Source organism: Lactuca virosa, chromosome 5 (assembly GCF_052849685.1).
Source record: "Lactuca virosa cultivar CGN04683 chromosome 5, Lactuca_virosa_CGN04683_v6, whole genome shotgun sequence".
In the NCBI taxonomy this organism is placed as follows: Eukaryota; Viridiplantae; Streptophyta; class Magnoliopsida; order Asterales; family Asteraceae; genus Lactuca; species Lactuca virosa.
In genome coordinates this window covers 126,323,788-126,395,876 of record NC_136430.1, presented here as the reverse complement: position 1 = coordinate 126,395,876, position 72,089 = coordinate 126,323,788, and the positions used below count along the sequence as shown (strand labels likewise).

Below are 72,089 nucleotides of genomic sequence, written 5' to 3'. Positions count from 1 at the left end.
GTCTCGAACTTGAAAAAGTGTCTGTCCGACGAGACTCTTGTAATCCCACTCGATGAGATCGAGATCAACGAGAGCCTCAACTTCGTGGAAGAGCCAGTACAGATCATGGACCGGGAGGTCAAGCAAACGAAACAAAGCCGCATCCCGATAGTAAAGGTTAACTGGAACGCCAAGCGAGGACCTGAATTCACTCGGGAGCGAGAGGATCAGATGCAACTGAAATATCCTCGTCTTTTTACTTATTTATTTGTAACTACTTATTTGCTTAAACTCTAATTTCGGGAAGAAATTCCTTCTGAGGGGGGGATGATGTGACAACCCGAAATTTCTATTATGTACAACATTTCAATTCAATAGAAGTCAGAACAGTTTCTGCTAACTTTCAAGCTTTTTGGGATAAGTTTCAGTGTTTTTAAGTTAGTACTTCAGGAGATACCAGGAGAGAGGATGCTCTAGGGTTTATTGTGCAACAATAAAATCCCAAAGCTCCAAGAGTTTGGAGTTTACGGCCTAAACAAAGGTGTTTACGGCCGTAAACCCTAAATTGGGGGTATATATATGACACTTAGTCATTATTTACCATTTTTCTCAAAATCAAGATCCAAACTAAATTCTCTCTCAAGTATCATCCAACAATTCTTCAAGATCTTTAACTTGTAAGTGTTTCTAGCCCTTATAAGTTGATATATTACTTAATCTAGTGATTTAACACACTTCCATCCGTAAAATCATTCCAAAAGGTTAGATCTTCAAGTTTCACCAAGAACACCAAGAACACACACTAGTGTTCTTGGACTTTTAGCACCTTTTCAAGCCTCTGTCTTGTAAGTACTTCTATCCTAGAGTATAATAAGGCTTGTTACACTTCCATATATCAAGAAATCACCCAAGAAACACAAGAACAAGGTGTTTACGGTCCAAGGTGTTCTTGGACCGTAAACCCTAAAAAGGGTGCCAAAGTGTGCCCTAGTCCCTTCTAAGCCTTGGAAACTAGCATAGGTCCTTTCCTTGATGAGCTTAGCACTTGAAAACATCAAAAGACCATAAATCATATGGGTTTACAGCCGTAAACCCAAAGGAAAATGGTCTAAGGACCATAAACTCCATTTAGGAGTGAAATGGTGCCCTAATCCCTTCCATAGGCTTATACTTCAAGTAGGAATGCTTCTAAGGACTAGTAGAGCTTCAAAACAACTCATGGACAAAGAAGCATGAGTTTACGGCCGTAAACTCATGGGTTTACGACCGTAAACTCAATGAGTTATGGTCACAAAACCGTAAACTCATATAAGGGGTTCCCTTGAACCCTAAACTCAATATCAATGTCCTACAACACTTAGATGCAATCCTAAGGACTTATAGCACTTATATAAGGTGTTTTACATGTCCTAGGATGTCTTAACTTTGTTAATTAGTTGTTTAAAGACTAATTGGATAGATATATGTGTTATTATATGTTAACTAGGATCATTGTGTGTGTACAAGTCTTCACTTGACACCTAGCAATCCTATATCATCAGTTCATCCAAACTACTCACTACAGGTGAGTTCATACCCCTTAATTAACCTTTTAAATTTTTTTACATGCTTTTATGGGGGGGAATACAAGTTGAACTATTATAGTTATTATATTAATCACATGTGATTAATAACTACCAAACAAGTGGATTTCTTACTTTTCAAACTGTTTTACATCAAACCGTTTTACTTGAAACTGTTTTACATCAAACTGTTTTACAAACTCTTTTACATATCAATTACTATTACTTAAACTCTTTTAAACTTTATTATGTGTATCTATGTAGATATAGTTATATAAGTAGGATTGAAAGGACTTAGGACTGATAGCCTACCTTACTTCCTGTTCCTTGTTTGGTTGTGGACTTAGGGTATCAAGGTTATTTGTCCGAAGGTCGTTTGAATCCTAGTTATATATCATGTATACCTGTGTAGATATAAAAGGTTAATTCTTTCATTCAGTTCAATGCCTTTGGGTAGCAAAGGTATACAAACATGTTCATATACACAAACAACATTACTAGTAAACTATAATAGGTAAAGTTTAGGAAGATACTATTACTAGAACAATGAAACATACAAAGAGTCAGTTCATTCATGAGTAATACATAGTGATGAGAAACAAACATAATACATAGTGATGAGAAACAAACATAATACATAGTGATGAGAAACAAACATAATACATAGTGATGAGAAACAAACATAATACATAGTGATGAGAAACAAAACATACAGGCTAGACAGAGAAAGAACACACAATATAGCTAGCACATACATATACATATACATATACATATACATTACATTCAGTTATGTGAGCCACTTAACGGGGGCATGGCACTACCTGTCATGACCCGTTTTGTATCCAGAATCTCCTTAAATAGGGAGCGTATGAGTTTGTGTATAGATCTATACTGGATTGACTATCCTACACCTTGTTGCTCGCTACAGTGGGACTTGCAAGTCTATTGGTGCCAAACGTCATTTCTTACGACGTCTTACATCGTCGTTTTACTATAGAGTCGGTAGCAGGATACAGGCCGATCACATGGTACTTTAAATAACAAATAGTTTAAAGTAATTAGTACAGCAGTAGTTACTTAATACAACACTACAGTACTATTAAATTTCCCTTTACATTTACTTTGTGATATGCACATAATAAACAATAATGTAAAAACTATATTTTTGGTTAATGATAGTCAGATTTGGGAAAATATACACTCTTACAAGAGGCACACACACAGATACTAGATGCCTTGGTAGAAGGCTACTTTTAGTAGGAAACATAGGGTTTTCTAGGAGAGTTCAAACAATTACAAAGTTTTACAAAACTTATACATTACAAGACTTACAAACACTTTCATAACAAATACAGACATTAATATACTTACGATCTCACCAGCTTTAAAGCTGATAAACTCTTTCAAAATAACTTGTATTCTCAGGTCGCCAGTAGACAGGTACCGGAGCCAGGTTTTTGAGAAGATGGAGCTCGTTCAAGACTTATCTTTATTTTGATGTATATTATTTTTGGTGTCTATATAACTTGACAGAACACACTTGTATGAAATTATATTATTAATGCAATGGATGATGTTGTTGCTTGTTTACTACTTTGCATTGTTGTGATACTGTACATGACGTCCTCCACCCCCGAACGATTCCGCCGTTCTGGTTTTGGGGTGTGACACCCCTAGAAAGGTGATTCTGTGCTAACATTAGGTGTTTCGTTCTCCCCCTGAACAGGTTTTTCAGGTGAGGAGGTTGAAGTAGAACCCTCCCCCTGCGGTGTATCATTCGCACCTGTTGATTGAGATGGAACTTCAGGGTCTTTCGGAGTTGGGTGCTCGTGTTCCATATTTTTCGTAGCATCATCAATGATTTTCTTCAATTCGTTTTTCTTGTTGTTTGCTGCTTTGGATTCGGAGGAGATGGCCTTTTCAGGCTTGTCGAATAAGTTCATGAACTCCTCGTAGAGATTGGAGAGTGGAATGGTTGCAGGATTCGGTTTGGGAAAGATCTCTTGTGATGAACTGTCATTCTTTTTAAACTTCTTCAAGTAATTTTCGTCGAATGTAACATAATAGGTTTCTTCTATCGTTTTGGACTTTTTGTTGAGAACCCTATATGATTTAGAAGTCGGAGAGTACCCCAAGAAAATGCCTTCATCAGCTTTCACATCGAACTTGTTCCTTTGCTCCTTTGAATTGAAGATAAAGCACCTGGAACCAATGACATGGAAAAACTTGACATTAGGTTTTTGATTATTTATGATTTCATATGGAGTGACAGAGAATAGCATAGTGAGACTTGATCAATTATGAGTAAAGCAAAGAGTTCCTATCGCATCTGCCCAGTAGTAAAGCGGCAGATTCGCGAATAATAGCATGGTTCTCATAGCTTCGCACAACGAGCGGTTTCGCCTTTCAACGACCTCGTTCTGTTGAGGAGTGTAAGGAGCTGAAAAGTTGTGAGTAACTCCTTTCGCAATCAGAAATTCTTCAAATGCTTGGTTTTTGAATTCCAACCCATTGTCACTGCGAATGTTGTGAACCAGCTTTCGCATTTGTTGCTCTATCTGCTTTATAAAATCCTTGAGTTTGGGAGTCGCTTCGGATTTTTGTTTGAAAAAATGCACCCAAGTAAATCTGGAAAAATCATCTACAATTACGAGAATGTACTTATTACCACCAACACTTTCAATTGCAGAAAGACCACAAAGGTCTATATGCAAAAGCTCGAGTGGTTCTACGACTTTCGTGTTTGCAATAGTTGGATGACTCTTCCTAATCCGCTTCCCTAATTCACAAGATGTACAAAGATGTTCTTTATAATACTTCAAGAGTGGAAGCCTTCACACATGATCACCAAGAACTAACTTGTTGATGTCTTTGAAATTGAGGTGCGAAAGTCTGCGATGCCAAAACCAGTTAATATCTGATGAAGCTTTCGTAAGTAGACAGATGGCAGGCATCCCTTTGATTGGATTCAGATTAAGAGGGTACATTTCTCCTTTTCGCTTTGACTTTAACAACACATTTTTGGTTGCTTTTTCAACGATTTCTGACCCTTCATCATCGAATGAAACCTTCAATCCTATACCAACCACCAACTGCGAAACACTAATGAGGTTGTGTTGCAGTCCTTCCACATACACGACTTTGCGAATTGAAAACTCTCCATTTTTTATCATTCCGTAGCCATTGATTTCTCCAATAGAATTGTTGTCGTACTTCACTCTTCCACCATCATTTAGTTCTCCATCCTCTCGTAGTTCTTCCTTTCTTCCTGTCATGTGACGCGAGCAGCCACTATCTATATACCATTCGGAGTCAAACTGGTCGTCACGAATTACCTGCAAAAATCAAGCAGAATTAGGAACCCAACGTTGTTTGGGTCCACGTGAGGTTTTCACAGAAACAGGATAAGTAATGGAAGCATCAACCAGATAAGTTCGTTTTATTAAGGTGGTTTTATCTTTCTTTGTAATTTGAAAAACAGTAATCCTTTTACCTTTTAAGTTCATATCCTTTAATGATATTTTCTTTTGTTTATTTTGGTTTTACTGCTTGACAAATTTCTTCTCATCTCTCTTTGAGTTAGTTTCGGATTTCTTGATTGGAATTTTAGACTCCGAAAACATCTTTCCTTTTCCTTTAACATCTTTCGATGTCTCAGCAGAATGTGAAACATTTTTTTAGGAAGGTTGTGAGACCTTGCTTTTCCATAGGCTTCGTTTGATTTGGAAAAACGAGTCTTTGAGAAACCTTGTGTTTGGAAGCCTGTGGAGACTGAGACTGACTTTGCAAAAAAACTCCTAGGTTTCGCATGTGAGGAGACTTTCGCATTTGGATTGAATGATTTTTCTTTATTCACAAAGTTGGGATTCTTAGATTGCCAGAACTGCTTTCTTTCCTTGAGATTTTTGTTGTATCTTGCATTCCTTTGGCGTTTTTGAGCGGCGAACTGCTCAGAAGATTTATGAATGTTAGCCTTAGCTTTCAGCTTTCTAACTGGAGTTTCGGTCTGAACGGATAAAGCGTCGCTTGGAACATTCTTGGTTCCGATGGTACACCCCTTTTCGTAGCTTGAGTTAACTTTATTCAGTGGTTCTGCTACGTATCTGCTCTTCGTCTTCCAAGAGGTCATTTCAGATAGACCTTTGGTTTCATCGGCACTGTCGGTTGGGGCTGACCAGAAGAAATCATCGCATCCATCTTTATTGTCGTCTTCGACCATCAACGTTAATTCTGCTGTTTGGTTTTTGTTCAGTCCCTCATTTGTGAAAACATGGTTAGGAACAGTTTGAACCTTTGGAAAAACAGTTGCTTTTTCATTTAAACTTTTGATTTATTTTCAGAAAAACGTGCAAATTCAACTGAATTTTCGGATATTAAGACTTTCGCTGGTTCAGGTTCGCTTTTAACAAGCTCAGAGCAATCGACCTCATCCTACACAGAAATTTCACTCATACCACTGTCATCGTCGAATTCAGATGTATTTTCAACATCAAGTTTATTTTCTGAACTCAACTTAGTTTTTAATGAGTCGAACTTCTGCACAGTATCAGATTTAATTTTTGCTTTGTCATTTTCATCCAAAAGCTGTTTTATCATGTTTTTGTGATGTTTGGACTGTATGTAAGATTCTATTTTGTCCAGTCCTATCCTGTAAGTATCTAAAACTTCATCTGATGAGACAATAGATTCGCACTTGTAACAATCAGCATCTATTTCGTCCTCTTTTAATTCAAGGAATGGCAAGATCATTTTATGGATTTTCTTACCAATCTCACAATCTAGATGTAACTGAGTGATATTGAAATAAAGCCTTTTTGCAATTAAACAAAAAATGTTACGCTGTTTCAAAAGCATCAAATTATCTCTTTGAAAATAAATCAACTCATCCCTATACCTAGACATATCTGACTCCAACTTTTCAATCCACATGCGTCTTTCTTCACTTTTTGACGAAACCCTGCCGAGTTGATCGGTTAAGTTAGAATTAGTTAATCGGGTTCGTTTTAAACTATCACTGAAACTTGAAAAAGTATATTTTAAGTCATTTAGTTTAGTTTCGTAACGAGAGATAGGGATGTTTAGAGATTTGAGAATGGAATTTACCTTGTTGATCAGTTTCTCACACTCACTGATTTGCTTTGGAACAGGTTTTGCTATGAAGCAGTTGTCAGTGTCTCCACCTTCATCAGTAGTGTAGCCCCTTTATTCTGAAACATTGTGGCTGACCATCAAGCATCTTCCACTGAACTGCGAAACTTCGTCTTTCGCCACGAAGATTCTCTTATGAGTTGGTCTACGAACCTCTTCGTCTTCAGAGTCAGTGGACCACACTTCGACCCTGCCAAACTCATCATCATGTTCTTGCACAATTAAAGCAGGTTTAGCATCATCATTAGCTTTCTTCTTCTTGATCTCCTCCAACTTTCTGAGGAAATAAGCTTCGTCATCCTCTCCCGCTTTCTTCTCTTTCATCCTTCTTAACATGCACTCCTTGGCCAAATGATTTTTTCCATGACAATAGTTACAGTCATAGTCGGAGTCACCTACAAGCTTCTTATCCTTCTTTGCTTATTCCTTCTGAGAGTTGTTCGCACTCTCATCTTTCACCTTCTTCGAACTGTAACTTCCTTTCCAATTTCGGTTCTTGTTGCGACTGAAGTTCTTCTTTGCGAACCTCTTCGGATTGGACACCATCAAAGCATAGTCCTCTTTAGAGAGTTCACAATCGGATAGGTGAGACTCCGATCCATCATCAGCAACTTAATTTCCTTTTGAAATAAGAGCCAAGGAACCCATTCCAGAAACAATATTTCTCTCACTTGTCACCTCGTCCTCATGTGAGCTCAGAATACCAACGAGCTTTTCCAGGGAGTAATTCTTGAACTGCTCGTGTGCTTTAACCATAGAAACCACCGCTTTCCACTCAGATCTTAACCCATTCATAAACGTGACTTTCTGCTCTATCACTTCACGTTTGATCTTGTGCTTCACCATCCTTCTCAAAAGATGGTTGCAACGATTGAACGTTGGGTCCAATTTCTCTTCCAATATATGTACGAAAGCACCAAACTCGGAAAGAAACAAGGTCTTAATGGAGTGTTAATGATCAACGTCACTAGAGTATAGCTCCCTGAGCTTAACCCATAATTCTTTTGCAGTTTCACATGATCTTACCAAACGAAACATGTTTGCAGGCAACGCAAACCGAATGATCCTCATAGCTTTGACATTACTAAGCAGCTTGTCTTTTTCATCTTGTTGGGTCATAATTAATGGTTTATGTTGAGCTTATAATTTATTTAGGCATTGATATGTTTTTTAGTGGGTTTATTGAGTTTTCTGTTTAGGGGACTGAAATCACTTTGGTGATTTCGGTCATGATGGGCTTGGGCCTTTATGGCGTTGTACTTGGCATATATATATTGTGATCAGCCGTGTAGGTTCTAGTTGTTCCATTCATTAGTTTTCGGTTGCTTTGAGTTCATATGTACCAGACGATTTACTTAATAGAATCGTGTTCATTTGAAGTGAGATTTGTGTGTTCTTAATTCATTGCTTGATTAATATTCCGCATTCCTTAAGCAATTAAGATTGATATTGTTAAGATCCATAGTTTTGGCACTTACAATTGGTATCAAAGCCATAACATGTATCAATCACATTCAAGGACTTTGGAATCGTTTTTTTGGTGTTTTTGGGAGTATTGGTTTAATCGAAAAACCTTAAAATTTAGATTTTCATTGATTATTCTTCCTGTGTTCTTCGTGAAACTGTTCTTGGTGTTCTTCGTGTTCATCGGGAATTTTGGGCATACTCTTCTGATTTATCGGGATTGGATTTGGACTGTTATCATTTAAATCACGAAATTTAAGGGATTTCGGTTGCATCATTCTAAAGGGTTTTCGGTGGTTATCTGGTCAAAGCCTGATTTTTCGATCAATGCTTAGACCGAAATATGTTCGAGAAATTAATCTTTTCGGTTGTGATTCTTGACCGAAATCATCTGTTTTCGGTCTATAATTCTTAGAGTTTTCGGTCAACTCATTTGTTAACTTTTCTAGTTTTCGGTTAAACTTTGAGTTTTTGACATTCTCGGTTCTTTATTAATTAAAATGGAATACACTAGTTCAATGCATCAAGAGTTGGACTCTATTATGGGGACTACCACTCGTATTCCTCGACTTTTGTCTGCTGATGGATTTCCGGAATGGAAATTCAGAATTGAGAAATACATTAAAATGAAGGATACCAAAATATGGAGGAGCATTCTCAGAGGTCCAGTCAGGATTACAACTACTTTGAATGATGAAGCTGAAACCGTTGTTGATAAGAAGATAGAGAACTACACTAATGAGGATTTTGAAAAGGTTGAAGAACATGACAGAGCTCTTACCACTCTTACGATGGCCTTATCTCCTGAAATTGCCCAAGGCTTTAGGCAATATGAGTCTGCAAAGGATTTATGGGAGGCTTTAATTGAAGTTTATGAAGGGAATGAGGACATGAGGACATGAGACAAAGTACACAGGACCTGCTTCGACAGAGGTTCAACATGTTTAATCATGTTTTAGGGGAGTCTCTTGAAGCTCAGCTGCAAATATTTTTTACTCTCACTAAAGAGATGAGTATGACTGGGATAAATCTACCACACACTGAGATCAACAAGAAGTTGCTGAATTCTATTCCACGCAGTTGGGACATGAATGTGGAAGTGATCAAGAAGACTAGGGATCTGAGCAAGCTTACCCTTGCTGAAGTGATGGCCATAATCAAGGCGTGTGACATGGATGATAAGCAACGTGAAATCAACCATGTGACTTCCTACTCTTCTGCCAATCTAGGAATATCATCAAAAAAATCCTTCTCTGCTCAACAAACATATTCTGCTCATCCTGTTGTGCCTCATCAATATTTGGTGCCCTCAAGTTCTTCTGGCTCAAGTTCTAAAACCACAACCACAGTTTAGCCTTCATCAATTCCAAAAGAAGCTGAAGAAAACATGGTTCTAATGGTTGGGTTTATGAATTGTTATAACGCACTCCTAGCAGGAGATTTGGCCCCTCCAATCATGGTTGGAGAACTGGATCATATTCATCCTGAGGGCGTGGAAGAGATGAACATCACATGGCAAATTTCTATGGCTTTATTCAGGGCAAAGAAGTTTACTCAGCGTACAGGGAAGAACAATTGGGTAATGAACATGGAGAAGAAGGAGGGGTTCAACAAGAGAAAGCTTCGGTGCTTCAACTGTCACGAGCCATGTCATTTTGCTCGTGAGTGCACCAAGCTAAACACCATGAACAATCCCAATAGGATGTTGGTGCCTGCAGGGAACAACAGAGGAGTTGCAGCCAACAATGAAACAGCTAACTTGGCAATTATGGCATAAAGCTTCAACTGGGAGGATCAAATGCAGGCATTGAATCTGACAGGACATGAAGCAGCAAACTTGGTACAGATCAGTGAGAATTCAAAGGTGGAAGAAGCTGAAGAAGAGATGATGGAACTGCAATTCGCCTTCATGGTCTCTACTACACCTACCACAAAAGAGGTTAGTGAAACTTCTTGTTCTCAAGCCTATAGTGATAAAATTAAACATTATCGTGATCAATATGAATTATTAATTAGGGAAATTGAGGACCTTAGATATGAAGGCTATACTCTCAGAAAGGCCCAAAAACCTTTAAAAGAAAAATTAGAGGCGAAAACCAAGGATTTTAGAAAACTTCAAGAAGAATATAGCACTAAATGTGAACACTATGATTATGCTCAAGAAAAGATTGTCAGTCTAACTGCCGAGCTTGACACATTGGAAAATAAGTTTAAAAATGCATATTTTAATTTTAAAAAAATTGATGTGTCAAGTAAGAAAGTTGAGACAATGATTGAAAAACAACTTAAATGGCAAGGTAAAAAGAATGTAGGTCTTGGTTATGATAGTGTTCCTCCTCTATTCAATGACAACTACACATTTACTCCTCTGACTGAGGAAGAAATAGCAAGAGAAGCACACCTACAGTATGGCAAACCTACTGTAGTTGAGCCAGTGAATAATGATAGGGTGAACGATACTAACGTTTCTACCTCATATGTAGATGAATCCCTAGTGCAAGACAGGAAAGAGGATGGAGAAAGTGTTTTTGTTTTGAAAAATGACATTACTTTTAAAAATAATGCTTTGAAAGTTGATACTGCTATTTTCGTTAATTTGGTTGATTGTTCAAACAATGTTGCTTTGAAAACTGATACTTCTTTTGTTTCAAATATTTGTGATGATGTGGTTGTGAATTCTAATACTCATGGACATGCTGTTAGTAAATATAGTCCACCAAAACAAGTCAAACAGACTACAAACTACACGTGTACTTGTAGACACAATTTGTACATGTAACCAGGGACAAGCAGTAACAGCTTTTACATGAAGAAACAAACCTGTTTCCACTATGGAACACCAGGACACGTTGCCAGAAACGACCCATATCATGCATATGTTCCATACTATGCACAAGGTAGGCAGAACGTATCACGAGGAAGATCTTTCAAAAGAAATTCCTTGAGTTCACGTTCCAATGATGGTGATTGGAATGCAAATAAGGACAGAAATCAGGTTGCTAAAGAAAATAAAGACAAAAAGATTTTGAAACAAAATTCAAGAGATAGCTTGGAGAAACCGAAATTAGTCAAACTAAGATCGGTGTCACCAAAGTCATCTCATGGGTCATCATCTAACCAAAGATGGACACCCAAAACGTCAAAAACAAAGGACAAGAAGTTTTCAAAATCAAATATCAAGGCCCCAATCTATGTCAGTAACAAAATTCTTAAACCTGATTATAGATGGGTGCCCAAAAGTCCTACGGCCCAATCACCTCACTATCCTTTAAAATCTTCAAGTACATTATTTGATTCAAAGGATATGGTATGGCAAGAATTTTGGTGTGTAAATGAAAATGGTCAACCCAGTGTCACTATGGACTGGGTTCCCAAATGTAACTGATCTCGCACATTGTGTAGGAACAGCTATGGAGGAATATCATCAAACCTTGGTATGTTGATAGTGGCTATTCCAGGCACATGACAGGAGGAATATCTCAACTGTATGACATTTAAAATTTTAATGGAGGGTATGTTTTCTTTGCGGGAGGAGAAGGAGGAAAAATCACTCAGAAGGGTACGGTAACCAATGGCGTTTTGAGTTTTGAAAATGTTAATTATGCTCCAGGTTGAAACACAGTTTACCGAGCATCTCTCAGATCTGTGACAAAGGTTTTTCAACTCATTTCACAAACAAGGAATGTTTAATTTTGAAGCCTGATATCATCATACCAGAGGATTGGATTTTGGTGAGATCTGAGCATGAAGAAAATGCATACATCATCGACTTGAACCACAATGTTCCCGAACAAGTAACATGTCTATTTTCAAAAAGCCTCATAACACAATGCTATGCTCTGGCATTATCGTCTTAGTCATGCAAACGCTAAGAACCACAATCGTCTTGCTAAGAATGATATTGTTCGTGGTCTTCCAGTAAAGGATTTCATCACCTTTGAGAAATGGGTGGCCTGTGCTCAAGGAAAACATCATCGCAAGCCACAAAAGCCCAAGTTGATCAACACAATCAACACTACTCTCCAGCTGCTGCATATGGATTTATTTGGTCCTGTCAATGTTCTGAGCATCAATAGGAACTCTTATTGTTTGGTGATAACTGATAATTACTCACGTTTCACCTGGGTCTTATTCATGTCTAATAAGAGTGAAACTACTGAACTTATCAAAAGGTTTATTGTGCACATTGAAAATCAGACCAACGATCAGGTGAAGGGGATTCGAAGTGATAATGGCACAGAATTCAAGAATTCTGTCCTGGATCATTTTTGTGTTGAAAATGGTATATTGCGTCAGTACAGTGCTGCTAGGCCACCCCAACAAAATGGTGTTGCAGAACGGCGAAATCACACTCTGATTGATGCATCAAGGATGATGCTTTGTGACTCTAAATTACCGGTCTTCTTCTAGGCTGAAGCCATCAATACGGCATGTTATGTTCAGAACCGTGTTCGGATCAACAAATAGCAAATGAAGACCCCATATGAAATTCTATATGGTCACAAGCTAACGGTTTCTCACTTTAGAATCTTTGGACACCCCTGCACGCTACTTCACCTGGAATCAACTCCTAAGTTCAACTCAAAGGCTGATGATTGCTATTTTGTGGGATATATTGGACGCACTGCTTATCAAGTCTACAGTAAATCCACCAAATAGATCGTGGAGTCATTAGATGTGCGTTGGCTGGAAGAAAACGCGACGGACGCTCGAGTTGGACTAGATTGGTTATTTGATTACACTTATTTGTTTAAATCATTTAATGTGTTTTCAGATGATATTTCAGGTACATACTCAGGTTCGAGTGCAGTTGTTGAAGATGATGAGGAAGATGATGTCATTGGCTCATTCAAACCATTTGTGGTGATTTCTGAATCTCCTACGGTGGATGCAGCTACTCCAAATACACCTTCGTCTTCGTCGGTTCAAAAGTCTATTTCTGACACTGAAGCCACTCATCTTACTCCTGAAGAAGCTGAGGTTCTCTCAAGGGAAAATGTATCAGCCACACAAACTTTCATGGAATTTCTCTTCCCAGAGCCATTTGCAAATGAATTTGTGGCAAGTACTTCTTATGATCGCAGACCGTCTGAAGGGGGTGATTCGGCAGCAGGCAGATTTGACAACATCACAAATCTTCTAGTCATAGTAAGTGATATCAGCCATCCTATCCCAACCAGAGTTCAACGAGATCATCCTATTCAGAACATTATTGGTCCACTAGAAAGCAGAGTTCAAACCAGAAGTCAAAGCGGAGATGTCAACGAGTGTCTCTACTCCTGTTTCATATCCCAAATTGAACCAAAGAATGTTGAAATGGCATTAAATGAACCGAGCTGGGAAGATGAAATGCATGAAGAACTGAATCAGTTTGAGAAGCTGAGAGTATGGCAGTTGGTGGAGCTACCAAAGGGCAAGAAGTCTTTGGACACGCGTTGGGTTTTCAGAAATAAGCAAGATGGTAGCGAGTTTATTGTGCAAAGTAAAGCATGTTTGATCGTTTGCAGATTCTGGAAGATATAGGGTCTTGACTACACCGAAGTGTATGCTCCTGTTGCACGTTTAGAAGCCATTCGTATATTCCTAGCATATGCTTCCTACATGGGATTTACAGTTTATCAAATGGATGTTAAGACAGCATTCTTGTACGGGGTCGTGAAGGAGGAGATTTATGTTGATCAACCACCAGGGTTTGTCAATCCAAAGTTTCCAAATCATGTCTATAAACTAGATAAGGCTTTATATGGTTTACATCAGGCTCCTAGAGCTTGGTATGCTACTCTAACTGAACATCTGCTTGACCACGGATACACAAGGGGAACGATCGATCAGACATTATGTTGGGTTTTGAGCATTCTAACACTCCTAAGGTGTGCATGCAACCCTAAATACCTTGGATCTATGTTTTCTCTATTATACATGCAAATATGAACTTTCCAAGGTATTGTTCTAACTAGCATAATATAAAGCACATGTAATATAAAATCTAGTAGAATTACATACCTCTTTCTTGTAGCTTGATTCCATGAAGCTTAAGAGCCTAGTGCCCTAAATGTGACACCTCAAATGATTCACACAACATCATGAACATTTTGAATAACCATGAGAAGAGATACTTCACTCTAGAAATCGACTTGCCCTCTTCTGTATGCACTAGTGCCCATTTCACCAACTACTAGGGTCTTTATTTAGTGTGCACATTAGGGTTACACCATGTAACCCATGTCTTTACCCATTCCTTATGCTCCATGGGTTTTAACCTCCATGGAGTATCCATGGGTCACCACATGGGTTAAACCCAACATAAGGAATCATGGATCATAAGCCCACATATATAAGAATGAATGATTTACACAATCAATCCCCATATATTTAATTAGTCTCTTTTGATCACTAAAGTAATTCCAAATTAATTCTTGATCAATACTAATTAAATGATATGATTTCATATTAATATATTAGAACTTATAATATATTAATATGTCACAAATATCCTCTTCTCTCAAAAGGTCTATCCAAATTGTTTCGATGCCATGCAACCGAAATGGACCATGTTGGGTCGGGTCAAGTATATACCAGTTATAGTTATGGACTTAGACACTAATCCAACACATTATTCATTAAGAAAGTGGATACAGATTTGATTGTCGTACAGATCTACATAGACGACATCATTTTCAGGTCGACCAGCACAGAGCTATGCAAAGAGTTCGAGGATTTAATGAAGAAAAGATTTAAGATGAGTAGAAAAGATTTAAGATGAGTTCGCTAGGTGAGATGACAATGTTCCTAGGGTTACAGGTTCGACAGTATTCGGCCGTAATTTTATTGCATCAGGGCAAATATGTGGAAGACATGCTAGAAAAGTTCGGTTTTAAAGATTCAAAAATTGCTTCAACTCCAATGGCAGAAAGACCACTGTTGACTCCAGATCCAGATGGGGAGTCCATAGATCAAACTGAATATCGATCGATGATCGGATCTCTGATGTATCTGACTGCCAGCAAACCTGACATCATGTTTGTCGTCTGTTAATACGCTCGTTATCAGGCTAATCCTAAACTTTCCCATTTAATTATTGTTAAGAGAATTTTTAGGTACCTTAAAGGTAGCCCTAAACTGGGTCTTTGTTATCCTAAAAATGTTGATTTCGATTTATATGTTTTGCTGACAGCAACTATGGAGGGTGTGATCTTGACAGGAAATCTACACCGGGTGGATGTCAGTTTTTAGGGGATTGATTGGTGTCATGACAATGGAAGAAACAGCAAACGGTGTCGACCTCAACGGCTAAGGCTGAATACGTTGCTGCCTTAGCCTGCTTCTCTCAGGTTATCTAGATTCAACACCAATTGTTGGATTACGGTTTGAATTTTCTTGACACTTCCATTTTTTGTGATAATGATGCGGCTATTCAAATTGCTAAAAATCCGGTTCAACATTCCAAAACCAAGCACATTGACATTAAAATTCATTTTATTCGAGACTGTTATGAGCGCAAACTCATTTGTTTGGAACAAATTCACACTGATAACAACGTGGCGGATTTGTTTACCAAACCCTTCAGTAAAGCTCGTTTCGATGTGCTTGTGGGTTTTCTAAAAATGATTCGTTTCGAATATTAAATTTCTATTTTTTATTTTTTTGTGTGTTTAAATTTGCGCATTTATTTATTTAATTCCTTCTCCATGCACAAATTTAGGGGGAGAAATAAAAAAAATACAAAAAAATTATAAAATCAAAAAAAATAAAATAATAATAATAATAATAAATTTATAAAAAATACAAAAAAATTATAAAATCAAAAAATACAAAAATATGTTTTCTTTCGTAAGTATTCTTGGGAAGTGATATGAAGTTTAGTGTTAAAGGGCAATCTGAAATTCATGTAATGCACTGAAGCTAAATTGTTTAGACTATGTGTTCAATGTGCTAGTAGGCACAAAGGTTTCAAAATAAAAGGACTAGACACTGCTGACATTGAAAGGACTTGACAGTGTTAACTCATCTGGACTTAGATAGTTTCATTTGGACTGACCATACGACGCTTGAATAGATTGAGCAATGAGATAAACAAGGGAGCCTACAAGATACATTAAAGTTACTTATCATCTAGAACTGTGGCACAACATTTCTTCGATGTACGGACTAATGTCCTTAATTCTGGTGATGATAGGGTGACTGAGGGTTCTGATAATGTAGGTCTGTGGGAAGTTGTTTTTCTTTCTTATCCTCTCTATCAGTCATATTTTGCCCCCTTTGCGTGATCGGAAGATCCGACCTGGGACACAACATATGCACCTATATTTCTATACATCTTTATCTATGCTTCTCTTTATCTATATGTCAGTCATATGTTGTCCCCTTTGTGTGATCGAAAGATCCGACCTGAGACACAACATATGCACCTTTCTATCTCTCTAACCCTCTATCTATGTTAGTCATATGTTGTTCCCCCCGCGTGATTGGAAGAGATCCGACCTGGGATATAACATATGCATCTCTATATCCATCTTCTCTCTCAAATAATTGAGCACTCACCTAAAGTAAAGAGTTCTTTGGAATTCCTTGATTGCTAGGGTATGTCGTGAACTGGGGAACACGTTCTAGTAAGCTTAAAATTGAATTAGTTCATGACTAAAGGTTGAGTGTAGATCTCGCTGCTGAATTTAAGCGGACAACAATATTCTTGGTCGTCGTCAGCAAAATGGTCCATGTAGGAATATTATTTAAGAATATAATCACAATGTCTTGTCATTTATAATCTGTCCAATTTGTCAATATCCTTTGTGTTTAAGTGGACCACAATATTAGTGATTGACTAGAGCTATTTATACAGGTGTGTGCTGATAAAAGTTATTAAATTGCTCGACAGCTTTTGATCCTAAAATGCTTGAATTTATTTATTAAAGTGTGTTTGTTTTATTTTAAATTTTTATTTTATTTTTATTTGGCATTTTATTTGTCTTCATTTTTAGATTATTGAAATTTTAAAATTTTATTTTATTTTAATTTTACTTTTGTTTGACACTTATTTTATTTTATTTCAAATTTAATTTTATTGTTTTGTTTATCTTCGAAATGAATTGAAATCATTTAAATGAAGCCCATTGATTTCGGTGGCCCAAAAGACCGAGAACCCAATTTTTGGGTATAAAAGCATGTTTTCCGTCTCATTTTTAATCAACACCGAAATCAGTTTGCTTTCTCTCAAAACCCTAGGCGAAATCTCTTGTTGTTCATCGAAAAAATTCCTTCATCTTCGGTTTAAAAAATCATCAAATCTCACTTGATTTCTTGAAATCTTCTCTAGGTATACTAAGTTCGAACAACATGCTTTCAGTTTTATGTTGTTTTGAAGTATTTGCAGGTGTTTAATGGAGTTTCCGGTGTGGTTGATGGTAGTTTCCGACGAAGCTGTTAATATATGAATCGTCGGGTTTTCTTGGGTTTTGGTTTGATCCGGATCCGACAGAAAAGCACTTTGCTTTGACTGAAAACGTTCCATCTGACCGAAAACCAATTAAGCTGACCGAAAACAACATGGTTGGCCGAAAACGTTTGGTCAAATGTGACTTGACCGAAAACGATGAAAAACCTTGACTTTGACCGAAATCTACAATAATCGACCAAACTTTAAATTTTTTTTTTTTAAAAAAAATTATTTTTAATTTTAATTTTAATTATAAATTTATTGTTCTCACTTAATTTGTTTGGTGTAGATAAATGGCGGAGCAGTTGAAATTTGTTGATACTCACAACATCACAGGATATCTTTTGGATCCACCCGTCGCGCATAATGAATTCAAATCCATGATCGTGGGTTTGAACAATTGCAGGATTTCCCACGCCTTGCGTTCTAATCCAGTCATCTACAAGGACCTAATTACTGAGTTCTGGAAGAATGCTTCAATCAACAAGCATGGAGCAGATGGAGCTGGTACTATTGAATCAATGGTGAAGGGAACTCAATTAATTGTTTTTGAGCAAATTATCCGAGAATTACTTGAGTTTGGTGATGCATTTACATTTCCAATTGAGTATATTGTTGATCGAGTGAAGGGAGCCCTTGAGAAGATATGCTATGAAGGAACATATCCTCCTACCGTCAAGAAACTACTGCCACCTTTCTGTAGGTTTCTGGAACATTGCTTTGTGATCTGCATTTCTGGAAGGAAGGGAGGAGCTGATGAAATTAGTCAGACTACAACCTCAGTCATTGTCGCTCTTGCAATGGACTGGGATTACAACTTTTCAAGGTTTGTCTTTAAAGAAATGAAAAGCAACCTTCAGGGGAAGAAGAAGGACCTATTCTTGATGTATCTCAGGTTCCTTCAAATGATCTTCAATGAAAAATATCCCCAAATTGAAAGGTCATCTGACACTTTGGATATGAAAGCCTTGGGTCCCCACACCTTTGGGCTCATGAAGCAGTCAAGAAAATCAGCCGAAGTCGCCTTTCAAGGATTGAAGGAGTTGGTTAAATTTGGAAGATTTGTAGAGACAGAATGTGTCCAAGCTACTAGTACTCCAATTGTTATAGTGGCAGAAGAACATGTGACACCATCAAGGTCAAATCTCTATTTTTCGGTTGAAGTTTCTGATGATGATGATGATGATGATGACAATGATGATGATGATGATGATGATTCCGATGATGATTGTTGATGTGAATTTTCGTCTATTTGTTCCACCGAAGGAGCCAGTCAATGAAGTTGTGATTACTCCAGCTGAGACAGAGTCTGTAATCAATATTTTTAAGCAACCGGATAATCCAACGCCCGAACAGATGGAAACACTTATTAAAGAATTACAGTCAACTGCAAGGAAGCCTCACCAAGCAGTTTTTGTTACTATTGAATCTCCATCTGAGAGTGATAAAGACGAACCAAATGCCTCCATAGTGCCAAAGAAGTGAAGACGAAGAGATCCAAGGACGGGAGTGCATATCACTAAGCCAGTACAACAGTCAGTTTCTATAGTTGAACCAGCCCAGGTTCATGAAGATGTTCGAAGCCCAATCGTTGAACCATCCCAGGTTCATGAAGATGTTCAAAGCCCAATCGTTGAATCAGCCCAGGTTCATCAAGACATTCAGAGCCCTAATTTTCACGATGACTTTAATTTCGTAGCAAATGAGGAAACTTTTGCTTCAGGAAGTTCTTCTGCCCCACCACCTCCAGAGCACGATGTTGCATCTATTAATATGGCCAAGATTCTTGCTTTTCAAGATTCTATTCCTTAGTCGAGAAAAGGGTATATATATTGGCTCAGGACAAGGAGGTGATGAAGATTCACAACATACCATCTCTGATCTTAGACAAGAGATACTAATTTTGAAGCAGGAATCCATTGAAAAGGATCTGTTGATCGGGAAGTTGGATGTGAGAGTTTCAGAGCTCGAAAAGGAAAATTCTCAAAAGAATAAACAGATCTCAGAACTCCAAGCTAATCTTGGTGGACTGACAACTTTCTACTTTGATCTCAAAGACAAACTAATTGGAAAGTTTGGTTATGAGTTCAAGTTGTCCAGTTCTGATGGTGGAAAAGCACCCGATACATCTGAAAGGGTGGTTATTAGACCTGCTCCGAATTCCAACATTGATCAATATTTGTCTTCTGGCCCTGCTACAGCTGAAGAGAGAAGGGAGAAACAGAAGAAAGTGAATGTGTTGAAGAAAGTTAAACTGCTTCTGATGAAGAATTCTGATCAGAATGCAACTGGTGATCAACCTTAGATGTTCATCAAAGAAGTTGGAAAAAGAAAATTTGCTGATAGATACGGCTATCGTTCAGGTATTCGCATGTGGGGATTTGAAGCAGACAAGAAATTGTGGGTTGTGAAACGGAGGAGCGGAAACATTGAATACTATGAGAAGAAGGTCGATTTTTTATCTTGGACAAAATTTAATCTTACAGAGCTGGTCCATGCTCCATTTCACAATCCTACAAATGATCCCAATGCATAGGCGTTTAAAAATTTTCTAGAAGACAAATCGAGGCATAACTTTGAAGGCGTGTCAATAGCGTCCTCATTCGTTAGAAAGGTCAACGGTGTCATCGATCCGCGCACCAACAAAACCATGGTAAATGTTATGTGGCCGCCTACAAAGAAAACGAAAAAGATTCCTCTCTCTCAGCATATACCTGATGGTTCTTTGAATGATCCTCTATTCTGGGTATATGATGAGGCAATAACAACTGTGGTGATCAAAACTGAAAAGGATCAGTTTCGTCTTGTTGATCCTAGGGATTTGCTGAGACTTGGCAAGCATGACATTCACATTTTATCCAGGAATCAGCTTATGATGCAGAATGAAATGTTCGAGGCCGCTGCGAAGGAATTTACCGGGATGATCGTGAAAATTATTGATCAAAAGTTGTGGGCAGGAGCATTAGTTGGTTCTGACGTTCATCTTGTAGAGAAACCATAAAGCTAGCCAGCAGTAAACCAAGGGGGAGATTGTTGGGTCATAATTAATGGTTTATGTTAGCCTTATAATTTATTTGGGCATTGATATGTTTTGTTAGTGGGTTTATTGAGTTTTCGGTTTAGGGGACCGAAATCGCTTTGGTGATTTCGGTCATGATGGGCTTGGGCCTTTATAGTGTTGTACTTGGCATATATATATATATATATATATATATAGAGAGAGAGAGAGAGAGGTAGGTTCAAATGTTTGTCGCATCTATTGTGTGCTAGAATGCACCAATAGGAATTTAGTATTAATTATATGTATATTAAATGCTATACATACTTATAACTTATTTTTATGGAAACTAATTAAATTCGTCATTAATTTCAACAATAATATTCTTTCAGAATGAATTCATATCTAGAAGAATGAGAGTGTATTCCAGAAGAATGAGAGTGTATTCTAGTAGAATACACTCTCGTTCTTAATATTCCATGCAACTTTATTGTATTTTAAGTGAGTGAGTCCTGAAATAAAATACGAACTCATATATAAAAACCTAGATGCGAATTCATTCTGAAAGAATGTTATTGCTGACATTAATGATGGATTTAATTAGTTTCCATAAAAAGAGAATTATAATTATGGATATCATTTAATATACATATAATTATGGAAATCATTTAATATCTATATTTATTTAATTAAATAATTATTTAATTTACTAAATTTCTATTGGTGCATTCGATCACACAATAAATGTATGAAACAAAATAACCTAGCTATATATATATATATATATATATTGTGTTCAGCCGTATAGGTTCTAGTTGTTCCTTTCATTAGTTTTCGGTTGCTTTGAGTTTATATGTACCAGACGATTTACTTAATAGAATCGTGTGCATTTGAAGTGATATTTGTGTGTTCTTGAATCATTGTTTGATTAATATTCCGCATTCCTTAAGCAATTAAGATTGATATTGTTAAGATCCATAGTTTTGGGACTTACACATCTTTTGGAATATCATCAACATCGAGAAGAAGTTCGTTGTACTCTACTTGAGTTTTAATGACCTTTTTAGTACCGGTGTGAGCAAACGTCTCCTTGGTTATTGCGTCCCATATCAGTGAACCATTATCTTCCAACCCTAGCGCATAATCTTCGAAGTGCAAAGCCCACACTTCATAATCGTCTGGAAAGAGAATTGGGATCCTTGTTGTAGATCCAATACCGTTTGAGATATTGATTGAGTCAATGGAAGAATCGTCAGGCTGCATGTTGTTGATTTGATAAAAACCTGTAAAAACCAGATGTGTAAACCTAGAATCTAGTTTAGGGTAAAACGAAGATTAAGATTCAACGTCTGTAATTGATGATATCGAAGAAGACGGCAAACAATAGATCCTATTAAAGCGGAAATCTAAAAACTCTTTAGCAGAAGAGATGCGTATAGATTACAAAGTCTCCTGCTCTGATACCAATTGTTAGAAATAAATCTTGTAAGATCGATTAGGTTAAACAGGTAAAGTAATCAAAGACACAAAATGAAGATCAAATATGTGTTGAATGATTAAAAGCCACATCCTCAGAAGAGCTCGACAAAGAACTTTTACTGTACAGGCTGTGTAGGGTTTACAATACAAGATATGGCGCATGCATGCACCTTAAATAGCTAAACCCTAATTAATAAGTCACGGGTGGACAGGCCCAACCCGGATACAAAACAGACTATACTAAAGCCCATAAAGACGCAATACTTAATACCCAACAATCTCCCCCTTTGCGTCGATTGGGAGGAAGACCTTCATTGTTGTGTTCGCTTCTGAGTCTTGAAAACTTGGGCATAACACTGAGAAGAATGTTGCGAAAGGCAATGTACCAGCGAATCATGTCAGAATAACACTTCTTCGCTGAAAGTTTTTTTTTTATCTTAATAAAATGTTTGACGCAACACTTCATACCCAACATGGACTAAATACAAGAGAGTCTAACCAACTAAAATGGGCTAAAAAGAAATGCGACATCCTCTCTAATAAATGAAAGTTTTTTTTTGTCACTTGTCATACTCTCACATAATTTGTCAAATGTCATTTTGCGGTTATTTTGAATTATTTTTTTTCCACATGACATTTTGTGGTTTTTTTTTTCATTTTATCAAATTCCACATAATATTTACATATAAAACTTATAATAAATGTAATAAAAAATGCATATCAATTTCATTAATTGATTTTCCTTTTAATTTTAAAATTTATAAATTAAAACCTCATTAGTTTCATTTGTTTATTTATCTAAATTATTTGTTTAAATTAAAAAAACACATTAAATTAAATAATTCAATATTTTTCTAATTTTCTTATAAATTCAAACTTTTAAATGTTTAGAATTTTATATCTAATTTTTCTTGTAAACGAACGGTACATAGTTTTACACCTAATAAATAAATATACACACTAAGTCGAAATCATACTACCTTTCCTCCTGTTTTACAAATCTCATTTCATTGCATGCTAGTGATAATCTTAGCTATTAAAAACAAAAATCCCCCCATTATTGTTGCTTTCATTTGTTTTCCAAAGACAAAAGTGCTTTACCCAAAGAGGCACTAATTAAATCATTCATCTGTGTTCATGTGGATTCCAGTATAAAATCAATATTGTAATTTATAGATACAAATTATAACAATCGGTTTTCATTTTAAAATTAAGTTAAACTAATCTGAAATTCTGTTTTCGGCTTAGTTTAGTCACTTTTGCATGTGATTCGTTTTGACTTTGAAATGGAATGTTTTCTTAAATGACCTGTATAACATTAACACCAGTTACCGTATTGGCCAGCAAAATAAGCTGATTAATGACGAAACTTCCAAAAATACAAAAATTAAGGCATACAATTTCAAATTATCAACTAAAAACCACCGCCTCATTTGGCTAAACAAACAGCCTAATTATTACTACTTTTGACCATCTTTATTAGCAAAAAAAAAAAAGACAATTTGAGTAATTAATTAATGATTAACAAACACCATTAATAAATAAATACTTTTTACTTTTAGTTATTAAATATTAAGTAACACATATTTCTTTATAAAAAAATAGTATATTTTTAAACTGTTATTTAAAAATTATTTGTGAACTACTTTTAAAAAATTAACATTTTAAAAAACTCATTTCATGTAATCTCTTAAAACTCATTTAGCTTGTCTTAGAACCCCAAAACCCAATAGCTTAGACCTTTCACAACTACTATTGCAAAACTAATTTGCAATGCCACATCATAAAAATAGCTTAGACCTTTCACAACGACTATTGCAAAACTAATTTGCAATGCCGCATCATAAAAATCAAATGTCATGTGTACTTTGTAAGACTTGCAAATATTAATTGTACCAATATTTTAATAAAAAAGCTTTATTTCCCATTAATTTATTTTTCTAAAAATTGATTTCTCTTTCCAAAAAATGTAGTGAGTTGGCATTGATCATTTGTATGATGGTACCCCCTTGCACTACTAGAAAATTGGTGCAATAGCTACAGCACAATCTGTAGCTATTCCGTAGCTATAAGCGGATAGCTACGGAATTGCTACGGAAAAATGGCTGTAGCATAATGACCCGTGGCTAAATTATAGCTACGGAACCGCTACGGAATAGCTACGGAGATAAATAACTACGGATTTCCTACAGAATAGCTACATAATTGAATAGCTACGGAATAGCTACGGATCCAAATAGCTACGGAATAGCTACGGAAGTGGATTAGCTACGGAATTCGTAGCTATTCCGTAGCTATTTATTTTCGTAGCTATTCCGTAGCTAACTTCGTTTTATTTAAAAAAAAATTAAAAATTTAAAAATTTCCAATTTTTTGTCAAATATCACATTCAATTCACATTTGTCCCAAACTAGGGAAGAATCCTCGTGTTGCGGGGTTAGAATTGGTAAAAGAAACAACATAAAAACGTGAATTTATTAGCATAGATGCACCAACATTTATATAATGTTATAAATAATATAATGTTCTAAATCGGGCTGTTATTCTACTTAACTCTTCTCTCACTGAAGAGGCTGCTGCTGAGGTACTTAGTCTTAACAGTTCCCGTTTAATCTTGACAGCTATGGAATCTGCTTACATCAACTCGTCTGTTGAGAGAGTGCATTCCCTTCGTGATTCTCTGCGAATCATTTCAAAAGGTATCAGTATATACCAATAAATGAAAAAGTATAATCTACAATAGGTGTACTATGATGTTTTATGATTGAAACATATATGAATTGTAGTAGTATAATATGTGAGATAATAAACACTATTATTATACAACTTGGTCATATAATTAAAAGATTAAATAACATAATCATATATACAACCAATGGAAACATGCAAAGTATGTGCATATTGTATATGTGCATATTATAGAATCCAAGAATATTAGTACTTGAAGTTTTTAATTTATTTTAGAGAATGTTAAGATATACCTCAGTCTTTGATTCATAGAATGCTTGCTGCATGCTTTAATATATGATAATATAAACCTGCAATAAATATATAATAAAATTGCTTAGTAGATTGTAAAAAATAATAAACTATTGTAAAAAATAATGAACCATTGTATAATCACCTTCAAAATAAAAGAACATTAGTTTAGCACGAAGAAGCAGCTGAAAAACTCACGGGCTAAAGGAAGCACCTGCAAAAAATAACAACATACTTTTATTCATTGTTTATTAATTATTCATAGATTACTATCATTCTACAGCATCAATAAGTTAATATCAGTTGGAATGCCCCTAATGGCGACTTTTTAAAACATATATACCCTAATTATTCTAAAGCTGTATTCAATAATGCCACGAACAAAAAAAACATGTAACATGCTAGCTAAAAAAGGATGTTAAACAAAGAGTCGTTAGTTTACCTTAATGTGTTCAAGACTTACCTAGTAGAGGAAGAATGGCCAAGCTAACCGTTTAATTGAACTTCAAACATAGATTGTGTAGTGGTCAATAACAGACCATCTATAAAAAATAAAAAACAAATATTAGTAACAGAACATCAATTTTCTGCAATGGGAAGGGCCAAGGCAAGACAGCGAGGTGGTTTGCTCTGCTCTAAAAAAATGAAAAATGAAAAATAAATAAATCATATTTGACTTTTTGAATCCGTAGCTATTCCGTAACTATTCCGTAGCGATTCCGTTACTAAATTAGGGCGTCCTATTCTGTAGTCGATCCGTAGCTATTCTGTAGTTAATTAGCTACGGAAATTTTCCGTAGCTATTTTCCGTAGGAAAACCCCCTATTTTCTAGTAGTGTTGCACCTGTGAGGATGCTCTTACATTCATTTAGCCTCCATCTCATCTAACAAATCACTATCATTCATTTGTATAGATTTATAGTTTCTATTGAACTTATATTAAAAAGATATAATTTTCAATCATTAATTAGATCAATACTAACAAAAAAAATAAACAAGTAAATGAGTGATAGTGGATAATGTGGAGGGAAAGTGGGCATAAAAAAACAGTGGCCTAAAAATAAAATATATACATTTTTTTAGTATAATAGTTTTTATTGAGAAAAAAACGTACTAAAAATTGATTTAAGAAAAAAATTACCATTTAATTTATATTGAACATGTTAAAAATAAGATAATAATAATAAAGAAAAACTAATATTATTAAAATAAATAATATTTAAATAATAATAGTAATAGAATAGTATTAAAAAGGAAAACCAAAAATAATTATTGATTATTTTTTAATAAGTTTTTTTTACGGAAAAAAATATAGCATTAATACCAAAAAAAAAAAAAAAAAAAAAAAGTTGTCTTTTGACTAGAGGTATGCACGGGGTGTCTGTATTGCACCCTACTTCCAATTATTCTTAATTACCTGATTGATCCCTTAACTTCTATCGTCATATTTCCTTCATTTCATAAGCAGCCACACGTGTACCTATTAACCTATCCATATCACTTGAATGTTATATATATAGGTGTAGTGTGTATGTATATGTATTATGTATTATGTATATGGATATGTATAATGTACATATACGTATACTAATCAGGCTATATATATAGTCCTCAGTTGTCCTCCAAGAAGAACAACAAGCTTTTGAAGTCTTATAGAAGGACAAAAAAAGCAAATATAGAAAAAGGAAAAAGTGTGTTTTGCAGTTTTTTGCTTCCTTTTCTTCAAGAAAATGGAAACCCATAACGAAATTATGCTTGTAGAAACGGAAACATGTTCAGATGAGAAGAGGGTTTGTTCCTCGGGGAAAAAGAGAGCTCCAATATTGTTTGGTTGGCCATGGCAGAGTCTGTCAAATTTCAAGGTATATATAATTTCTGATTTTTCCTTTTTTGATTCTTGAAAATATTTATGTGATTTGATGTTGGATTTTGCATATTTTTTGTGTTTAATATAACTTTAAATTCTTGTTTGGAACAGTATTTGTTGTTTGGGCCACTTCTTGCTGAGTTAATCTATTCAAGAATCTATGAAAAGAAGCACAGTGAGTATAGTTGGTGTTTGCATATTCTAATATTGTCTTCACTAAGAGGACTTGTGCACCAGCTATGGAGTTCCTATAACAACATGCATTTTCTTAATCGAAATCATCGGTTATCTGAAAAAGCCATTGGTTTTGATCAAATTGACAAAGAATGGCATTGGTAATATATATATCATTGACCTTTAATATCTCATTCTATTCGGGTGTTTGAATTGACTTTTGAAAGTGATTATGATGTTTCGATACGACGCAATATCTACTGATTTTTGGATAATTAGTTTTGGATAATCTGTTTATAAAATTACTTGTATATCGGTAGTGTTTTGTACTATGCTATAGGTAAAAAATGAAGTTCGTTCCATTGAAATAACAAAAAAGTTATTTGTCACGTCCATGATTTTTGTTGACATCGATTGTTTTCCATTTTATTAATTTTTGAGTTTATTTTATTAATTTAGATAACGAATGACATAAAAAATTGCAATAAAACCAATATTTATATATGACGTAATTTTTAATTACACAAATCTTTTTTTTAGTTATAATTATAATTTTAATTAATTAGAAAATATATTTTTCAAACCACTCAACAGTCAACACCATAAAAAATGATATCACTATATGTCTATATATCTTGTAACATGATTATGATTAAAAGTACGTTCAAACACCCATTTATATGATTATCTTAATTTACAAGGTTTTGATGAAACTCATGCATCTTTTTCTCGTTGACTAACAGGGATAACTTCATCATACTTGAAGCATCTGTAGCCTCAATAATCTTATTGATCAATCCATCAATGACCAATCTTCTTACATGGAAAACCAGTGGGATTATTTCTTGTGTAATATTCCATATTGGCCTCTCAGAACCTCTATATTATTGGCTTCATAGATTATTACATTCGGAATATTTCTTCCAACGATATCACTGGTTACACCACAGTTCTACAGTGAACAATCCATTTACAGGTAAAAAATAATGAAACCGACCCCACAAAATTCTTTTATTTATAAAACATCACCCTCTATCTATTTGATCTTTCACTTCTTACCATTTTTGGTGCAGCCGGTCATGCGACTTTTTTGGAGCATTTATTACTTTGTGTAATTATGGGAGTTCCAATTCTTGGGAGTACTTTGATAGGACACGGTTCGATCATTATGTTCTATGGCTATGTTTTGGTGTTTGATTTCCTAAGATGTATGGGGCATAGTAACATTGAAGTTGTTCCTCATCATATCTTCGATACCATGCCTATGGTCAAATACCTTATTTATACACCAACGTAAGTTTCGTACTCTAATACATACCAAACCCGGTATAAGACCATTATGTTTTCGTTGTGCTATGTTCTGTTAGATTTTGAACTCTGTAATCAGCAAAGTCTTAAGAACTTAAGCATGATTATGGTTTATTTGTATTTATGGCTCTATTTAGGTACCATTTTCTACATCACAAAGACATGAAGACGAATTTTTGCCTTTTTATGCCTCTTTTTGATGTTTTTGGAAAGACACTGAACGAAATTTCATGGGATCTTCATAGAGAAATAAGTTCAAATGAAGGTACATACCGTTCTTTTAATCCTTTTAAAGAGTTGTTGTGACTTGGTAGGACATATGGAAGATGTGATGAGTAACTTATGAACACTTGTTCAAATCCTAACATTAAATAAGCCCCTATATATGCCCTAGGAGGTTGTAGTAACTCTGAGACAAATAATATTTTAACATCAGGGATTAGTCGGTGAGTGAAACATGGCCCCGAAACCCTTGTTAGGGAGGTTCCATTTCCAAAAAATAATTTAACATCTAATTAGTCTATATGCTTCATAAAAAAAGGGAGCCATAACTTGATAAGTCACAAAACTTTTTCCAAACCAACAATACCACGGGACCTTAAAGTCACCGTCTAAAAGAAACGCATGTCAAAAACGCATGTCAAAAACATCGAAAAAACTAAAAACATACAAACAAATATATATATATATATATATATATATATATATATATATATATATATATATATATATATATATGGACATTTCCAAAATAAAAAAAAAAATTACATTTCTTCATGATTTTGTACATCCTAATGGTCTAGATGCTTATGGAGATGTTTTGAAATATAATTTTTGGTAATTTTTTTTTTAATTCTGACGTAAATATTGGTTTTTTAAAAAAAAAATTGTTATGTCAACATAATAACAAAATTTAATTTGATAAATACAAAAATAAATTAAAAACAATTGAATTAATTTTTTTTCTTTTTTGGAAATAATATTACTGTTTTTTTTTCATATCATCATTTTGCAAAAATAAAAAAGCCTTTGTTTTAATTTAAGAAGTTTTTTATGATGGGACCTTATAAGAAATAATCATAAATCCATTTTTTATTTCGTGTTAGTTAATTAAATAGTTATTATGCGTTACTGTCGAAAAAATATGATATTTTTTATTTTGTACTTTTCTGTACTTTTAATAATTTTTCGTTCGATTTCAAAAAATATATATATAGAAACTAAAATAAAATAAAATAACCCTCCTATTCGTTGTCATTAACCCCCAAAAAAACATTTTTTCCTCACTCATGGGTCATGGTATAAACGAGCCACGTCACCAATTACTTAAAAATCTTGAAAATTTATCATTTTTCCTCAACAGTCAAACCGTAGCCCTACCCCAAACACTTGACATTTCCATCTGATTAGCTGATTGATTGTCTATCTTGGATAGTGCTCTCAAATACAGGGTCGGGTCAAGATCCATTCGGACCACTATAAATGAATTCATTAATTCCCTAGCTGAAACATGTTTCTCTTGCTCTTGTAGGAATGAAAGCAAAAGCACCAGAATTTGTGTTTCTTGCACATATGGTTGATATCATGTCAATAATTCATGCTCCATTTTTTTTGAGATCGTGCAGCTCTTTACCATTTGCCAGAAATATTATCTTCTTTCTAAATTGGCCGTTAGCTTTCTTGGTGATGCTGATGATGTGGGCTAAATCTAAAACTTTCTTGTTCACTTTCTGGTATCTTAAAGGACGATTGTTTCATTATTGGGTCGTGCCACGATTTGGGTTCATGGTACTATGCATCTTCTTTTCAAAGAGTATAAACTAAAACCGGATGGGAATCTTCCATCAAAATATTCAGAATTTTCTACAAACAAAAACCTAATTATTATTAATATTATTATTATTACTATTATTATTTTATATATATATATATATATATATATATATATATATATATATATATATATATATATATATATATATATAGAGAGGAGGGTTCAATTGAGAAAAAAAAAGGTTGAGAAATGGATAACAGATAAACATGTGTTTTCCAACCAAACATGTTTCCTTAAACTATGCTAATCATTACCTTAATATACACAAAAACATATTTTTTTTCGTTTTTTTATTTTTAAAAAACCATTATTATCGAAAAATTATTTTAAATATATCAAAATTCATAATTTTTTATTCTCTATAAATAGACATCCATATCGATATACTTTTAAGATAAAATAAAAAATTTATTTTTTTTAGAGTTTCAGCTCTCGTTATTTATAAGTGAATAAAAAAATCTATCAGATTTTTATTACAGTATATTCGTTATTCACTTATGAATAAAACGTATACGTAACTTTTTTATAGTTTAAGTACCGTTCATATATGAATATGACACGCAATAAAGTTTTCTTACTTAAAATATATTTTTTACATCATCTTTCATCATATATTATATTTATATATGAATAAAACGTGTATTAATTGTCGTCATATTTTATATTCATATATGAATAAAACATTTATCAGATTTTTGTTACAGTTAATTTGTTATTCATATATGAATAAGTAGTAAATAAATGATACTTAAATTGTAAAAAAGATTAATTATATATTTTTATTCATAAGTGAATAACGAATGTACTGTAGCAAAAATCTGATGTATTTTTATTCACTTATTAATAACGATAGCTAAAAATATAAAAAAAAAATTATTATTTTATCTTAAAAGTATATCAATATGGATGTCTATTTGTAGAGAATAAAAAATCATAAATTTTGGTATATTTAAAATCATTTTTCAATATAAATAGCTTCTTAAAAATTAAAAAAACAAAAAAAACTATGTTTTTGTATATATTAAGGTAATGATTAGCATAGTTTAAGGAAACATGTTTTGTTGGAAACACATGTGTATTCCTTATCCATTTCCGCTGGTACAACAAAGGCTTTTGCGGCAAAAATAAATGAGTGGCTGAGAACGATTCCTCCATTCTCAACCTTTTTTATTTTCTCAATTGAACTTACCTATATATATATATATATATATATATATATATATATATATATATATATATATATATATATATTATTTCTAAAATTCGTTATTATTAATATATTAAATAAATTCATATATATATATATATATATATATATATATATATATATATATATATATATATATATATATATATATATATATATATATATTAAAACGTATTTATTCATTGTATCAATATATTTTGATACCTTAAAAAATACCGTCAAAGTTCTTTTTCATTTAAATGAACTTATATGCATTATATATATATATATATATATATATATATATATATATATATATAAAAGTCTTTAAATAAAAGAAAAAAAAACTTTAAAAATGTTTTTAAGGTATATATATATATATATATATATATATATATATATATATATATATATATTAATGTTTTCAAAGTAAAAAAAATAGATATCTCTAAAGTATTTGTTTATATATATATATATATATATATATATATATATATATATATATATGTTTTCAAAGTAAAAAATATATATATAGATATCTCAAAGTATTTGTTTTATAGTTTTGTGATATTTCTCAGAGGATCCTTTTATAAAATATCTGAAATAACAAACAGAGTTATCATACATACTAATCTCTGGTCTAAAACGTGGCTCTGATACCATTTGCTAACTAGTAGTTTCAGATATTTTTTGATGATAAAAATCATACATTATTTTATAAAACTGTTTTCTATCTTTGCTTCTAAACTCATGATTATGGATTAGAACTTGTAAAGCTTTTAATTGATTACAATAATAATGACGATTAGCTTGTATCTTTGAATCAGACATAATATTTCAAGCATGAATTTGATTATTATTAAATGCAAGTATTATTTTAACAAAAATTTCAAATCTTGTAGAATTAATAGTTAGAATAACTCGAAAAGAGACTGTCATAGCGATAACAGAGTTAAGACAATAATTGAATAAAATTCTTTATATATTACCTTCTTTTAAATTACAATCAGAGCATCCGTCTGGAGCAAGTATGATTTGAAAATCTAAAGATTTTGAACATCTAGAAGTAGATAGGAGAACTCTTTTCTTAGACATGAACTAAACATTTGACAGAAGTTTTATAAGAGAGATTTTTAGAGAACTTTGAGATGGTCTTCATTAAAACATGTCCCTTCAATATATAGGAGTCTTGGAGTCTTGAAACATCTTGAGACGGGAAACCGAAGGATTACCGGATCATCTTGAGAATTATTGAATCAACTTGCATTTGTCAGAGTGTAGATGTGGCAGACAAAACTTTAAAGCTTTTGACAAATTGGCATCATATTTTGTCATTTTTTGATAATGGAAATCTTCTTTGGCGATAATGGAGCATCTTCTTTCATCTTTATAAAAGTTGTTTGTTTTCATGCAATAATACTAAGTTGAGCACTAATAACAATAGTTTTATTTTTAATCATTTTTGATAAGCAATATATTATTTCCTTTTGAATATTATAATTATATGTGTCCTTTTCAGTATTAATTAATTTAATTTCTTCGTCTTTTTTAAGTTGTTTAATTCTATTTATTTCTTTAGAAATGCTTGCAATAATTTTCCATCTGGTCTTTAATAAATTATTCCAAAATTTATTATTATTACTACAACTAATCTGTCTTTTAGAACTCATTAACACGTATATTTAGATAAATTTCTTAAATAATTATCAAGATGTATATTAAAGGTTTTTAATACTGCTTTTATGTTATTAATTTCTTGTTCTAATTCCAATAGTTCTTTATCATTATTTATATTTTTTAATTCTAATATCTTTTCTTGCAAGAGTTTTTTAAATATTTTTATTGAATTTCTTAATCTCTTAATAGCAGTAACTCTATTTCTATTTAAAGAATTGCAATTTATTTGAACTTTATTAGTCATAATTGTTGTCTATAATTTTGAAGTTCATTAATAAAATCAGATTTAGTAGGACTTGGTAAACTTGTATCACTAGTTTGGTCTTCTTGATAAAGAGGTTTAGGAATAGGACTAGAATAGTCAACAGTTTTTAAATTTAAAGACTTTGATTTTGAAAGCGAAAATTTAGAAGTACCAATTTCAGGAATAGAACTAGTAGAAAATCTAGATGAAGAAAAATTTGTAGAAGAAAAGTTTATATCAACTGAGCCATCATTATGCTCAATTATATTTGAAATTTGTTTTGAAGAATCTAAAGATTTTGGTTCAATAACATTTTGTAAATTCCAATTACATGATTGAGTAATTTCTGACCATTTAAGTCGTTTAGGCATATGAACTTTTGTATGATTAGTATTTGCTTCGTAAATAATTGTTTCATTTCTTGGATTTGACAAACGGGTCTTTGGTTCTAAGGTAGTTGTCATGGTTTTATAACAAACACGATTCTGTATCATTCTTAACAAAACTCATAATTTTCTTAAAATTCTTCAAACAAAAATTAACCAAATAACAAACAGAGTTATCATACATACTAATCTCTGGTCTAAAACGTAGCTCTGATACCATTTGCTAACTAGTAGTTTCAGATATTTTTTGATGATAAAAATCATACATTATATATATATATATATATATATATATATATATATATATATATATATATATATGTGTGTGTGTTTTGTTATATAGTGGTTTTTTATTGCAGTATTTTATACCGTCTGCAAAAGATGACATAAATAGCCAAATCGAAGAAGCTATACTGAAGGCCGATAGAATTGGTGTCAAGGTCCTTAGCCTTGCTGCCTTGAACAAGGTTAGTTGAATATCTTTTTCTTATAATAACACTAGAATTAAGGAAGCATGTTCGATACTTTCTATCAAACAATAAGAACAATACACGCTTTGAGAGGAATATGATAGATATCTTAGTGGTGGAATTGGTATTATTTCAGTTACTTTTTTATTTAAAACCGTGTACCCTATCAATTATAGTTTGTACAAATTTTTGATACAACCACTATACCAAGTATAATTGGTATCAACTTGTTTGACAAGCAATAATTTTGGTTGTTGATAATGGTATATATCACCACGTATGATGGTTTTATAAATGAAGATTTATGTATTCTTAATCGTTGTGAAACATAAATGAGCGTTTTTTGAATAAGTGTTTTCTAATTGTTGGGATCGAAAAGTTGATTCAAAATGACTTTATTAAGTTCTACCATAAGTTTTAAACTTTAATAATATGGTAAATGCTAATATCAAATTTCCTAAAGCCTTAAACACTAGACATATATATATATATATATATATATATATATATATATATATATATATATATATATATATATATATATATATATATATATGGGTTAGTGTCACTCTTGGGTAATGAACTTTCACAAATTAATTTAAGTGTTCCTTGTAATTTTTTGTCTTCTAAGGACACAAAGTACATATTAACCTGCTTAATTGATCCATATAATTGGTCCATGTTACCTGATTTAACCGGTTATAGAATAAACCTAAGTAATTCCATTAATTCCAACTCACATTTCCTTCATTATCCACCACCATCCCTCACCTTCAACAACACTTAAAAATCTAGGTTGGGTACCAAAAAAAAAATCATGTTATCATATTCAAGGAACCAAAAAAATACAAATTTGTGTTATATTTAATCTTTTCATTCTTTTGTCCAAAAACCCAAAAACCTATAATTCTTTTTCAAAGAACCCAGAAAACACTAATTTATGGTCCATCTACTTTATAATAAAATAATTTGTCAATATCTTCAAGGAATCCTAAAAAACACATAAAAAATTGCTTTTTATATAGTTTATCGTAGAAAACCCAAATAGAGGTCATCATCTTTACAGAAACCCAAAATGCAAATCTTGGTTTCATACAAAAAAGTGGGTGCGATTCAAGAAGATTTTTTGGGTCATCATCCCCTTAAAAACCTGCTACTGACGTGGCCTCTCATCATCATCTTTGAAACCCCTTTAGAACCCCTTTCATGAATTGCATATGGGTTCGATTTCAAAATAGATCTTTATAACCACCACTCCACTGTTACACCACACCACCACCCCTTTTCGAAGATGATAAAATAGATCTCTGAGTTCTAATTCAAAGTAAGACGAAGAAGTTGAAGATGTTTATTGCACCGAGTTTTAATTAAAAAAATAGATGCAGAAGTTGATATTGAAAGCTTAAAATAACATCGGAAAAGAAGAATCGATGAATCGATGCATAAATCGAAACCCAAAATCCATTACTAGATTCCACAATAAGCAAGATGAAGATGTTTATTGCTTAATCCAAGACCCCAAACTAGATCAAAGCAAGACTAGTAGAAGCACATGAAGATTTGGGTTTGGGATTTGCTGAAGAAGAAGCACAGTGAAGTCTTGAAGATGTCGATAGGATGAGGTTTGTGAAGTCTTGAAAACTTAAATAAGTGTTGACCAAACTGCCACATAAACAATATGTTGACCATATTGCCAATTAAACCGCCACATCATTTGAGTTACTGGGTTACCCGACAAAATGCACTTTGTGCCCCGAAAACACAAGAAAAAACCTAAGGGGCCATTTGAACTAATTCATAAAAGTTTGTTACCCAACAGTGACATTAACCCATATATATATATATATATATATATATATATATATATATATATATATATATATATATATATTGCATTGGTTGGTATGATACTACCATGGTATTGAAACACTTTTACCATTATCGTATCATGATTACTTAATTGGTATGGTACTACCAACCAAAGATGTTGACTACCAAATATATTGGTTATTAACATTTTTCATTTGGTTGGTAACATGTTGGTTGGTATTTTGTAATGCATATTTGTCATACCTAAAATATAATATATATATATATATATATATATATATATATATATATATATATATATATATATATATATATATATCGAGGATAATTCAAATGAGAACAGTAAATAAAGTGATAACGTGAGAACACTACTTTTATGTTATTGTTTTGCTATGAATTTTGTATATACAACTTTATGTCATTATTCATCAAGGAATATATGAATAACCACACTTTAATATCTACACTAAAATCAACTAAATTACTACACATATAAAAAATTTATAGTAGGATAATAACATAAAAATGAATATATATATATATATATATATATATATATATATATATATATATATATATATATGATGGGTTTATTTGGTTATAACAATATGCATAATGCCGAAAAACACTTAACAATTAAGAAGGGCACATGCAATCTAAAAGGATCTTTGTCTTTCACTTTGAAGGCAAGATACTTTGAGTTACAAAACTAGCATTGGAAGTCTAGAAATTAAGATTAAGGGTTTACATACCTCAAACTTGTTGTAGCAAACAAGTTACTTCGATCCTTCATTTGAAGTGCTTGGAAAGCTAGCACCAAAAGGATTATGCCTCTAAAGGCTCATACCTAAACCCTAGAACTAAAAGACACTTAAGGAGATAGGAAAGATGTATAAATTTCGTTTTCCACCTCTAAGGGAAGTGTATCGACGAATTTGAGTGTTCAATGGGTCCTATTTATAGTTTAGGTAACTTAGGCACAAAGTAAGATTTGAATAATTAAATAATGGATTTAATTCCAATTTAAATCATTTCCTTATTAATATCTACAAGGCTTCTAGAAACCTTAGAAAGGCTTTTAAAACCGTCCACCCTAGGATGGTTCTAGAATTGCCATTTTTGTTTAACTACTGAATAATTACAATTCACCCCTTGCATATTAATTAATTCCAATTAATCCCTAATTAATTTCAGATTAATTATGATTAATAATTAACTAATTCTAATTGATGTCGTATTAATTTATTAACCATATAAATTAACAAATCAATTATTTTAACAATTGATCTCATATTAGTTTATTAATCTCATAATAATTTAATAAATCAACAATCTATTTTCAATTTATATATTAATCATATGATATATTAACAAATCATTTACTCACAATTTCCAATTAGTTTATTAATCATATAATAATCTAATAAATCATCCTCTCTTTATAAATGTCATTCTAATCAAGTTCTAGTTTTGAGCGCAACCCAAAACGGACTTTGCTTCTGATTACAAGAATATATCAATTAAATTACCGGCTTAGACACCTTAATCCAACAATATATATATATATATATATATATATATATATATATATATATATATATATATATATATATATATATATATATATTCTCATAATATAATTAGTAAAATACTAAATTCTAAGTACAATAATAACATAAATTGGTGTTCTCAGGTTCTCACTTTATTTAGTGTTTTCATTGGACTTAACCATATATATATATATATATATATATATATATATATATATATATATATATATATATATGGATTTTATACTATTTATATTAAAAACTAGTGTGTTATTTAATTTTTATTTGATGGAAGAGGACAAATATTGATATTGTAAACAAGGGTTTCTTCAAGTCCTAAACTTTTTATATATTTGTCCTTGTTAACGGAAGAATAAAAAACGAGTTTTTAGGGAATTTGTTGTTGTTTATTGACAGAATGAAGCTTTGAATGGAGGTGGGAAACTTTTTGTCATGAAACATCCGAATCTTAAAGTCCGAGTAGTTCATGGAAACACATTGACTGCTGCTGTTATTCTGAACGAAATTCCTCAAGATGTTGAGGAAGTGTTCTTAACAGCATCTACTTCTAAGCTTGGAAGGGCCATTGCAATTTACTTAGCTCGTCGTAAAGTTAGAGTCTTGGTAATTTTTTTTGTGAAAGTTGATCTTTAACTTATTTTTTATTTCTTTCATTTCGTCTGCTTGGATATTGATTTAGGAAACTAAATATTTGTGCAGATGCTTACTCAATCCACTGAAAGATTTATAAGCATTAAGAATGAAATTCCATTAGCTAATCGAAACCTTTTGATTCAAGTGACAGATTATCAAGCAGCTAAACAGTGCAAGGTAAGATTGTGATGTGTATATATATATATATATATATATATATATATATATATATATGTGTGTTAATTGGTAGTCAAGTATTAGTTAAAACGTAATTTACTAATGTAATGATTTTGGTGAAACTAACTAGACTTGGATTATGGGAAAATGGATCACTCCAAGTGAGCAAAATTGGGCACCACCAGGAACACATTTCCATCAGTTTGTGGTTCCACCTATAAGTGAATTCCGAAGAGATTGCAAGTATAGTAAGCTTGCAGCTATGAAGCTTCCTGATGGTGTTCAAGGACTAGGCATCTGCGAGGTAATGTAAAAAAGACAAATCTAGCCTTATCACATTTGATAGCCTCTCTCTGATTGATTGATCAATGATCACTACTTATTTAGAGGGTTTTGGAGTTTAAATAGACATTTATTTTTTGTTTTATGCATATTGTTTGAGCAGTACACATTGGAAAGAGGTGTGGTTCATGCTTGTCATGCGGGTGGGATTGTTCATCTTCTTGAAGGTTGGGAACACAATGAAGTTGGTGAGATTGACGTAGACCATATTGATTCGGCTTGGGAAGCTGCTTTAAAACATGGTTTTAAGCCAGTATGAAAGTCATGTTATAAAACCATCGTTGTCTTTTTATAACTTAAGAATAAGTGATTCAAACCCCCAAAAAATATGCATCTTTAATTGTATGGTTATTGTCAATGTAGCCCAACCAATCTACGTGTTTTGGTTTAATAAGTCCCTCATGTTTTTTCTGCACTCTAAGGATACAAATTATGTTTTTATGGTTTAAAAGATCTCTTTGATAATTCTGAAGGGGTTACTTGATGAACCCCTTCCTAATACACAAGTTTAGTATGACATGTCAGCTTTATCTCTTCGAAGCTCTCTAAAGATCTGATTCTTCAAAAGTTTCATCTCTTTCAATCTATTGTTCTCTCTCAACAAAAAAAATCATTTTAAAATACCATCATAGATCTTCACGAATCTGCCTTGAAAGAAACTCAAATCTCTAATAAAAGGGGAAATAATCGGCGGTGGTTATGAAGATCAGAATAAATGGATTCATTAAGTTCCATGAATACATAAGTAGAAATTTAGATACTCAAATAAGCAAGTGTCGACCAAGCTCTGGTGGTCTACAACCGACACACATACTCGAATTCGTACAATTTGACTTCCATCATTGACTTTCTTTCATTCAATTCATTGATTTTCAGCAAGTTCCTAACAACATCATTTAATTTCTTGAATAAATTGGAACAACAACAAAATGCCTAGTACTTTAAATCCTCATCATTTAGGATATTTGATTCCAAACCCATATGAATTTCACCATCCACTTCAGTATCATAATTAAAGGAACATAAATTTTGATAAATAATGTTTGACTTTCAATTAAATTAACTATCAACAATACTAAAAATGATTTTCAAATCGTTTCGATCTCGCTGGCCCATTTGTAATCACTAAACATATCGAAACAATAATATCCAATTTGGAATTAATCATTTTCCAATTCTTCAACAAGCACCAAAATTTTCACGTCAAAATCTTTTAAATCAAATCAACATTATTCAATCAAAAGTTCATCTTATTCTTTATGAATCAAATAAATCAAGAATTCATGATAAGAACCAATCGAGCAACCAATGTCGGTAAACCAATTATGATGAGTTGAAGAAATAAAATCAAATTGATTTCGGTTTGAATGATGTTACAATATATGAACTCTCTAAGAACAAATGAAATAAAATTAGGATCAGATCAATATTAAGACGTATGACAATCAAACAACATGAAAGTAGAATCAACAAATCGATTACTGTAATTCCAAAAATTGATTTATAAACTTGATTCGGTGTTTCCACCTTTATATGGGTATTAAGAAAACTAGACCACACAAATTTCAATTCAACTTCAGTTATGAATCCAAATCCTAAGAATGTATCTTTTGCAAACAAAGAAGAACAAATATTTAGTCACATATGTCTCGATAAAATTGCTCGTGTTGATCTTCTTGTTGTCTTTGTTGCTTAGGGAATTTCCTTTTCTTCTCATAGCCGGTCCCCTCGACTTGGCTTGAAACTCATGAAACTCCACTAAAAACCTCCCCACTTTCGCTGCCACTGTTGGGTCCAATTATCTCCATGGGGCAGTAACGTTGGCAATTAACCTAGTCGTAGTCACCGCCGCCTCAATTGTATATGGATCCTGTTTATCCACCAAGGTTGAGAAACATCAGTGGAATCCAAATCGGGTGGAGGGGGATATAGAATTATGGAGCATGAGATGTGGAGAAGGGCAGCAAGAGTACCAATTTCATCCATAAACCGGTAATACGGGCCTAATGATATGTGGCAGCCATATCATTATAGTATGGAACAAAAGTCGGATACAATGGCTAAATAAACATGTTAATATAAATTTTAAGCCCCAAAACATGTAAGTTGGTTGGGCTATATAAAATAATATGAATTTTCCTTGCCTTCTCATTCATTCTGTATCTGTATATATATACATGTATAATCGAATCCCTATAATGAAAGGGAAGAATAACTTCCAAAGATAAATACAAATAATATCTATACAATATCATCTAATAGCCTCCCTCTGTTGGAGCAGGAGGAGGACAGATGCTCAAACTGGATCTAAAATCTAAGAACAGTTGGCGAGGCAACCCATTAGTGACAATATCGGCGAACTAATAGGCGGACGGAACATGAAGAACTCGAACATGATCGAGAGCCACCTTGTCTCTGTTGGAACCTGAAAGTGAACCTCCAGCAATCCTAAGTCCTTATTCCGAAGTGTGTGGATTCCGAAATGAAGAGTGGTCCGGAACCTGTCCGGACCATGTGAGAAGGAGAGAAGAATGAAGGCATTCCTGAGCTGATCCTCATGTCCGGAATGCATGCTGATCCGGAACTAACCTTCATGTCTGGAATGATACTTGTCCGGAATGAAGTCATTTTGTCTTTTGTGCATTTATTACTTTTGTCTTGTATTTGATGTAACGTTTCATAGGACTTAGTCTAAAGTTGTATTTGGACAATCAGAATGTCAGACTTATGTCTTTTGTCCGGTCTTATGTAAACACTTGGGTTAATTCGCTGTAACATTCTCTCCTATAAATAGGAGCATTCAATACAAGTCAACAACGGATCTTTTACATACTTTTTAGCATTTACTCTAGCATATTCAAAACATTCTTCTTGTTCTTCATTTATTAGCTTTACCTTGATCATTTACTATTATTCTTCATTTAATGGCTTGATTATCTGTTGAACATATTATCTAAGACTTGACTGGTCTTTCCAACCTTGACTTGAACATCTTTTAGTAAGTAGACATTGATCTTAAGCATTCACTCAAGGTTTGAGTTTTCAAACCCTGTCCCTGCGCATTGATCTTGTTCTCACAATTGGTATCAAAGCTTGAGTGGTTGTCCTTTGAATCCATAAAGATCAGATTATAGTTGGTTTGAAATTACCTTGGTGTTTCAACCATTTATGTGTCAAGGATAAAAGTTCTTCTATATACCACTTTAGCTTGAAAATATCTTAACTTCAATGGCTGCTTCTAATTCTCAACAAATGATTTCAATGCAAATCGCAAATCGTGTGGGTGGCCCTATACGTGCCCCATTACTAGTTGTGGAAGAATATGATCACTGGAAAGTTAGAATGGAAAGATTTCTAATTGCCAAAGATAAAGGTGAAGAAATATGGAGATTCGTCACTGAAGATCCACATGTTCCTGTAAGAACAATTGTAAGAGATGCAGATGCTCAACTCATGAGAGAAGATGAAACTCGTCCTGCTCCTCTGACTGCAGATGATGTTGAAAAGCTTCATGTTTATCAAGTTGCTTTCTCTAAAATGCTGTTTGGTGTTCCTCCCTCACTCTTCGAGCATATCAAGCTGTGCAAATCTGCCAAAGAGATATGGGACACTCTTCAGGACCTAATTGAAGGTTCCGAAAACATGAAGGATAAGCGCCTCACCTCAGTTGTCAACGACTTCGGCACCTTCACTATCACTCCAGGTGAATATGTGGCCTCCGCTTCCAGTTGTTACTGTCACACCCTAAAACCGGAACGGTAGAAACGTTCGGGGGTGGAGGACGTCATGTTTAGTATCACAAGATATGCATCATAGTAATCAAAGTAATGAACAACCATATCATTAGAAAGAAAGTGTTTACAAAGTGTGTGTTCACAAAACATAGAATACATAAGCAAATAACAAACAAGACTTGAAGCTATTATGCTCCACCTTCTGAATTCCCAGCGCGAGTACCTGTCTACTAGGCTACTGAGAATACAAGTTATTTGAAAGAGTTGATCAACAATTAAGCTGGTGAGTTCATAAGATTTTAGTGATGTAAGTAAGTTGTAAAATGTTGTTGAAAATGTAGTTGAAAAATGTAGTAAGTTGTAAGTTCTGTTTAGAAAAGTTCGCCTGTTCCTCTTAGAAAATCCTATATTTCCTATTTTGATGAAAGATACGTAAAAATGATTCTACAATCCTTTCTATGAGTACTAAATGGATACAAGTGATATAAAACTCATAGTAAAAAAACAATCGACTATGCGCATCTGTCCTAAGCTCACAACCAAACAAGGAATAGGAAGTAAGGCGGATAGTACACATCCCATTGTTTGTTAGATCATTGTTGTATATAACTCTGGCGTGTTCACTTGTTACTCATGGAGTTAATTGTAATGGTTCCTTTATATTTAATGAAAAGATTCCTTAAGAAAACCCTTATTTCTTATAATAAAATGGTGACCACAGTGATTACTTCTATAATCACTTAGTTTATACTGGCTATATATGATCTAATATCGGATAGAGAGTTAATTGGGTGAATCTGCCCTAAGCCCACAACCAAACAAGGAACAGGAAGTAAGGCGGAAAGCACACATCCAACTACCTATTGGGTATTAATGATATATAACCGTGATGTATAAACTAAAGTATGATAGAGTTAATCACCTAAGGTCCTTTAAGTTTATACTGGTTTAATAAAATGGATTAAACCCTTAACTGGTACGTTTCTAGTTTTGTATACCAAAAGTTCTGATTTGGAAAGTATGTTTTGTACTAGAAAACTGTGCATTGACTCTGTGCCCTATGACTTGACCCATACCTGGTACTAGGGCTGTTCACTATTTAGATAAAACCGAATTGTCCAATTGGACAATTTGGATTGGACTATTTGGTTCGGATATTTGGATTTTTGGTTTGGTTTTCAACAAAAATGAATTATTATTTTGGATTTCGGATTGGTTTTCGTTTATAAAATAAGAACCGAATAGTCCAAAAAAACCGAATAAACATTTATTTTTTATTTATTTATAATATATATCTATAGTTATTTATTAATTTTGTAATTTATTTTTTCAAATAAATTCAAAATGTTTCACCCGATAAAAAAACATTAATATGCATTTTCTCTCAAAAGTTTTCTATCTATAAAATATTTAACTATAATTGTTTATAAATTTCAAATCACAACTAACTAATTTGTTTTCGCTTCTTGTGTAAAGTTGGGTAATATTATAATTATATGTCATTTTAAAATGTTTCGATTTTTGAAAACCGAATTATAAAAACCGATCCAACCGAATTGTAATTGGATTGGATCAGATCGGATTTGAATTTAGTTTGGAGTATTTGGATACATGTTTTGAAAACCAAAATCAGTTTGGATTTACTTGATTGGATCGGATCAAACCGATCCATCCAAACGAACACCCCTACCTGGTACCCTTATGATGACTCAATGTATACTGGACATATATATATCTAGAATCGAATAGATAATAGACTGGGTGAATCTGTTCCAAGCCCACAACTAAACAAGGAACAGGAAATGAAGCGGAGAGCACACATCCTATTACCTGTCGGATCCTATTGATATATATGTATCCTTTGATGTATACATTAAGGAATCATAAGGTTAACATTATGGTCTTTTCTACTAAACGTAGCCTTCTACCAAGGCATCAAATGTTATGTATGTTTGTTTCTTGCATGAGTGTGTATTTTACCAAATGAGACTATCATTGACTAAATATAGTTTACACATCAATGAATATGTGAGAAGATCACAAAGTAAATGTAATAGGGAAAATAATGTTTTACCTCAGCAGTGACACTGCTGGCTATAAAGTGATAAAATACAGACTCCAGGTAGTATTAAATGTACAATACCCCTCGGGGAATCTTTTTGCCTTTAATCCTTAGTCGGTTAATTAAAGGTTTAAATGTGAACTCGTTTGTAACCATGCTAATCGACGACTGAATAATTGATGTAAGTTTTGTATAATTGTACGATTTATTCATTTCTGTCGAATATTTATAAGTGTGCTCTGTATAAATAAATTCGATTTAATATATTGCTATCACCTCGCGCCTGCTAACCCAGATACGTGTAATCGCACTAACGTTAACGCAAACCGGAAAGATATATTATTATATTTTATCACCTCGTGTCTGCTAACCCAAATACGTGTAATCGTACTAAAGTTAACGCAAACCAGAAAGATATATTATTATATTTTATCACCTCGTGTCTTCTAACCCAGATACGTGTAATCATACTAAAGTTAACGCAAACCGGAAAGATATATTATTATATTTTATCACCTCATGTCTGTTAAACCAGATACGTGTAATCGTACTAAAGTTAACGCAAACCGGAAAGATATATTAACGTGATTTTTCCCGGTACTTAGTATAGTATGTTCCTCCATGTACTTGTTATAGTATGTTCTGACTCATGAATGGACTGACTCTTTGTATGCTTCATTGCTAGAAGTAATGAGTAGTGTCTTCCTAAACTATACCTATTATAGTTTACTAATGTTTTACTTGAATTGTTATTGAAAAGACTCATTTATTTACTGAGTTATGCTTGTACTTTAAAAACGGAGTTTTGTAAAACCATAAAGTAACATAACTTTAAAAGAGTTTTTGAAATGTTTTGATCACTTATAAAAGACATAAGTAATCTTTTGAAAGATGTTTATAGCAACCATTTACACAATTATCATTGTGTTCAACTTGTATCCCCCCCCCCCCTTAAAAGCATTTAAAACAGTTAAAAGATTCATTACGGGGTATGAACTCACCTGATGTGGGTGATTCAACGAATACACGTGTAAGGATGAGAAGTTCCACGAATGAAGTTCCGAGACTTAACGAATCCTAAATGACATATAATGGCATATATTGGCATAAATATAGTGTTTAGAAGCAACCAAATGCAAGGAGACACCTCACGGGACTAGGAAACACTTTGACCAAGTGTTGGAATCACATGTGATTCACCTAAAGGGTGTTTATTGCCATGGTTTGGTGTTCACGGCCATGTGTTTACGGGCAAGGGAGTTTACGGCCGTAAACTCATGGTCCAAGATGCATATGAGGGTGTTTGAAGGCTAGGGAAGCTTGAGGGAATTTTGCTCTACATAAGGATGAGAAAGACCAACTCAATGGAGAGTGTTGAGGTGTTTACGGCCAAGGGAGTTTACTCCTGGCCGTAAACTCTCTAAATGGTCACATTTAGGGTCTTAAAGGTAGGGAGTCTCAATGGTTCAAGTGTTCTAAGGTTTAGCAAGAGCCTAGATGTGTTTAAGGTCCAAGACTTGACCTTAATTGGAGTTTACGGCCAAGGGTGATTACTCTTGGGCCGTAAACTCTCTAAAGGATGGGTTTATTGATGATTTAAGGTCTTACAAAGCACAAGGGAGTGTTCTAGCCTCAAATCCAAGCCTTAGGAAGAGTTTATGGCCAAAATGGCCTACTTATAGGGGTTTACGGCCATGGGAGATGGCTTGGCCGTAAACTCCTTTTGGTCTTGTATTCTTGATGTTTTCAAGGCCCTAAGCATGAGTCTTAACTAGATATCAAGTATAGGGAAGAGTACTTACGATATAGAGGCTTGAAATGGTCGATCTTGGCCAAGAACACTAGTGTGTGTTCTTGGTGAAACTTGAAGATCTAAGAAAAGTTGATTTTTCATGGATGAAATCAAAGAGTGTAACTAGGAGATGAAGTGTAGTAACAAATCAAGGAAGGAACAATTACGTTTTTGATGATCTAAGATGATGAACTCGATGATACTTGAGAGAGAATTGGAAGTTCTTGAGTTTAGAAGTGAAAGAATGGCTAGAAATGACCAAGGGTCATATATATATACAATTGAGTTTACGGCCACATGAGTTTACGGTCGTAAACTCATTGGCATTGTGGCCGTGAACTCTCTTTGATGAGGTTAAGGCTTGATTCGTTGTACAGTGTCTCTAGCAGGTACATTCTAACACTCATTGTTCAAGTGTACTAGGCTTAAAACTCCTTAGAATGACCTTTAACAAGGCTAGAACTCATTACCAATAAGTCTGACACTCATTTTAGTTGACTGACTGAGCTTTCAAAGCAAAAAATTTCCGGGTTGTCACAGTTACCAAATCGTTGTCAACAACATGACTGCTCATGGGATTGTTCGAACTCCTTTGGAGTATAATCTCAAGTTTATCAACAGTCTCGGCAAGGGATGGGGAAATGTGAAATCTTGTCTCCAAACCAATGGTTCCTTGAAAAAGCTGAAGCTCTATCAACTTTTTGATGAACTTCAAGGACATGAGTCAAATGTTGCTCAGAACATAAGGGAACTCTTCGGAGGTCCTCTTGCCCTTGCCAGTTCCTTTGAACCAACCATTCTGAACTCATCTACCTCGGATCCCTTCACGCCCATTGTTCCATTAGTTCAAACATCCGCACCTACCTTACCCACACAAACCTTAACGGTTGATGAATTTGAAGCCATAAACTCTGAACTCCGTTTTCAACAGGAGTTCGCCCTACTCTCAATGAAGTACAAACGTCCGTTTAACTCCTCTTACAAACCATACCAAAACCGATTCAATGCTCCTCACCATAAAAATCCTCAACCTCACTCTGTTCCGGAACCTAAGCCAACTTCCGAAAATCTTCCAGCATATAAACCAAACATCACTAAACCAAACATTGCTCCGGAACCCTCTCAGAATCCCAAGTCGGACAAGCCAAAGATTGTGTGTCACAAGTGTGGACATGAAAATCATTTTGCCAAAGATTTCCTGGATGATGCTCCACAAAAACCAAAAGTCAAGGACTCAGCTTACTATGTCCGAAGAGCACAAGAAATGGCTGAAAGTGAGAAAGCATTTGTTACAACTGTTTCAAGAGATGTTGAAGGATATTGGTCATCCGGAGATGATGATGACATGGTAACTGGAAGAAACATGTGTTTGATGGCAAGACAAACGGTTGAATGTGATAAAGGATACTGGTCTTTTGGGTCCGAAGATGATGATAATGTTACTGAACCTCGCCACTGCTACATGGCCACCAACGATCCACCTGGCCGAAGCATCGTTCGGCAGGTAAAATCTATGATCTCTGATAATAATTTTGATTTATCTCTTTGTGAACCTTATCTGACCCAAATCCAAACAGATATGAACACAATTATATAAAGCCTATGAGTCTGCCATAGAAGCCAGTGAGAAGAAGGATTGTGAACTAAATCGTCTTAGGTTACGTTTTGAGGATAAAAAATTGAAAATCGAGTCTTTAGAGCATGAGCTTGTAATGTCAAATGATGAATGTATCATTTTGAAAGATAAATGTGAAATCAGTTATTCTGAACGAAATGTTTTAATTGCTGATAACAAACGTCTCAATGCAAAAATAGATGCTTTGCATAATTCTGTTGATATGCTTGAAGCGGACATTCGGATGACTCACAATTTTCGTCATCCATGGTCTAAAGCACCTGGTCTCGGAAGCAAGTTTCCGAAACCAGTTGTCAGTCCCTTGAAGGAATTGCAAAATTTGACATTAATGGGAGAGGTTCCGAGTATCAAACATTCGGACACCCCTGTTTCTCCCTTGTCACCACTTCCTGAGACTACATACCAATTTGAGTCCCTAATTCCTGAGTTCAAACCAATTGTTGTCACATGTCCTGATTCCACGCCTCTTCCGCCTCTGACAAACCTGGACCTGAATCGGACCACGGATTTTCATCACAGTCTTACAAATTGTGTAGACTATGTTCCGAAAAGTAATCACGTGAACAATTGTGTGATTGAAGAAATTGATCTGGTGACAACTGAACCCACTGCTTCTAAGGTTGTATGGGCATCCTTAGATGATAAAGTTGAAGTCTCAAGTTACGTGTCCTCTGATTCTTGTGAATCGGATTCCTTAGTCATCTCAAAAACTAGATTGGTTCCCATCGCTCCTGAGTTTAAGAATCCATTAGTAGGACAAACCTCAAAATCCTCATCTCATCCTAAGAGAAAACCATTGCTGAATAGGAAGGATATTGTAGATCCCAAAATAGAAGCTCGAAATGCTTATAAAAAGGAAGTTAAGACTAGACAAAATTCCAGGTTCCTTGCTAACTCCAAACCAAGTTCATCCTGGAATTCTCATGTATCCACTCATAGTCAAAACTCCTTTGTTCCCACTAAGATTCTCAAAAGACCTTCTGAACCTCTTGGTCATCTAGAACCTAAGAAAGTCATCAGCTCATCTCAGTCTCAAGCTCATGTAGCTGCCAAATCTGTCCGAAATACTCCAATAGTATCTTGGAATGCTTTATCTGTCCTTATTGCAAAATCTGATGGCACAATTTTTAAACCAAATCTTTCAAAAACCAATGTGTCATCAAGAAATCCTCAAATGAAAAGAAAACATCCTAAAAATCTTCCAAGAAAAATTGTGTGTGGAAAGTCAAAACTCCCATTGCTGAAACAGCAATTCCGGAGGAAACAAATGATACCAACCCTCCGGACGTCAAAAATCCGAAGAAGGTAGTTTGGAACCTTCAAGTCATTGAATATGACTACTGGATAGATGAAAAGACATTAGCATTCTGTCTATTTCCAAAGAATTCCAAGAATATCACCCAGAAACACAATGTTGTTCCTAAGTCACAATCAAAGTCCAAAGCCCATTCCTATGTCCCAAAGTCTAATTCGGAGCCTAAAAACTCCATCACTCACTAATTTTGCAGGCACTTTGTGCTTCAGAGCAAGAAACAATATGGTATATTGATAGTGCTTGCTCCATGCACATGACGGGGCAGAAAGATTGTAACATTCGGATTCCCAGGTATCTTATTTTAAGTATTTATATTGAGTTTTAGGGAGGGACTCGGCGAGTAGGCGCTCAGACTCGCCGAGTAGGATCGTGCATTTCTTGACTGACTTAATGAAGGACTCGACGAGTCGATGCGTGGACTCGGCGAGTCCGCGCTGTAAATTGAAACCCTAATTCTCGGGGTCTGCCCCCTATTTAAAGGCCTTTATAGCCTCCATTTGCGGCCAATGCACCCCTGAGAAACCCTAGAGGGCAGAGAGAAAGCTTGTGGTGCAAGAGGAAGGCTAATTCACCATTTCTTGAGTTTTTTAGCAAAGGAGAAGTGGTTTCTAACAAGAGGAGGTCAAGGGAGCTGTGGATCCAGGGTTTTCAAGTTCAGATCTACACTATTGAGGTATCAAATCGAACTTCCTTTCTGTTTTGGGTTAAGATCTATGATTTAGGGTTTTCTATAACCTTTTAAGGCTTGAAAAGTTGAGTTTATGGTCCCTTGCTGGGTTAGACCTCAGATCTGGACCCATAGAGGTCCAGAGAACCTTCCCCATTCTGCTTTATGTTTGTTCATGGAGGATTGGAGACTAGGTTGCCATGTTTAGAGTTATTTCTCCATTTATGACTTGATGTGGGTTGCATGCACGTAAAGGTTGCACCTTTACGTGACATTTGAGCACTTGAAGGGTAGATCTGATAGTTAGGGAAGCAGATCTGACCTTAGAAGTTCATTTGAGTAAGAACATGGAAGCAACTCGCCGAGTCCATAAGTGGACTCGACGAGTCGAGTCGGGGTTGCCCCGCTATTCGTGACAGGTGTAACCCGTCGAGTGGGACGATGACTCGACGAGCCAAGAGAGGCTAGAAGGATTCAGAGAACCCGCATGGACTCGTCGAGTCGCCCATGTGCACTCGACGAGTCGGTCAAAGTTTGACCATTGACTTTCGTTGACCTTAGGGTTCTGGTCAAGTCTGATTCAAGAGAGTTCAGGGAAGGGTAGAATGGCCTTCTACCCAATCTGTAGAAATGAGGCTATGAGAGAATATTGATTGGGAATGTTATTTGAATAATAGGAGGAGGCTAGGTCGGGACGTTGAGCACGATAGTTTATCCGACTTCATTGAGGTGAGTCTTCTCACTATACTGTACCTGGAAGGGTACCTATGTGTGACCGGAAGGTCTTGTATGCTATGAGATGTATGTGCTATATGCGGTTATATGATATGTATGTGTTATGTATGCTATGTATGATAAGGACCGGAAGGTCAAGATGATAAGGAACGGAAGGTCAAGATGATATGGACCGGAAGGTCAAGGGGTTACGGACCGGAAGGTCGATACGGGTAGAACCGGAAGGTCTACCGGGATTCTGGACGGAAGTCCCCTGAGACACATGGATCGGAAGATCCTACAGAGTTATGGCCTGGAAGGGCATATGTGTTGTATGTGGTATTTGGGGAACTCACTAAGCATTTATGCTTACAGTTGTTATGTTATGTGTTTCGGGTACTAGCGAGGATCGCGGGAAGGCGCCGGCATGATCCGTACACACTTATGGAGTTTATGTTATCGAGATTCTGGGACATGTTTTGTTATGACACAGTGAATAGATTATGTTTTATGATTTTCGTGTGATTGAAAGTATGATTTAAAAATGAAAAATTGTTTTGAAAATTTACGTCGTTACAAAGATTTTCTGCGAGATTTAAAGCTTTCTCCAAATGCTGGTTACGTAACGTATGGCAACAACTGTTGGGTTATGAGCATTCTAACAGTCCTAAGTGTACATGCAACCCTAAATACCTTGGATCTATGTTTTCTCTATTATACATACAATTATGAACATCCAAGGTATTATCCTAATGTAGCATACAAAATAATAAATATAACAAGATAGAATACATACCTCTTTGGTGTAGAATGTCTTCATGAAACTTGAGTGCCTAGTGCCCCAAGTGTGACACCTCAAATGGTTCACACAACACCAAATATACTTGGAATAACTTGAGAGAAACTTGAACACTCCTTGAAATCGTCTAGCCCTCACACTCACACATTAGTGCACGATTTCTTGAGCCATGGGATTCTTTTATATGGTGGCTATTAGGGTTACACCATGTAACTCATAACTTTACCCATTCCTTATGCTCCATGGATTTTAACCTCCATGGAGTATCCATGGGTCACCCCATGGACTTAGTCCAACATAAGGAATCTTGGATCACAAGCCCACATATATAAGAATGAATGATTTACACAATCAACCCATATATTTAATTAGTCTCCTTTTGATCACTTAATTAATTCCAAATTAATTCTTGATCAATACTAATTAAATAACCTTATTAATATATTAGAACTTATAATATATTAACCAACCTTAAGTGTTATTTCTCTCATTATAGTCTATCCAAATGCATGATGCCATGCAACCCAAATGGACCATGCCGGGTCGGGTCAAGTCTTACCAATTATAGTTATGGACTTAGACATTAATCCAACAGTCTCCCACTTGGATAAGTCTAAAACTATTCTTGCGTATGACTTCAAGAACCGACTGGCAATCGTAGCTCTCAAAAGCTTCCGTCGAACTCTGACCTTGCCGATGATCTCTGACCTTTGTCAATGTCTTGTCCATTAGATAAGGGATCATATATTCCTCCATTCTAGATATCATATGGACTGAGACATGGATTATAATCATTCTCTCTGTCCATTTGTTGTTTCCCGATTTTCGATTTATGATGACTGACTGATTGAACAAATCAAATCAGTCCTGGCTTGGCCAAGCACTCACATGTATCATCTTTAAATCATCGAGGGGCCCACATATATCGCTTTTATCCCGAAGGTAAAAGGAATGGATAAACTTCGACTCATATGGCTTGTTCTACTACTTGTTGAATCATACACAAAGGCACGTTTTATAACATCGAGTTACCAATGCGTTTTCGTGCAATCAATGTATAACCAACTCATAGTAACAACTCATATCTCTAGGTTTGAAGAATATAAGATATTATCGTCTCATGATCACTCATGATAAAATCCATGAAGTGATTCAAATGAGCGTGGGTTGAATCCAATACTCAGAACTTATGAGCACTCATGAGTGTTGTAGCACCACTTTGTCCACCAACTTGGACCTCTACAAACCAACCCATGACAGTCTTGATTCATATCTACTTCCAACATATGACCGACTGTGGATGGTTTGAATAACTTAATCATTCAGGAAGAGCGACTTAGTTATTCTGGAAGTCAAAACATGCAAAGTGAAACACAAGAATAAATGAATCAAATATGGTATCAAACCCTATGAATATAAATAAACACTTTTATTTATCACCATACTGATTACTCATTATTCATTGTTTCGGTTTTATCAACTTTATACTTGAATTTAAAACAATAGTTGTCCCATGCTCCAAGCATGTACACTATGTTTTCTAAACACTAGTCATGCCATACACCAAGTATGCATACTATGCTTGTCTATGATCTTTACTTTGTAAAATAGATCAATTGAACATCACTCCAATGATCCTCTTTTCACAGTCCCAAATCCTTACTGCAAATGCAAGAATTCCAAATTCATGCCATTTACTGAAATCTGTTAGATTCTAAACTTATATGCATTGATCCTCTTAATGATTATGCACGAAGTCAGAAAGACTTGACAACAATCATTACAGAGCATTTCAAAGGAGATCAGCTCCTTGGAAACATCCTTCTTTCATTAAGTTTCCTAATCTTACACAGATTGAATAATTTCTAACTTTGAAACATTTCCATATTCCATTTTGACTACCACTTCTGAACAAGAGTTGCCTCCTTACAGATTATGTCAATATGGTCCTTCCAGAATTAACATTATACTTCCAACTGTCCTTGAGCAACCAATCTTTGGTAAACCTTAGATTGTCCTCGACAATTGCTTAATCATTTTAGTCATATCCAATTCTAGACCTTTTCCCTTCATAATGCCCCAGGCATTTGGAAAATTTTAGAAAGGATGAATATAGCACATGTAATCGATCCTATATCCGAAGCATATGGGACACGATTCATGATGTCTCACATAAAGACTAAACCAGTCTTTTGCTATAATATTTCCATTTCAATTTGCCAAGTTCTCAAAATTCAGATTATGAAAAGGGATGCCGTAATCATAATCGAATTTTAGAACGCAAATAATGGACCCATATATAGAATTTCCTTATGTTGAGCCATTCCAACATGAAATTCATATATATATATATATATATATATATATATATATATATATATATATATATATCCTTGATTAAATACGATTAAAATCTCAATCTAAGCTTTTAGAATTGAAATGAAGTATAATTTCCTCTCCCTTAATTATAGCAAAACAACTTTTTCAACCCCTGCAACCTCACGAATTGAAACTTTTGTTTTCTACAATTAACATTGCTAACTTGCAAGCTTTGTCATAATTATCATGCTCCCACTAACATGATGATTATTAGCATAACACTTATGCTCCCACTAGCTTTGACATGTATTCAGAAATCAGCTGACTTTCTTACCAAAGTTTAGATTTCTGATACTAGATTGTTTTTATAAAACTTTATCAAAATCATACACCTCTCTTAGATAGCTCACATGTGTGTCTAAACAATTTTAGAACTATGAAAAGGGATGTCGTAATCATAGTCTCAATTGTTTAGACCTTTGCCACTTCTCACAAGTCCATGTTAGTGTGCCGGTAAACCACACACGCTCCACTAATGACTTTGAGAATGCAAATATCACAATTGCTATCTAGCTAAAATCTACTTAGTGAAAGTGTTTCCTCACCATCATTTTCATGAATCGGAGAGAAACCTTATGACACTTAGATTTAATAGTGTATGTGTTCTTATCCATGTGAATTTGTCAAAACCATAATCACAAGACAAGGTTAGTGACAAATCCAAACTCATATTGATTAAACTTGTGCAATCTTAAATTATTGCCATTTGGCAGCTCAGGTGCCTGCCATTGCTTCCAAGTAGTTGCGCAACCAATTGAGAACTCTCAGAACTCCTATGCAAAGCCAACTTGAATAGGCACAAAAATTTCAACACGATAGGTTATAAACCTCAAGTCGTGTGCTAGTGAAGGACTTTAGGTTTTATTCTTGATTAAGTCTTGAAACTTTCAAGAGCTTTAAGACTCCCACTGTCCTCTTGACATATAAGACTCCCTTGTCAAATATTCAAGAGATAGTGCGGATTCTTTATCAAGACTAACACTTTACACAATTGGCCTAAGTTGGTCTCTGTTTTATCCAAAACATCACAACTTACCAATTTCAAATGTACAAGAGTAGATAACCTTTTACTCTTACATTTGACTAGTGTTAACAAACCCTCTTTAAGATATGTCACTCAAGTTACAATCTTGGAGTACGACTCTAAGAATTGTTTTGGAACGAAGTATGACTCATCTTTTTGATTTAACCATTTCAACAATTCATGACTCCTCTTCTTAGTCATAAGAATGCACTAAGATGACTTTAGAGGACCAGTTGTGATATGGTATCTTAATCATTAAGATGATCATAAACATGATACTAAAGTACTCTCCCATCTTTTCAGATTTGAGAAACTTTTATCTTTCTGCCATACTTTGATTCTTCTTATTCGTTCTGTCTCACATTGAAACTTCTCCAATGCTACAAACTTATACTTAAACTTATAAGTATAACCATATTTACTGAACTTAAGTAAATCATGACAAATAGTCTTCTTGATCTTTTGTGGTGGACTTGACCAGTGCACAAGAATGTGTACTCGATCCCTTAGTCCTTTCCTTATTCACATAAGGAATTAGTCTTAATTTTCCAAGCTGAAAGTTCTCATTCATCATACTATACAACTTGCATGATTCCAAGTTTCGGTCCAATTGAACCTTGGGTGATGAGAATCTTTCCTTATTTGGTAATATTAGACACTACCACAACCGAAAGAATCAAATCCATTTTTCCAATATTGCTATCAATGGAATCTTATAAGCAACAACTTTTCACAAATGCCATTGTAAGGATACTTAAAATAAATAAAATCAAAACCTTTTTCTTTTATTTTAAAACTTTGCGGAAAAACTTATCCTTACAATCCATATGAAAACCTTGTTGTTATCTATTCCTAAGCAATATAAATATCATAACTCATAAGTAATAGCCCAAAATTCTGATCACCGAACCATGCGATTGAAATCCATCTTCGCGATCAGAATCAGCATGTACTTAATAGAGTTAGACAATGGACTTTACCTGAAGTAGAGCCAAACTTATTGACTTTAACATCCTTAGGTAAATTTGGCAGCTTCGTAACCAATGCCCCTTCCTTTGGCAATAGTTACCTCTGGACCCTTGATAATGGGACTATCTCAGACTTCGCCTCTCTCTTTACCATTGGGTCAACCGAGTTGACTATGGCCGATCCCTTTCCATTGGGAAGAGAGAGCTTTACTGGATATCCAATGTCATCATTGTCAATGTCCATAACATTTTAGGAATATGATCTTAGCAAATAGATAAGATCATTAAGGGTCTTGTCTTAGTCTGTTTCATAGGATTCCCAAAAGAACTCACTATGTGACTTAGAAAGTAGTTGAGCCACCAACTTTCTCAAGACTTTGACACCCAACTCTCCCGGCTTGTCAATATGTGACTACATCTCCAAGATGTGATCACACCTAGACCTTGCCTTGCCAATAGGGCTTGAGTGACCTTAAACTTTTTAGGAACTTGTGGGTTAGGGAGAATAATTGGAGGAGGTGAAAGAAGTATGATATCCATGGGACATCATCTTCATTTAGGAAAGCTTGTTTCAAGAGATTTGGGAAGATCATAAATGTCTAGACCAGACATCTTTTTGGGAGATATTCAAGATAGTTGATTTAAAGTCCTTAATATGACACCCAATATGAAATAATAAGGCTAGGACCCAACAACCTATTTTATAACTTAGAAGAGGGATGCCGTAATCCAAGCTATAAAATATTTGAAGGTAGGTGAATGACGATTCATCAATTTCCACCATGAAAAACAAAATAATTTATTAGGTTTTAATTGGATTTGAAAGTCCTAGATCTTTGAGATTCATTGAACTGTTCAAAGGCATGTTTCAATCTCGAGTGTGCCCTTCAGGTTTTGTGACTGGGATGCCGAGGATCACAAAACAAGGTGTGAATAACCATGCAAATATACTTGGTACCCTTAATATTTACCCCTTAATCAGTGTGTCGGTTAACCACACACGCTCCACCGATACTATGATAAATATTAAGTTACCCTTTGTCTACCTTGTTAAGTCCAGGTTAGTGTGCCGGTTAACCACACACGCTCCACTAACGGTTTAAACAAAGTGCAAAGTGTAATTTCATGGATTAGCACCTTATTCACATTTTCCTAAGTAACTAAGATTGGAAATTTATAAGTGTTTAGTTAGTATTTATCATTAATACTTTTAATGAAGGGAGAATTATAGTCCTTGTCCTACCCGTTCGGCTAACGACCCTCCACCAGTCAAGGAAGCGGTGGGTGAGAGTGGACACCCATTAAACTACCATTTTATAGGCAGTAACCTTATACCCCCTTATAGACCGGCTTCGTGAATGAGGCCTACTAACGGTAAGACTGACTTGCTCTTATACATATATTTAAATATTATTAACTTATAATATTATAAAGTATAAGGGTTGAATTTTAACTTTTAAAATTCTAAGGGCTAACTTGGAATTAAAGTATTCATAAGTGAAAACTTTTCAAATTCCAAAACTTGAGGGCAAGTTTTGAAACTATTCAAAACTAATTAATTCCATAACTTATGTGTTTAAAGTAGTTTTAATTAAAAAAAAACTCTTCAAGTTCCATAACTTGAGGACAAGTTATGGAAGACTTTAAACTAATAAAAGAATGTATTTTTTCTTTATTTTTGTAACTTATGGAACTAATTAAGGTTACACATTTTATCATTTAATGAAGTGACTCTTGAACCTCCATAACTTGAGGACAAGTTATGGAGTCATAAAACCATTTAATGAGGACAAGACTCTTCATTTTTGTAACCTTTGCCAACTTTTATGAGTTTTATGATTCTTAAATGTGACTTTTCATATAACTTGAGGACAAGTTACAAAAACACACTTTGGAATCAACTCTTAGATTAAAATGGATTGAAAACAACTATTTCACACAACTTTTCTATTAATCTAAGAACCTCATAAGAACAAGATAATTCAAATCATCAATCTTCAAGAAATTAGCATGAACATACAAACTAATACAAATCTTGAAATTATGACAATTATCTTAGAAATTGGATTAGCATGAACATTATCACATCAAAAACAAGTTTATAAGTCCAAAAACATCTTAGGGTAATGTTCCTAGTCTAATTCCAGCCAAAACAATCGAATATATGCATCCAACTCGATTTTTCAGCTACTTTTGCAAGTATAACAAGAAAACAAGCCTAGGCTCTGATACCACTGTTGGGTTATGAGCATTCTAACACTCCTAAGTGTACATGCAACCCTAAATACCTTGGATCTATGTTTTCTCTATTATACATACAATTATGAACATCCAAGGTATTATCCTAATCTAGCATACAAAATAATAAATATAACAAGATAGAATACATACCTCTTTGGTGTAGAATGTCTTCATGAAGCTTGAGTGCCTAGTGCCCCAAGTGTGACACCTCAAATGGTTCACACAACACCAAATATACTTGGAATTACTTGAGAGAAACTTGAACACTCCTTGAAATCGTCTAGCCCTCACACTCACACATTAGTGCACGATTTCTTGAGCCATGGGATTCTTTTATATGGTGGCTATTAGGGTTACACCATGTAACTCATAACTTTACCCATTCCTTATGCTCCATGGATTTTAACCTCCATGGAGTATCCATGGGTCACCCCATGGACTTAGTCCAACATAAGGAATCTTGGATCACAAGCCCACATATATAAGAATGAATGATTTACACAATCAACCCATATATTTAATTAGTCTCCTTTTGATCACTTAATTAATTCCAAATTAATTCTTGATCAATACTAATTAAATAACCTTATTAATATATTAGAACTTATAATATATTAACCAACCTTAAGTGTTATTTCTCTCATTATAGTCTATCCAAATGCATGATGTCATGCAACCCAAATGGACCATGCCGGGTCGGGTCAAGTCTTACCAATTATAGTTATGGACTTAGACATTAATCCAACAACAACTCCAACTCTCAAATTCATGGTTATGGAACTCTCACCAACGAAAACTTCTCTATTTCATATGTAGCTTATGTGGCTGATCTAAAACATAATTTGATAAGTGTTGCTCAGCTCACTGATTCAAATCGACGTGTTGAATTTTGCAAAAAATACATGTAACATTCGGATTTCTAGGTATCATAAATTGAGTATTTATTTCGAGTCAAGGAGAGGGACTCGACAAGTTGACGCCTAGACTCGTCGAGTAGAGTCGCGACTACTGACTAGGATTAATGAATGGACTCGACGAGTCGACGAGTCGACTCGATGAGTCCGCGCTGTGGACTGAAACCCTAAATCTTTGGGCATGTGCCCTATTTAAGGGTCCTTATGGCCTTCATTTGCGGCCACTCATACACTGGAGAAACCCTAGCGAGCCAGAGAGCTTAGAGAGAGAGAGAGAGGGCTAATTTCACCACCATAGTGCATTCTTGCAAGGAAGGAAGGAAGATTCAAGCTAGGCTGCTTAGAGGGGGCTCAGAACTTCTTCTATTTCATCAAGGGCTTCTGTTTGAGGTATGCATCCATGGCTATTTTCATGTATATAGTAGATTTATGGAATCTAGGGTTTCTTTACCCTTTCTTTAGTTGGATTATGGAGCATGTGAAGTCCCATTGAGGAATAGACATTAGATCTGGACCTTGAGAGGTCCAGAGTGTCCCAACAACCAAGCTTTATGATATTACATGAGGGTATTGAGCCTAGGACTCCATTTTTAGAGCTATTTCTTCAAATAGAGCTATATGTGCGATGCATGAACGTAAAGTTCAGACCTTTACGTGACTTTTGAGTGTTAGAAGGTCAGATCTATAGGTTAGAGAAACAGATCTGACCTCAGAAGGTCGTTTGAGCATTCTCATGGAAGAAACTCGTCGAGCCCATGAGCGGACTCGACGAGTCGGATCGGGTTGCCCCGCGATTCGTGACCAGTGGTAACCCGTTGAGTTGAGAGGTTAACTCGATGAGTCGAGTGAGACCTTAGAAGGAGTCAAAGGACACGTATGGACTCGCCGAGTCACCCAAGTGCACTCGGCGAGTCTGGTCAGAGTTGGACCGTTGACTGGAGTTGACTTTCGTTGACTTTTAGGGTTGGTCAGCATTTGGATAATTGGACCATTAGAGGGGTAAAATGGTCTTTTTCCCTTCTGGGAGATTATAGGAAGGGATTAGACTAGCCTATGAGAATCGTTGTTAATTAGAGATAAATTACTTTATGTGATTAGGCGGAGGCTAGATCGGGGATATGGAGCACGAAAGTTTACTAGACATCATACGAGGTGAGTCTTCTCACTATACCTTACTTAGGGTGGTAATTATGTGTGACCGGAAGGTCTTATGTGCTATGACGAGTATGTGATATATGTTTCTATGTGATATGTATATGTTATGTACATATTCAGTAGCATGGTATGGACCGGGAACAGAGTATGGACCGGAAGGTCAGCAGTGTATGGACCGGAAGGTCAATATGGTATGGACCGGAAGGTCGACAGAATAGGACCGGAAGGTCTACTCGGATTGTGGGACCGGAAGGCCCCTGAGACACATTGACCGGAAGGTCTTGTAGAGCTACAGCCTCGAGTGGCTAATGTGTTGTATGTAGCATTTTGGGGAACTCACTAAGCATGCGTGCTTACCGTTTATGTGATATGTGTTTCAGGTACTTCAGAGGACCGCGGGAAGGCACCGGCATGATTGTACACACACACACACACTATGTTTTGGGAAGAGCTTTTGGGGATCCTGGATTTTATGAGATGATTTTGAAAACTTTGTTAAATGAATAATTTGTGACAACCCGAAATTTCTATCTTGTACAACCATTCACTTCAATAGAAGTCAGATTTATTTCTGCTAATTTTTAAGCTTTTTGGAGTCAGTTTGAGTGTTCTAAAGACTAGTACTTCAAGAGATAATTAGAGGAAGTATACTTTAGGATAAATTGTGCAACATTCACGTCACAAAACTCCAAGAGTTTGGAGTTTTCGGCCTAAAATAGTGTTAGGGCCGAAAACCCTAAAGGGTATATAAATGACACTTAGTCATTTTTAGTCATTTTTCCCATTTCCAAGTCAAGAACAATTCTCTCTCAAGTATCATGCGAATTTTTGTCAAGATCTTCAAGATTGTAAGTGTTTCCTTCCTTGTTTAGTTGATCTCTTCCATTATCTAGTGATCTTACATGATTTCATCCATGAAATCATTCCATTTTCTTAGATCTTCAAGTATTCTTCAAGAACACCAAGAACACACACTAGTGTTTTGGGCCGAAAACACCCTTATTTGCTTCCATATTGTAAGTATCTATCTCCTATACTTGTTATCTAGTAAGGATACTTGATTTAGGGCCTTGAAATCATCATTTACCCAAGAACAATAGGTGTTTTCGGTCTGGTGCATCTCCTTAGACTGAAAACCCTCATTAAGGGGGGTTCTTATAGCCTTAAACCTTCCTAAGACTAAGCATTAACCCTAGAGACCGACCCCATTGAGCATAACCCTTGAAAAACGTCATTTTTACAAGATTTGATGAGTTTTCGGTTGAAACTCCTTAGACCGAGAACTCCATGACCGAAAGGTCATTGGACCGAAAACCATATGGGCCGAAAGGTCATTGGACCGAAAACCATTTGGACCGAAAACTCCAAGAAACATACCACTTGGACCGAAAACTCCGTTAAGTGGCTATACAACCCTTAGATGCAACCCTTGGTACTTCTAGCACTTGAATCAAAGTGTTTTCCATGTCCTAGGGTGTCTTAACTTGGTTAATTAGTTGTTAAATGACTAATTGGATACATATATGTATTATTATATGTTAAATAGTATCCGTGTGTGTGCTCAAGTCTTCACTTGACACTTATCACCCTATACCATCCGTTCATCCAAACCACTCACTACAGGTGAGTTCATACCTCTTAATCAACCTTTTAAATGATTTGAAATGCTTTTATAGGGGGGAATACAAGTTGAACTATTATAGTTATTATATCAATCACAAGTGATTAATAACTACTGAACAAGTGGATTTCTTACTTTTCAAACTATGTTATCAAACAAACCACTTCAAACTGTTTTACAAACTCTTTTACATGTTAAATACTTTTATTCAAACTCTTTTAAACTTATACTTTGTCAAATGTGTATCTATATAGATATAGTTATATAAGTAGGATTGAAAGGACTTAGGACTGATAGCTCGCCTTGCTTCCTGTTCCTTATTTGGTTGTGGACTTCGGGTATCGGTTATTTGTCCGAAGATCGTTTGAATTCTAGTTATATATTATGTATATGTATATAGATATAAAAGTTACTTCCTTCATTTCAATACCTTTGTGTAGCAAAGGTATACAAACATGTTCATCCATACAAACAACATTACTAGTAAACTATAATATGTATAGTGTAGGAAGTTACAATGTTATTAATAGAACAGTGAAACATACAATGAGTCAGTTCATACATGAGTCAATACATACAGAAAGAGAACATAATATTATGATAAACAGAGAGAACTTACATACATACTAGACAGAGAGAACATACAATACAACTAGTACATACTATACATTATACAAGAGAACATACTATTATGAGAAACAGAGAGAACATATATACATACTAGACAGAGAGAACATACAATACAGCTAGTACATACTATACATTATACAAGAGAACATACTATTATGAGAAACAGAGAGAACATACATACATACTAGACAGAGAGAACATACAATACAGCTAGTACATACAATACATATACAAGAACACTACAACAGTTATGTGAGCCACGTAACGGGGCATGGCATCACCTGTCATGGCTCGTTTTGTATCCAGAATCTCCTTAAGTGGAGAGCGTTGAGTTTGTGTATAGATCTATACTGGATTGACTATCCTACACCTTGCTGCTCGCTACAGTGGGACTTGCAAGTCTACGGGTGCCAAATGTCATTTCTTTCGACGTCTTTCATCGTCGTGTTTTTAGTCGGTAGTATGGTACAGGCATATCACATGGTACTTTAAATAACAATTGGTTTAAAGTAGTTAGTACAACAGTAGTTACTTAATACAACACTACAGTACTATTTTATTTTCCCATTGCATTCACTTTGTGATCTTCTCACAATGAACCGTAATGTAAAAACTATATTTTTGGTTAATGATAGTTAGAATTGGGAAAATACATACTCTTACAAGAGATACGCATACAAACAATTACAAACATTTTCATACAAACATTTGATGCCTTGGTAGAAGGCTACTTTTAGTAGAAAACATAGGGTTTTCTAGGAGAGTTCAAATATTTACAAACAATTACAAACATTTACAAACTTATACATCACATACTTACAAACACTTTCATACAAGCAATGACACTAAAATACTTATGATCTCACCAGCTTTAAAGCTGATAAACTCTTTCAAAATAACTTGTATTCTCAGGTCACCAGTAGACAGGTACTGGTGCCAGGTTTTGAGAAGATGGAGCTCGTTCAAGACTCATCTTTTATTTTGTTTCATATTTTTGGTGTCTATTAAACTTAACAGAACACACTTGTATTAAAATTATATTATTAATGCAATGGATGATGTTGTTGCTTGTTTACTACTATTCATTGTTGTGATACTGTACATGACGTCCTCCACCCCCGAACGTTTCCGTCGTTCCGGTTTTGGGGTGTGACAGATTGGTATCAGAGTATTGTTTATAGTGAATCGAGTATATCAACCCATAAAAGATATACAAACTATAAACACAACGGGATTAAAATACTCTGACCAAGAGTTTATACTTTTAAATAATAAAATATTTAACCAAGTATACCTACCTGCATTCATACTAAAATCAGTGTCACTAGGACAGAACAAAAGTATTACGATTGTTGGACAGCACAATCAGACTTAGAGACATATAGTCAACCCTGGGAAGATATAGTCTGATCAACTATATTATCCGAGGAGTGACTAGCATGTGCCTAAGGGTGGTTGTGAGGTGGCAACAAGTCTAAAAACTTACCAACAATACTACAACGAAAACATTACAACAGAACATAAACTTAAAATACTATAGGAGTATTTTGTGTTACTATAATTACTTATCTGAGAATTAAAGGTTTTTATTAGTAGGTCAATAATTGCTAAGTGGATACACTAAGGTTATATGTGACTAGGATGTCATAGACTTAGAATTTGTGATCTTTGCTTTTCTTCCTGTTCCTTGTTTGGTTGTGGATTTGGAGTTAGGATCACTTATTCGAAGGTCTATCATGTTTTACTTTCATATAACTGGTATGCATTAAGCAAGTATTGAGGTAACTAATAAAGATCATCTTATAATTATCTAGTTAGTTCGCCTATTAATTATTTCTTTACCCCTTTTCTCGCGTAGATATCATGGTTGGATTCCATATCCCCGGAGACTCGTACTATCCCAACAACGGCAATGCAGGATGGCTGGGAGAAGAGCCAGAAGATGATCACCCAATCCCTTTGGATGATCACCAAGCTGAAGGCTTTTCTGATGGTTCTGACTCAGAGCCAGAAGTCAACAACCTACCCCCAGTAGCTCCAAACCCAAACCCTCGTCCAACATTTCAAGGACTCACACCTCTGTGGGCCACAAACTTGAACAGATGGAGTCAGGAACAGGGTCAACCCATTCCCTACAATAGGGACAGAAGCTTTTACAACCTAAACAAGGGAGGTTCAGCTGATCGAGTCCTGCCTATCATGGTCCGCAGGATTTCTCGGAACACCGAGCAAGGTCGAGCAACTATCGACCGAGTCATGGAAATTGACGCCAACTCTGGAGTCAACACAGTCCGCATTCGTCGGCTGGATTCTGCTCGCGAAAGGACTCAGAACCAGAAGGCAGCTCTGCAGAGAGAACTTGTTGAAACCCAAGCTGAAGTCAGGGAACTTCGAGCTCAGCAAGTAAGATCTGAAAGGCGCATGAGGGACATAGAACGCCTTCTGTCGGAGTCAAGAACTCACTCTAGTAGTTCTCGTCGCAGATAGAGTCTCCTCGACTTCTCTTTTGGATATAACTTAGTTTATGTAAAAACTCTAGTCTAATTTCCTATCTTTGTTAAAACTTGGACCTGTTAGGTCTTGATTAGGTCGTAATTCTGTCGAAATTTTCCCATCTTGGTTGATGTAAGACCTACTTCTAGGTCATTTTTCCCGAACTTGTTACATCTGTAATTCCAGTATTATTGACAGATATCTAATCTCATGGAAATTATTATCCAAATGCTTTCATCTTTTAGTACTAAATCTACATTCAATCGTGCTATTCAATTGTGATGTTGGGCTATGGAGAGTTAGTCCATGAGTCATTCTCATCAAATTCTCCCTATTAAATTCTTATCAATATCTTCATCTTTGTAAACTTATAGTTAAAAGATGCCTCCACGCCGATCAACGAGACGCGATCCTCCGGTAACTGCAACACCACCTACTCCTCAAATCGATACGGCAGCTCTAAATGTTGCAGTAGCTGCGGCTATGGCAACAGCCATGGCTCAATATCATTCTTCCGGTTCCACTGGAGGAGGAACACCTGTTCATTCTACTCACGGTGAAATCCCTGTGCGCTTGAGAGAGTGCTCCTACAAGGACTTCACCAACTGGAAGCCACTTTCCTTTAAAGGGACTGGCGGAGTCATTGCCCTCTCGCAATGGTTCGAAAAGACGGAGTCGATCTTCGAGATCTGCTCATGCCCGGAAGGAAGCAAAGTCAAATTTGCTGCATGCACCTTCGAGGCAAAAGCCCTGACATGGTGGAATAGCCATGTCAAGTCACTATCTCTTATAGTGGCTAATGCTATGGGCTGGGAAGCTCTAAGGGAGCTGATGATTGAAGAATACTGCCCGAGGGACGAGATCCAAAAACTGGAGCAAGAACTTTGGAGCCTGACCATGAAGGGCTCCGACATTGTGACCTATACCGCCAGGTTCTGCGAACTGGTGGCCCTCTGTCCCAACATGGTTCACACAGAGGGAAAGAAAATAGAGAGGTACATCTGGGGGCTGGTGCCTCCATTTCAGGGGAATGTTTTAGCTTCGAACCCCACTACATTCGATAGTGCCAAGCGATTGGCACAGCGGCTTATTGACCATAGGGTCCGTACCCCGTCAACAACAACAACCCTGGCCATCTCAGAACCCTCCAAAACCGCTGATTCCAAGCGGAAGTTCTGGGATGACAAGAAGAAGAAGAAGGCTGCCAAAAGGCAGCAGGTCGTGGCAGTTCATGCTGCGATAACACCTGCCGCCGCTGCTCCGGTCAAGCAGTACGCTGGAAGTTTGCCTAAGTGCAACAAATGCAACTTCCACCACATCGGAGCCTGCCGGGAAATGCAGTGTTCAAACTGCAACAGGAAGGGGCATACTGCCCGTTTCTGCAAAGCACCGGCGAGGCCAATCAACCAAGTCCCCGGCGCAAGAGTGGGCCAAGCTTGCTACGGTTGTGGCGAGGTGGGCCACTACAAGAGGAACTGCCCTAAGGCAGGGAATGCCGGTGGAGTAGGAAGAGTTCTGGCCATAGGCCACGAGGAAGCGGTTGTCGACCCCACAGTGGTCACTGGTACGTTTCTCCTCGATAACTCTTATGCATGCATACTATTTGATAGTGGAGCAGAGAGGAGTTTCGTGAACCAAAAATTTGCTCATTTACTTAAGCAAAAATCACGAGCACATAAAGAACAGTTCACTGTTGAAATGGCTAATGGAAAGACAGAGAGCACTAGCAGTATATTCATTGGGTGTACCCTAACTCTAGATAGCCATTCATTTTCGAACGACCGCATGCCGGTCTCAATTAAAAGTTTCGACGTTATTATCGGCATGGATTGGTTGAGCCTTCATCGCGCCGACATCATGTGTTATGAAAACGCTGTTCGCCTTAATCTGCCATCTGGCGAAACTCTAGTAGTTTATGGCGACAAACCCGGCACGAACCTTCGTATCATCTCAAGAATTCAAGCCCAGAAATTCTTGCGAAAGGAATGTCGCGCATTCCTTGCTCATGTTGTCGATGTGAGCCAAGAAGCGAAAGACATTAAGAACATTCCAGTAGTATGTGATTTTCCTGATATCTTTCCAGAAGAACTCCCAGGATTTCCTCCGCAACGTCAATTCGAGTTCAGAATCGACTTAGTTCTAGGGGCTACCCCCGTAGCCAAATCGCCCTATCGTCTAGCACCTGCAGAGATGCAAGAACTGTCCGGTCAACTTAACGAACTGCTCAGCAAGGGCTTTATAAGACCAAGTTTCTCGCCATGGGGAGCTCCGGTCTTGTTCGTCAAGAAGAAAGACGGATCATTTCGTATGTGCATCGACTACAGGGAGCTCAACAAGCTAACCATCAAAAATCGTTACCCTCTGCCTCGCATAGACGATTTATTTGATCAACTGCAAGGGGCGAACTTCTTTTCAAAAATCGATCTAAGATCCGGATATCACCAACTACGAGTGCTAGGGGAGGATGTCCCGAAGACAGCCTTCCGAACTCGTTATGGGCACTACGAATTCGTAGTGATGTCGTTCGGATTAACAAACGCGCCCGCAGTATTCATGGATTTGATGAATAGGGTGTGTCGTCCTTACTTGGATCAGTTCGTCATCGTCTTCATCGATGACATACTTATCTACTCTCATAGTAAGGAGGAGCATAGCCAACATTTGCGACTGGTCTTAGAAACACTGCGTTCGGAGAAGCTCTATGCGAAGTTCTCGAAATGCGAATTTTGGATCCGAAGAGTCGAATTCTTGGGGCACGTGGTTAGCGAAGAGGGAATACACGTGGATCCTTCCAAAATCAAGGCCATTGAGAGCTGGTCAGCACCAAAGACGCCTACCGAAATTCGTCAATTTCTAGGCCTCGCTGGCTACTATCGCAGGTTCATTCAGAACTTCTCCCGAATTGCGAAACCTCTTACAACACTGACCCAGAAGGGCGTAGCCTTTGAATGGGAAGAGAAGCAGGAGAGAGCGTTCCAAACGCTCAAGCGAGCCTTGTGCACCGTACCAATACAATCCCTCCCCGAAGGGATAGAAGACTTCGTTGTCAATTGTGATGCGTCAAATCAAGGGCTCGGCTGTATTCTGATGCAGCGAGGTAAGGTCATCGCCTACGCCTCGAGACAGCTGAAGACACACGAGGTCAACTACACCACACACGATCTTGAGCTAGGAGCAGTTGTGTTTGCTCTGAAGATCTTGAGACACTACCTATACGGTACAAAAAGCACTATTTTTACAGACCACAAAAGCCTACAACATATATTCGACCAGAAGGAGCTCAACATGAGACAACGACAGTGGGTCGAGCTACTCAGTGATTACGAATGTGAAATTCGTTAATATCCGGGTAAAGCCAACGTAGTAGCTAACGCCCTAAGTCGGAAAGAATACTCTGGTCGTAGAGTCAAATCATTGACTATAACTATCCATTCACAGTTGTCCACGCAAATTAAGGAGGCTCAGCTTGACGCTTTAAAACCTGAAAATGTGGCGAGTGAATCCCTGAGAGGGATGGATAAGAACTTAGAAGTCAAGGGTGCCGGAGCTTTTTATTTCATGGATCGGATCTGGACACCGAAACACGGTGGCTTCAGAGACGTGATCATGACCGAAGCTCACAACACTCGTTATTCCGTCCACCCAGGTTCAGATAAGATGTATCTGGATCTTAAAAAGCTGTACTGGTGGCCTAACATGAAAGCAGAGATTGCTACCTTCATGAGTAAATGCCTTACTTGCGCCAAGGTCAAGGTCGAATACCAGAAACCCTCAAGTCTACTACAACAACTGGAGATACCGGAATGGAAGTGGGAGCGGATCACTATGGACTTCATAACTAAGTTGCTCAAGACAACGGGTGGACTTGATACCATATGGGTCATCGTCGACAGATTGACCAAGTCCGCACACTTCCTGCCTATCAAAGAAACAGATAAGATGGAGAAGCTTACAAGAACCTACATACGGGAGATTGTACGACTGCACAGTGTTCCCATATCCATTATCTCGGACAGAGATAGTAGATTCACTTCGAGGTTCTGGCAGTCGCTACAAAGTTCCCTAGGAACTAGGCTGGACATGAGTACATCCTACCATCCACAGACAGACGGACAAAGTGAGAGGACTATCCAAACCTTCGAAGATATGTTGCGAGCCTGTGTGATCGACTTTGGGAAGGCATGGGATACTCATTTACCCCTTATCGAATTTTCCTACAACAACAGTTATCACACGAGCATAAAGGCTGCTCCATTCGAGGCCCTCTATGGCCGAAAGTGCAGATCCCCTATGTGCTGGGCTGAGGTGGGTGATACCCAGTTAGCTAGAGGACGAGTTCCTGACAGCACTCTCATGGGTCCGGAGATCATTCGGGAAACGACAGAGAAGATCGTTCAGATTCGTGAACGATTGAAAGCCTCTAGAGACCGACAGAAAAGCTACGCGGATAAACGAAGGAAACCGTTGGAATTCCAAGTGGGCGACCGTGTTCTATTGAAGGTCTCACCCTGGAAAGGCTTGATATGCTTCGGAAAGCGTGGAAAGCTAAATCCAAGATATATAGGGCCTTTCGAGATTCTCGCTAGAATCGTCCCTGTAGCTTACAAACTTAACTTACCTCGTGAACTCAGTAACGTACATTCTACTTTCCACGTCTCGAACTTGAAAAAATGTCTGTCCGACGAGACTCTTGTAATCCCACTCGACGAGATCGAAATCAACGAGAGCCTCAACTTCGTGGAAGAACCTGTAGAGATCATGGACCGGGAGGTCAAGCAAACGAAACAAAGTCGTATCCCGATAGTGAAGGTTCGTTGGAATGCCAAGCGAGGACCTGAATTCACTTGGGAACGAGAGGATCAGATGAAACTGAAATATCCACATCTTTTTACTTAGTTATTTGTAACTACTTATTTGCTTAAACTCTAATTTCGGGACGAAATTCCTTCTAACGGGGGGATGATGTGACAACCCGAAATTTTATCTTGTACAACCATTCACTTCAATAGAAGTCAGATTTATTTCTGCTAATTTTTAAGCTTTTTGGATTCAGTTTGAATGTTCTAAAGACTAGTACTTCAAGAGATAATTAGAGGAAGTATACTTTAGGATAAATAGTGCAACATTCACGTCACAAAACTCCAAGAGTATGGAGTTTTCGGCCCAAAATAGTGTTAGGGCCGAAAACCCTAAAAGGTTTATAAATGACACTTAGTCATTTTTAGTCATTTTTCCCATTTCCAAGTCAAGAACAATTCTCTCTCAAGTATCATCCGAATTTTTGTCAAGATCTTCAAGATGGTAAGTGTTTCCTTCCTTGTTTAGTCGATCTCTTCCATTATCTAGTGATTTTACATGATTTCATCCATGAAATCATTCCATTTTCTTAGATCTTCAAGTGTTCTTCAAGAACACCAAGAACACACACTAGTGTTTTGGGCCGAAAACACCCTTCTTTGCTTCCATATTGTAAGTATCTATCTCCTATACTTGTTATCTACTAAGGATACTTGATTTAGGGCCTTGAAATCATCATTTACCCAAGAACAATAGGTGTTTTCGGTCTGGTGCATCTCCTTAGACTGAAAACCATCATTAAGGGGGGTTCTTATAGCCTTAAACCTTCCTAAGACTAAGCATTAACCCTAGAGACCGACCCCATTGAGCATAACCCTTGAAAAACGTCATTTTTACAAGATTTGATGAGTTTTCGGTTGAAACTCCTTAGACCGAGAACTCCATGACCGAAAGGTCATTGGACCGAAAACCATATGGGCCGAAAGGTCATTGGACCGAAAACCATTTGGACCGAAAACTCCAAGAAACATACCACTTGGACCGAAAACTCCGTTAAGTGGCTATACAACCCTTAGATGCAACCCTTGGTACTTCTAGCACTTGAATCAAAGTGTTTTCCATGTCCTAGGGTGTCTTAATTTGGTTAATTAGTTGTTAAATGACTAATTGGATACATATATGTGTTATTATATGTTAAATAGGATCCGTGTGTGTGCTCAAGTCTTCACTTGACACTTAGCACCCTATACCATCCGTTCATCCAAACCACTCACTACAGGTGAGTTCATACCCCCTAATCAACCTTTTAAATGATTTTAAATGCTTTTATAGGGGGGAATACAAGTTGAACTATTATAGTTATTATATCAGTCACATGTGATTAATAACTACTAAACAAGTGGATTTCTTACTTTTCAAACTATGTTATCAAACAAACCACTTCAAACTGTTTTACAAACTCTTTTACATGTTAAATACTTTTATTCAAACTCTTTTAAACTTATACTTTGTCAAATGTGTATCTATATAGATATAGTTATATAAGTAGGATTGAAAGGACTTAGGACTGATAGCTCGCCTTGCTTCCTGTTCCTCGTTTGGTTGTGGACTTAGGGTATCGGTTATTTGTCCGAAGGTCGTTTGAATCCTAGTTATATATTATGTATATGTATATAGATATAAAAGTTACTTCTTTCATTTCAATACCTTTGTGTAGCAAAGGTATACAAACATGTTCATCCATACAAACAACATTACTAGTAAACTATAATAGGTATAGTTTAGGAAGTTACAATGCTATTACTAGAAGAGTGAAACATACAATGAGTCAGTTCATACATGAGTCAATACATACAGAAAGAGAACATACTATTATGAGAAACAGAGAGAACATACATACATACTAGACAGAGAGAACATACAATACAGCTAGTACATACTATACATTATACAAGAGAACATACTATTATGAGAAACAGAGAGAACATACATACATACTAGACAGAGAGAACATACAATACAGCTAGTACATACTATACATATACAAGAACACTACAACAGTTATGTGAGCCACGTAACGGGGCATGGCATCACCTGTCATGGCTCGTTTTGTATCCAGAATCTCCTTAAGTGGAGAGCGTTGAGTTTGTGTATAGATCTATACTGGATTGACTATCCTACACCTTGCTGCTCGCTACAGTGGGACTTGCAAGTGTACGGGTGCCAAATGTCATTTCTTCCGACGTCTTTCATCGTCGTGTTTTTAGTCGGTAGTATGGTACAGGCATATCACATGGTACTTTAAATAACAATTGGTTTAAAGTAGTTAGTACAGCAGTAGTTACTTAATACAACACTACAGTACTATTTTATTTCCCCATTGTATTCACTTTGTGATCTTCTC

General features: G+C 35.6%; 1 protein-coding gene across 1 annotated transcript; it reads left to right on the top strand.

The window, feature by feature from the left end:
* The first annotated feature begins 26,698 nt into the window (after positions 1 to 26,698).
* Positions 26,699 to 39,138, top strand: LOC145116019 (very-long-chain aldehyde decarbonylase CER3-like). The gene is made up of 11 exons (XM_079052382.1): positions 26,699 to 26,907; positions 27,024 to 27,247; positions 27,830 to 28,062; positions 28,160 to 28,379; positions 28,532 to 28,659; positions 29,926 to 30,182; positions 34,081 to 34,188; positions 37,989 to 38,195; positions 38,292 to 38,402; positions 38,533 to 38,706; positions 38,848 to 39,138. Exons 1-11 carry the CDS (start codon positions 26,776 to 26,778, stop codon positions 39,001 to 39,003), a joined length of 1,950 nt encoding a protein of 649 aa, XP_078908508.1. The 5' UTR covers positions 26,699 to 26,775; the 3' UTR covers positions 39,004 to 39,138.
* Positions 39,139 to 72,089: the final 32,951 nt, after the last annotated feature.

What these genes read in the sequence shown, in the direction of transcription:
- LOC145116019 (XM_079052382.1), top strand. Translation starts at nt 26,776, where the DNA reads ATGGAAACCCATAACGAAATTATGCTTGTAGAAACGGAAACATGTTCA. An exon ending in AGAAATAAGTTCAAATGAAG is followed by an intron (nt 28,660 to 29,925) that starts GTACATACCGTT and finishes TTGCTCTTGTAG; the next exon opens with GAATGAAAGCAAAAGCACCA. An exon ending in GTCGTAAAGTTAGAGTCTTG is followed by an intron (nt 38,196 to 38,291) that starts GTAATTTTTTTT and finishes ATATTTGTGCAG; the next exon opens with ATGCTTACTCAATCCACTGA.